Source organism: Rosa chinensis, chromosome 1 (genome assembly GCF_002994745.2).
Source record: "Rosa chinensis cultivar Old Blush chromosome 1, RchiOBHm-V2, whole genome shotgun sequence".
In the NCBI taxonomy this organism is placed as follows: Eukaryota; Viridiplantae; Streptophyta; class Magnoliopsida; order Rosales; family Rosaceae; genus Rosa; species Rosa chinensis.
Genome location: NC_037088.1, coordinates 35,910,084 through 35,982,172, shown reverse-complemented (window position 1 = coordinate 35,982,172; position 72,089 = coordinate 35,910,084). Strand labels below are relative to the sequence as shown.

Here is a 72,089-nt window from a genome sequence, read left to right as displayed (position 1 = left end):
TAGTTTGAACTGAGAAGTGACGGAAAATGGATGGAGATATGAAATTGATCAATTTCTTTAAATCTAGGTACATTTTTGATCACTTTTGAAAGTTGGGTATGAAATTGATCAATTTTTATAGGTCTAGGTACCTTTTTGATCACTTTTAAAAGTTTGGTATCATTCTATCCAGTGCCAGAAAGTTTGGACTTTAGTGGTGATAAAAACCCAAAATAGAATAGTGAAATGAAATTTTACCATTCCCCAAACCACAAAAGGTAATCCTCCGGCCAAATAGAGTGCAACTCCAAGAAGAACTGAATGAAGGAAGTAGGTATAATGAAGAAACCTATAGTATAGTTGGCATTCCAAATCTCCCACGTTCTTCATCAGTTATCCTTCTTACTAAAAAATAAAGAGAGTTATAACGAGAGAGAGAGAGAGAGATTTAGATTCATATACTTCCAAACCGAGAATGATAATCAAACGCCCAATTCACGTGACTAAACCAAAATCCCTTAGTGGGGCTATGAGGGTCTCTCAATTTGTCTGTAAATTGATGGTGGTATCTATGGCTACTCACCCATTCAAGTGGACTACCCTACACAGCAAAGGAAAGCTCCCACATATATATAAAAAGGTTCTCTACATGATTCCTTGAACTCCTTCACATTGAAAACATCCATATAGTAGGTTTTCTACTTAACCAATCTAAATCCAAATTAAGAATTTCTAAAACTCATGGGTCTACTTAGCACTGTATGGTGAAATTATACTAGTAGCAGAAGGAAACCCCCAAGACAGAAATTAAGTTAGAATGAGACCTGAAGTGACAGAACTGCATAATAAGCCAGCGAGTATTCAAGCCATTTGGGGACCTTAAAGCTCTGGTGGGCAAGGTTCTGATGGTAAGGGATAGTTATACCCATACCCGACACCAAATATAGTGATATTGCCACCCAAAGTGCACCCCAAGTGTAGATACCTCTACTAACAAGGCTAATATCTTTGTCACCAAGCATAAACAACACCCTCGTGGGGGGCCCACATGCCGTGGTGGGACCCAACGGCGATATGCATCCTGTAGCCCGACGTCCAAGCTACGCCACGATGGTCGGAAGTGTTCAAGAGCTTGTCGGGAAGCCAAATTCCCAACCTTACCAAGTTGCCTTCACAACATGCTTTTCTAGACTAGAATAGTTGTTTTTGTATCCCATATTGGAAAACAAGTGAAGGAAGGAGCCTCCCTTCCCTATAAAAGGGAACTCCTTCCCACTTACTCATCATCCCATTACAACTCTTGTAATCTTGTTGAGCCTCAAGGCCCGACACATAGTAAAGCTTTAAGTGGACGTAGTCTCCCCCAAAGTGGGAGACGAACCACTATACTTGTCGGCGTTATCTATGTCTCTATCTTTTCTCTTTAACGTTAATTAGAGCCTTCGGTTTCTAACATTAACATTTGGCGCCGTCTGTGGGAAGCCAATACAATGGTTTCGTCACTTACCATGCGTTAAGTCAGCTTAGCGGAGCTCAAAAAAAAATTTCTTTTCTTCTTTGAGTTATCAAAGTTGCTCACTGGGCATCATCTTCTTTGATTAACACTTTCTCAATCTTCTCGGATCATCTTTGGCTCCCAATGCAAGACATCAAACTGCTGGTCAACGCCAATCAAGGCAGGTCAACGCCAATTAAAGGCAGGTCAATGCCAACTAAAGGCTGATCAACCGCAATCAAGGCTAGAGAAACGCCAACAAGAAAAAAAAGAAAAAAAAATTGCCCCATCCCTTCCTTTGCGGCAACAACTCACTTTCGCACATTACAACTCACTTAGCGGATGGTGGCAACTCACTTAGTGGATCCTTCCTGACAACTCACTTAAAGGATGGCAACAAAATATCCCATCTTTGGTGGTAAAAACACAAAAGAGTCCCATACTTGGTGGTAAACAAAAAAAAACCAAAAAAAACAAAACTTTGGGTGCCCATTTACTCTGGACACCCAAAAATATAGTCTGGCCACCCAATGGCAAACATAAGCACGATTTACGGCATCCTTGATGCACTCCGTCGTCAACACTACATCCTTCGGCTACTCACTTGACATAGGTCTCCCATTGACGCAAATCCCCCAAATTTAACATGAAACCCACTGAGTGAATTGACACCGCGTCACCTCCATCTTTGGCGTGCACCCAATCTTCTTCCTCGATCACCACCGACATGCACCTCAACGTCGGACCAACATCCTCATTCATTTGCAATAGTTCATCTTCTTTGATCAGCATCATCGCTCAATCTCGCGTCAAGGCACCATATAGCACGTCATCATTATGTCAATGGAACAAGCATAACGAGCTCCAACACCCAAGATTTGATCAAAGCTACCTTCTGTGAGCTATGACATGGCTTACATAGGGAACTGGACATTGCTTAGAGTTCATACACTGATATGCGAGTGTACATATATTCATATAACTATGTAATTTGATCAGAGTTTAAACAATAGTTGTATAAGCTGTCAATTAATCTTGACTTATGGATAAGCTTATATATATTATTTTGAATTCAAAATAGAAATACAGTTGTAGAGCAGTTAAATAGGCAGTTAAGCAATGAAATCAGTTTCTTTATGGATGAAACTGATTTGCTGCATTGCTATATGTATATGTCAGATTGGTCCCTTCTGATGCATGAGTTGTTCTTGTTGTTAGTCCCATATACTAAAAGAACATAAGGGTGAAATCAGGAGAAGGCTATCATGGACAGTGGGAGTGCATCGAGTAAGTTTTCTGGGTTCATAATCTTGTGTTCTTGTTTTCTGCAGGTTCAAGATTGATATGTTGTTTTCAATCCCTATTTCATACTTACATTCAGTGTTAGAGTTTGAATGGAAATCAGTTTCCATTGAAGAGGATTAGATCTGTCTCAAAGGAATCCGTTAAGGATTTTCTTCCTCACTCGGATCCATCTCAAGGGGATATTACCTCTCCAAGATCTGTCTAGAGGAGATTTCACCTCACTTGAATCTTCCTCAAGGAGATTTCTTCTCACTTGGATTTAACTCAAGGAGATTTCAAACACTGTTGGAACAGAATTCAGTTTTCGAATATGCATGATTTGATCTAGTATAGGTTCTAAATTATGTGTTTGTGATTGCTTAAGCATACTGTTTCTAACAATTGGTATCAGAGCAACCATACATAGATCAATTACATGTTGAAGAAACTAACTGCATTACAATTGTGAATTCTGGGAATTTTTTTGTTCATATAATCCGCATACAGTTATTTACATATAGATTGCATATCTGATGCATCTATCCACATATGCATGCTCTCACCTTTGCAAATCCATTTTTCTCTAGATTGATGTAAATGAAATTGGGTTTTCCCAAATTTATTATCCATTTCCCTCATTCATTGAGAAGAGGAGAAAATGACCACAGGGCAATTAAGGTAATCACCAACCTCTATCACCTTCTGTTGATCACCAAATAGTGCCTTCTACCAAGTTGGTGTCGATCCAAGTCTTACTTTTTGAACAGATGAGATATGTATCCAAAATATCAGTCTTCGATTTGGTGAGTTCCCTTGAGGCATTATTTTATTTGGTTGTTTGATATTAATGTATGCTGTTCACATTGTTAGTGTGTGGCTAGATTAATTGGTATGTGTTTATGTATTACTTGGATTATAATTGATGAGTGGATATTGGAGAAGCATCAATGGATTCTGGAACTGCATCTTGTTAGTATCACATACTCTTCAGTTTTGATTTCTGGCTTTAATATTTAATTTGGAGCAGATTATGTTTTGGCTTTGATTCATATTGCTGTTGATTTACAATCTTATATTTGGCATAGTCATCTTAATTATCTAGCATGTGTTGATCTGTATAATGGCATACTCATAATTAACCAAAATTCATAATCAATTGTATATGCATGATTTGCATGACAGATCTTGACAAATGTTGTTGCTATTTTAATTGTCTCTCAATTGCTATATATGTCCAAGTGTTTACATAGTTAGAGATAACTGTTGACTTAATGGTCAGCAACAAGATCAAATTTGCTTTGCCATTCATACATTACATATTGAGCATTGTATCATGGGGACATGGGATGTTTACTTGTTTAATTGATGTGCTTTCAATCCGAGCAATAGCCTTAGAACATTGCTTAGAAATCACAATGCTTTTCTTGTGTGGTGAAAAGGCTTTTTGCCAAAGAAAGAAATTTTAGCCATTTTCAGATTTTCTGGAATTTCAACCCTGTCGCTTGCTTTTACAAAACTGTACTGATCTACTGGGAATTTGAGGTCAGTTTATACTAAAGAGTTTAAGTAGACATCTTATAGAGTCATTTGGAACTAGAATCACCCAAAATGGAATTTTCTGGGATTAGTTATGATTTTCTAAAGTCAAGAGTCAGTCACAGAAATTTCTGATATCAGCTTATTAAGTTTAGCCAAAGGTAGACTCTTATAGCACTTTTGATTCAAAGAGGATCTCTATTTCATATGAAGATTACATTGTATTCATGCATCTCAATGCATATTTATGTTATCCATGTTATTTTGAAATGCTAAATGATGGATATGCATGTTTAAAGTTTCTAATATTGATTTTGAAAACTTCATATGTGGTGTGCTGTCAAAGTGGCCTCATATATGAATATCCTAAAGGATCAACAAAACTGATGAAATATATAGAATGAATTCAGTTGCATTTTGCATATGAAAATGCTATCAAAATAGTGTCATATAGATAGCAATGAAACTGTCTTCAATTTCATCAAAAAAGAGATTATGAAACTTAAAATTGAATTTGGTCCTAATTTCCAAAGAAATTCTGCATCAAACATTTGGTTTCATAATCTTGTATATATTAGGTGAATGAGCATTCAGAACTATTAGAGAATAGTACTCCACAAAGGATGTCAAATCTCGAAAATAGAAAAGTTCATTTTCTGCATATATACATACATATTTTAGTAAATGGCTTTCAGGTTGGTCATGATCACATTGTTGATATAAAGTCCATTAAATCTTCTTAGATGCTAAATGCTATCAAAATGGCTTAGTGTAAAGGAGATTAATTGTCTTATTTGGTTTTCAACAATAAAATCAAGCAACTTAAAATTTAATTTGGTCCTTAATTCCAAAGAAGTCTGGTATCAAACATTTGGTTCTTGATTTTGTATATGATGAAAATTGAACATTCAGAAATCATTGGAGATTAGTACACCCCAAAGGATGTCAAAATCTTGAAAATGATTGAGTTTTATTTTCTGAACATATGCATTTGGTGTGAAATGAATGTTCAAATCATGAATTTTCATTTTATTTGGGACATACAGAAAATTCTAGTATCATGATAAACTAGAATGATTTTACTGATCAATTTCATACACATTTATGCATTTTCCTTTGAGCATCAATTAGGTTGAACTACAGGATGACTCAAATTTTGGGAAATGTTAAAGTGACATAGAGTTGAACTTGGGAGTACAAAATTATGATCAATGTGTTGAAGGAAGGAGAAGCATTAAAATGAACCAATCCAGTTCCTCAAGTTAGTTTGTTGTTCCTCAATTTTTGTTTTCTGGAATTATGGGATTACAAGTGCAGTATCTATTCTAGTTATATTTGCACAGAAATGTTAATGTTCATGTATAGCTTCAACGGACAAGGCAATGTTAGGGGAGTTTATCAAGAAAAGGAAAGGTACACTTTTGGTTGGGTCCAAAGTTTGAGTAAGAAGAGCACTAGAGGTCTAGAGTAAGTGAAAAGGATGATGGAGGATTTATGGACCAGATTATATGGGAAATCTGTGAGAGTTCCAGCTTTTGATTTTCTGACTCCTCCTTCTTCATGCATTAATCATGCGTTGATAATTTCCTAGACATAATTCTTCTTGTGGTGCTCTTGCTCAGTATGTATATGAAAGTTAACAAAAAGAGTTTATGTTCCAGCAAGTTATCTAGGCTTTTGAAGTTAGCAAATAGTCTCGACCATTTTCAATGGCGGTGTTGGATTTCTGTACTTGTTCTTGACAATTTGGATTTTGGAAAAGAAGTTGAGGAATATACATACTATTTTGACTTTTGAATTGGTGGTTAAATTCATGATGAAAATAGAGAGGGAGAAAGTTATGAAGGATTGATAGATATTGAAGTTGCACAAAGAAAATGGAGCAGAAAGTTGCAATACGATAGATGTTCATGGAGTAACTGACCAAGCAAAACAAATTGAGCCATCCTCCCAGCCATTAGCATTAAAGACTATCATGACAGAGAATAGGGATGGTAAAAGATCCTTATTAGATGGAAATTCTACAAGAGATATTACATGAAGAGGATCAAGTTACTCCTAGGCTGATTACATTTTGGTGGAGGATATTATGGCTGTAATGAATAATGATTTGTATAGACCAAAGCTTTCTAATGGTGCTGGAGATATGAAACTAACTACTAGGATTTTGGAGCCTGTACCCATCAAACCTATGTAGGAAGAGGATGATGTTTACTTGAGGATACGAACAAATGCATTAAGGATGATAAGGTCAGCGTCTCAGCATTCGAAAGCTGCCACTAATGTCTTTGTAAGAGGTGACCATTGTTCTGCTCAACAACACTCAATCAAGGCTAGAGAGGAATGGTTAGCTGCTGAAAGCCTCAATAAAAGGGCAGCTAAGGAAATTTGAAGTATTAGAAATTGCAAAAATGATGTTTGGAAATTAGATTTACAAGCATGGTTTTCATACATCAGAAGCAATTCGTCAATTGCAAGAACACATGGAGAAAAGTTGGATCAACTACATCATCAAGACAAAGATCAACATTCTTACAAGTCATAACAAGTTCGCAAATTGTCTCGATTTTGTGTATATGCATATAAATACATATATTGATAAGCAACAACAATCATATATATATCAAAGTCATCAATGTTGAAGTACTTTGGATATATGATAAGCAGTGACACAAAAGTACTTGGCTAGGCAGTAAGAAGTAAGGTTAGTGAGATTAAGGAGTATGTTACAGGAGAGGAGGTTGGGACTATACATGTTTATGGAATGGCTGATTCTAGAAATATAGCAGCAGGTGGTTCAGAAAGAGATGCAGACTCATCACAAGTAGCTAATGAAATGGATAAGTGATTTACGTATCAAGACAACAATATATCAGTTTCAAATTAGGATTGCAGCAATATATCAATCCTAGACAAATGAGAAAAATCCAAGTGTGCAACACAACATGATTCAATTATGGATAATGTCATTACTGGCACAAATGTACAAAATGAGCAGATTGCAGGTGGTACAGTGTCAATATAAACCATAGAAATTGCAGAAGCATCACAAGCTATAATCTTGAGAAAATCCTTAAGAGCAAGAAAACCAGCCACATCAGATGATAATTACATGTATCTGATCGTCATGGTGACTGATTTAGAAGAAAAGAATTATCTTATTTCAGTTATAAAAGCAATGCAGTCTATGAATAATGAAAAATGCAAAAAATTTAAATGCTGCAGCTTGAAGGTTTTGTAGAAGATGATCACTAAAACCAGTGGGAGAAACTTCATTTTTCGATCCTATATGTTGATGATCATATGTTATCTTCTAGCAACAATATTTGTTTGTTGAAGAAAACAAAAGGAGAGTCAACAATTTCCAAGGGAGATGAGTCTCATAAAGATTAGTACCCCAAGAATGCATCACCGAAGAAAAGCATGGAAAATATGTCCTATACAAGGCTAGTTGGATGTTCGTCATCCTTACTTATCATGGCATAGAGTGGTTTTCATTGTTCTGCAGTAAATTGATCAGTAAAGTTCATCTACATTTTTGCAATTTCACCTTATTGTCTTTCTGCATACTCAAGTTGTACAAATTCAGTTGGCTATCAATGAATAGCAAATCTTGCAGATTGACAATAGGGAGAAATATCACTTTGGTCATCGAACTATGGCTCGTTCGACACTTTGGTCATCCAACTTTTAAAAACTTCATTTTGGTCATCGAACTATATCACCGTATATCACTTTGGTCATTCCGTCAATTTTCTCCGTTTTCTCTGTTAATTATAGGGGTATTTTGGAGATGAAATGTTTTACCCACCATTTTTATAACTTAATCCAATTTTCCCCGCCTAAACATAAAACTTCATCCAATTTTGCCAACTTTTCCCTCCTTTTATTCATGCATTCATCATCAGTAATCAAAGCATACAACAGAGAAAAATAATCAAGTCAGAGAATGATTCAAAGGGAGGGAATATAAGAGGAAGAAAAATATTGATTTAATAAATCAAGGAATTATAAAAGGAGGGAAAAGTTGGCAAAATTGGATGGAGTTTTATGTTTAGACGGAAAAAGTTGGATTGAGTTAAAAAAATGGCGAGTAAAACTTTAAATCTCCAAAATACCCTTGGAGTTAACAGAAAAAACAAACGGAATGACCAAAGTGATATGCGATGATAAAGTTCGATGACCAAAATGAAGTTTTTAAAAGTTGGATGACCAAAGTGTCGAGCGAGCCATAGTTCGATGACCAAAGTGATATTTCTGCCTTGACAATATTAAGTAGTGTGAAATATAATTTGGTTGCCAATTCTATTAATTTAGAAATTTTGGTAGGACTTCAAGCATACATGTGATTAAATGCATTTATAACACAAGTATGCTTATACTGCTATGGGTGAAATTCATGTGATTATAGTCTGTTACAAGGTGATCTTGGAACACTGGTGTCTATCCTCATTCACCATGTTGTTCTTAGGTTTCTTGAAGCAGTCATAATTGACAGAATTATTAATCAATTGAATTTGAATCACTTAAGTGTTTAAACTCACAGTGCACACTTTAGTAGATCAATTTATATGTATATAATGTATGATTGTCATATATGATTTTGAGGCAATGTCAAGTTCAGTAGGAGATTGTAAGCTATGACATGGCTTACATAGGGAACTGGACATTGCTTAGAGTTCATACACTGATATGCGAGTGTACATATATTCATATAACTATGTAATTTGATCAGAGTTTAAACAATAGTTGTATAAGTTGTCAATTAATCTTGACTTATGGATAAGCTTATATATATTATTTTGAATTCAAAATAGAAATACAGTTGCAGAGCAGTTAAATAGGCAGTTAAGCAATGAAATCAGTTTCTTTATGGATGAAACTGATTTGCTGCATTGCTATATGTATATGTCAGATTGGTCCCTTCTGATGCATGAGTTGTTCTTGTTGTTAGTCCCATATACTAAAAGAACATAAGGGTGAAATCAGGAGAAGGCTATCATGGACAGTGGGAGTGCATCGAGTAAGTTTTCTGGGTTCATAATCTTGTGTTCTTGTTTTCTGCAGGTTCAGGATTGATATGTTGTTTTCAATCCCTATTTCATACTTACATTCAGTGTTAGAGTTTGAATGGAAATCAGTTTCCATTGAAGAGGATTAGATCTGTCTCAAAGGAATCCGTTAAGGATTTTCTTCCTCACTCGGATCCATCTCAAGGGAATATTACCTCTCCAAGATCTGTCTAGAGGAGATTTCACCTCACTTGAATCTTCCTCAAGGAGATTTCTTCTCACTTGGATTTAACTCAAGGAGATTTCAAACACTGTTGGAACAGAATTCAGTTTTCGAATATGCATGATTTGATCTAGTATAGGTTCTAAATTATGTGTTTGTGATTGCTTAAGCATACTGTTTCTAACACCTTCTTGTCGCACCGCCAACAAGAACCACCGCCATACCAAAATGCAATGCAGCTTTGCGGCTTGCACTTCTTCAAGAAGGTAGCAGTATCTACTCTGGATACAGATACAAATGCTCTCGACAACCATGACAAACCCAGACTTCACCATCGATCAGCAACTGTGATCCATCAATACTCAGAGCCAAGCACCATCCGCCAAGGAGAGCACCCCCAGGCGTCGGTCCGTCAAACTCCGTCATCTGTTATCGATCATAACTCCATCAACAACAAGGGCTCCGCTAATCGATCAGCACCTCCAAGCTTTTCCGCCAAACAAACTCCGCCAAGCGTCGTCCGCCATCCGCCAAGCTTCGTCTCCACCGTCAAATATGGGTTGACGGCCGCCAAGCTCCAAGCTTCACTTAACGGAAAACTCTTCATCGAGCCCCCACCTTTGTGCTGTCGAACAGAGCCCCGCCAATCTCTCCTTGCGTTCTCCTCCTTCCGATAACGCACACAAGCACAGTACAGCCGTCAAGCCAACTTGGCAGCCCGTCAAGCTTCAACCATTTCAACGTCAACGCTGACCAATAACTAACCAAGTACTGGTCTTCAATCATGTTTTCCAGCTCTTACAGTGGTCAAAGCTTCCAATTCACAAATATATACGCACATAGCCATCAATGATTGCTGGGTCGTCTTTTGGGAAGGCTCTTGGGATGGATTGGAGCAAGAAATCTGCAGAACCAGAAATTGCAGCCATGCCATAATTGCTATGGACACCCACGACTCATCACGGCGAGCCTTCGCTTGGACCTGCAGCACCTCGAAGAAAAAGCTAAGTCCTCTTCTTTTTCATATGCAGTTGAGTCTGCATATGTTCTGGAGTCAAACATATAAGCTATTGCTGCACATTCATACTTTGTGTCCAAAGAATAGCTCGACAGCAGCACACACTACGTGCCTACTTGGGAAATAACATGACTAAATTATCATTACCGCATAGCAAAAACATGACGTGCGACTCATTAAGCATATACTACTGATGTTAGCTCACTAATACATATATGAATTTGTATAATATACAAAGGTCTTTACAATCATTTCCCCTATGCCATTACATTTAAGGTACTGAAATACACTTGCCATGGTCCAATTTTACATATGATCTGCCATGCTCTAAATTAGTGACACACTTGAACAACATAGTACACGTGTTTGCTTGTGCACACTTGCACCACAAGTCTAGCTAATTTAAATATGCTCTACACGCATGTGCTACTACAACACACATATACTTAATTGATAGGTTAGCCAATTATGTGAGTTAGCATTTCAATTATTTGCTTCCCCCAAACACGTTCGTACTTGCAATTAAACATCAATACCAAACTATAAGTAGCCTTGCTGTGAGTTTGCGGTATATCCTTCATAGTCGATGGTTGTACTCTTTGCTACATGTATATGTCACATATATAGCCACTTTCTTATGACTCCTCATATCATTCAAAGCTCAATATGTCATGTCCACAAAGTTAATCAATTCTCACTTTTGGCCTCACACAATTCAAATGAAATACAAATTTACACTCGCTCATGCTTGTGAGATTCGAGCATCTAGTTGTCAATCAATGTCATAAAGTCATAACTATACTATACTTCAACACATTTACATGAAATCCCCACTACATACATGTAGTCAACCAAATCATATGATTAAGTTACTAATCATCTACTTTATCTTATATTAAGGAAACATAATCACCGATCACCTCTCCAATTAGAGAAATCATCATCCTTCTACTAAAGAACTTCGCCGGAGCAATGGAGCGTCATGCTTGAACAACTCTAACATGATTTGGGTACTTACATTGATTCCAATTCCAATATACTCCAAATTAGCATAAGATAAGTAACTATATCTCATTCTTTATGCTCTTGCAATTAGAACTATTGCCATGGCAAGGCCACGCCTTGTATGTCTCAAATAACTTTTAAAGCATGCTTCCAACTTGTATCAATTTTTAGTAGCACACCTACTATATATGCTTACATATTATTGCCATGCCTTAACATGTTTCCATGATCCTTGAACATGTTTACAACAATACAAAAATGTTATTAGCAACTTTACTACAAGTACATGCTATACACATGCCATGCTTAAGTCAATTTAATATGACACTCATTTAAATAAATTATGCCATGCTTAGAAGCTTGTGACACTTATGACTTTACTAAACTTGCTCGAATTACGACTTGTTTGGGTTACGACTTTCTTGGATATCGAGCATGGCCACGACTTGTTTGGGCCAAGCCCCGCATGCTCGAACAACGCCAACTCACTCAACTACACCCAACTTGCTCGAACACAACCCAACTCTCTCTAACATATCCAACATGCTTTAGTTAAGCCCCAAGTTCACAATGCTTCATACTATTTACCGGGAGCTACTCCAAAAAAATTTATATGGACACCCATTACACTTGCAACTATCTAAATTCTGCACGTTACATGGTCATAAGATCCGCATATATTACTTGCTATGCTCATTTATTGTCCTTCATACAATTAGCAAGATTTACATGTACACTATATGTAAACATATTGTCTAGCCTCCGAGCACCATACTTTGTCAAACTCTCCCTACGGGAAAAATACCTAAAGCGGGTTTAGACTCCACGAGTCTGGGGTCTATGACCAACCGCCAAGCTGTAAGGCAACGCCTCACAGTGACAATGACCGCTATGCAGCATTGCAGTCAAGATTTTCTCCTCCGGGAAAGAGTAAAGGGACCGGTTAACACAGCCCGTGGCAGCCATTGATCTGGCAGTTAACTCCCGACGCTTGGGTATGAAAGATTAGGTTCGCCACCTAACGCCCACTGCTCAAACGCAGCTCCCCTCATCAAACAATTTTCCAACCATACGGAGGTCTATAACCAGGAGTTGGGGGCTCCTCGGAGGGCCCAGAAAGGGCCCACCCGAAAGGGTAAAAACGTTCGCTCCAACAAAATTCTAGATGGACGACGCAGTCGCACTCATTATGCTTGATATACGCCACAAAGCTACGCTTTGGTATCAACCTTGCAAGAAAACTCTCCTTGACTGGGGACTTCGGGGACTTGTACATACAGCCCAGCATAATTAGCAATGGTTACGCTCATGCCTCAGGGGATCACCTTCGAGCTACCCGTTAATGCCTCATGGCAACAACTTGAGCTCTAACGCTCTTGCCTTCTCGGCATCCCCGAGTTTCCACGCGCTTGCCTTCCCGGCATTCCCTAGCTTTACACTCGCGTCTCCTCAGCATCATGCACATTAATGGAACATTGAATTCTTCTACCATTTGTCATTTTCCACAAATCGAATTCGTTTCGCGTTCCATTAATACGAGCGGAAACCAAACTAACATAAACGTTCACATTTGAGTTACAAACTCTCGCATTCACGGCATTCGTGCAACTTACGCCTCACGGGCGTAACCTCATCAACTCAACCTCGTTCGTTTTCTTACGCACACCACTCATTTTACGCATCATATTCACTTCATATGCTCATTCTTACTATGCGTACACAATCATGTGCATTCTCGAACTCATATGTCATAAACCAATCATACTCGGTGCCATTCACATATATACATCAACATGTATCGTGCACCTCGTACATTTGGATATGCAAATGCATATCAATGCAACTCACGTACGTTGCCCAATACAACAAGCATTTTACATATGCTCATTTTTCTTGTCTTTGTTGTGCAGGTTAACGAGTCCCTTCTTGCTTACGGAGTTCGGGGACTTATAGGGGCTAGGCGCCTCTTGGACCTTTTTTATGTTTGATAACATCGTGTTTATAACTGCCCCACCAAGAAGCTCCTCTCACTTGGGGACTTCGGGGACTTGTAGATACCTCTACTAACAAGGCTAATATCTATGTCACCAAGCATAAACAACACCCTCGTGGGGGGCCCACGAGCCATGGTGGGACCCAACCACGATATGCATCCCGTAGCCGATTTCCAAGCTACGCCACAATGGTCGAAAGTGCTCAAGAGCTTGTCGGGAAGCCAAGTTCCCAACCTTGCCAAGTTGCCTTCACAACATGCTTTCTAGACTAGAATAGTGTTTTTGTATCCCACATTGGAAAACAAGTGAAGGAAGGAGCCTCCCTTCCCTATAAAAGGGGACTCCTTCCCACTTACTCATCACTCCATTACAACTCTTGTAGTCTTGTTGAGCCTCAAGGCCCGACACATAGTAAAGCTTTAAGTGGACGTAGTCTCCCCTAAAGTGGGAGACGAACCACTATACTTGTCGGCGTTATCTATCTCTCTCTCTTTCTCTTTAAAGTTAATTAGAGCCTACGGTTTCTAACATTAACACCTATGGAATGTACGACGTACACAACTTAGTACACGAATCAAAAACAATTAAGTATCGACCCCCATTTGCACTAAAATCTCGAACGTAATGCCAATCGATTTGAAACTTCATCCGAGACCACCCGAGGTCTCCAGAATACTTATACGTTGAATCTATCAAAATTAAAAGTCGATCGGACGGCCAAATCCTTTCGGATCGAAAACCGATCGAACCGAAAACCCTTAAACTTTGAAAATTCATAACTTGCTCATACGATTTCCAAAAATTACAAACTATATATTGAAATGATCGTATCGATGTGTAGAATAAAAATAGGAATAGAAACTGTTCTTGGGGTGGTTGGAGACCACCACCACAGTGGCGGCCCCGCCGCAGGCTCAAAGTCAAAATTTGACAAAGCAAAAGATCTTCTTCTCAACAAGCCCAACAACATTTATAACTAGCACAAAGTCAGAATCAAGGCCATTTGGCGAGAATTTAACTCGCAATGTTTGAAATCCGAAGTACCCTAGATTCCCAATTTTCAAAATTCGATCACCATGAGTCGAATCATTGCAAGCTACGTTGGGAGAACCCTTCTACATCCTCTGAGCTCCAAAAGCCCCCAAAAATCACCGGCTATGGTGGCCGGAAACGTGAACTCCGACCAAGGCGTTTTGCAGCGTCGCCGCCAAACTTCCAAGCCTTGCTGTGTCGTGCACTGGCCAACCCACATCGTGAAACTTCACAGGGTTGTAGATGGGAGTGAGGCGAAGAGATAGGGACAAGAATCTCGGCCTATGGTGGTCGGACGGCGGAGAATGAAGCCAGCAAAGGTGGCTAGCGGAACTGGGGTCGGGAGAGAGGAGAGAGAAAGAGTTTATGTTTTTGGAAACTTTGGAATTTTCTTATATTTTTTCGGATTTTTCCTATATATCCCAAAATGGAAACTTTTTCTGATGGCCATAACTCCTTCATATGAACTCCGATTCTAGCATTCCGCATGTCCACGGACTCGTATCGACGCGCTCTACAACTTTCATGATGGAAGTTTTCACAGAATCATAACGTATAAAAAGTCAACCCTTGAGACGAAGCGTTTCGAGCGAATAATTGTTTGAAATAATTTCCGCTCCACCCTTGAACCAGGAAATCGTATTGTCGAACCCTTTAATTACTTCCAAAACATTTAGGAATTAATAACGAATTTCCGAGTTGTTACATTTGTCATGAGAGGTTTCACACAGGGCTTTATCGAGTTAGTTTTCCGGTTGGGTTGGTGCGAGGTAGTGGTTGTGCCGTACAGGTCCGGCGATCGATCCCTGCTGATGGTTCTTGGCCGACGGCCCCATAATTCTAATCGATGGCGGTGTGGGATGTGAGGATCTGGATTGGGGATGGGTATTCCGTGGTGGCATCGTCTTGTGGCGGCGTTGCTCGTGGCGATTTGGGTCGTTGATGGTGAGTGGCCGTGGCGGTGTGGATTGTGGCGTTGCAGGTCGTGCTGATGCATGTCGTGGGTCGACAGAGCATGGCCCGACTAGTACGTACGGCGGGGGGAGGGAATGACGATGGTGGACTGGCCCAAACCAGGCTTGATGGACCTTGCATGGTTTTTCTTTAGTGGATGCCCTCTTAGGCTTCGAGTTTTAGGCTGGGGTTTTTGCCCTAGTCTGTAAATTATGTTTTAGTGTAGTCTTTTACAATAATTTCCTTTTAGGAAGCTAATGCACTTTTTGTGCACTCTAAATATCTCTAGCGCCTCTACAGTAGTACCAAAGGAGGATCTCCGCTATGTCTACGTACATGACATGTCTAATGAGTGGGTCTATTTCTATGTACCATTGTGGGTACTACCACTATCTTTTTGTCTGTCTATAGATGGCAGTGGAAGGGTATGTAGCGGCCTATTCTGACTTTAGATAATATATGCCACTGCATTAAATACCATACCTTAACTGAGAGTTTTTTTTTTTTTTTTTTTTCGGTATCAAATAAATAACTCAAATGCTACAACTAGTTTTTCGTGAGTCGAACTCACAACTTTCCACTTACGAAGGGGAGACTATGACACTAGACCAAATGGTACTGAGCACCTTAACCGAGAGTTTGAAAAAGAAAAAAAATGTGTGTGTATATATACCTAAAGATATATATTATACTTTAATACTGGCCACAAAGAAAAATAGTTTTTATTTTTATTTTATTTTCTAATCAAAACAGAGAAGAATTGTAATGGGGTTCAAATAGTTACTATTTTTTTTTTTTTTGAAGTGGGTTGGCGCGGCTGCACTCAAACCTTGATTAATGAAATTGTAGAATACAAGGGGGGGACGTAGAGCCTGAACCCCAAATTACAATAAGCATAAAGAGAACATCCTAGAATAATACTGGGATTCTCCACAAAATCTATGTATTCTAACAAGCACCAATTAGCAAAGAGTGCATGAATGGATACTCCATTTGCTTTGACATAGCAGTGACATACTGGAAAGATAACTCTATTCAAATAGTTACTATTTATAGGTTTGTGAATTTGTTATAAGCTAGTTATTATTTATAGGTTTATGAAGAATTGAGTAATTTCATTTACTGGAGTTCAACTCTACGTGCTATGGCCCTGCTCCTACTTACCTTGTTTAGGCCTCGTTTGATTCACGGAAGGGAAATCAATTCGCTTATCTTTCCTATGGGGAAGGGAAACTAAAGTTCCTGTCAGGTTTCCTTTTCTCTGTTTGGTAAAAGTGGGAAAATATTCAGGAAAGACCATTTGATTTTCCTTTCGATGTTTGGTTGGTGCAGGAAAGGAAAGTAAAGTTATATTAATGTTTCAATAATACCCTTGTATTTTAAAATAAAAACAACATCATAAAAATTCAAAAGTACACCAATTTTTTATGCAAGAGAGGGTATTGTTGTTCAAAACATTTGTAATAAATGCTGGGATATGGGAAGGGAAAATCAATCCCATGGGATCTGAGTGGAATGATTTTCCCCCATACTTTCTCCTCTGTCAGGAAAGTATTTTCGAAGTTTGTGGTTACCAAACAAAGGAAAGTAACTTTCCTTTCCTGAGTCCTCAATTCAGTGAACCAAATGAGGTCTTAGTTCTGCTCCTCCCTCCTGCATGCATGTGGGATTTATAGAGCTATTTCTGTTTCATAGTTTCTGCTGTATTGTTATTTGTTTCTAATACAAGTTCCCAATTCTACAGCCTAATTCGTTGTACCTACATGTGCCAGAACGAGCATAATTAGCTATAATGAGCCACGCTCATTGTACCGCCAGAGGTACCGACTCCCACCAAAGGGGTGACCTGCGAAGGCACGGCCAGGCAGGCTACCGCTTGAGCCCTGGACCGCCCCCAGATCACCGCTGACGCGCCGCCACGCGCCGCGTCAAGATAGCATCAGAAGCTCCAGACGCTGGGAATCGAAGCACATCAGTCCCACATCGGAAACAACAAGAAGATCAACCTCTTCCTCAACTATAAAAGGTTCTCTCCTCTCTCCTAATTAATTATGCAATTACTACTCATTTATTGTTATGCTGCCCATATACAGTGACTGACTTAGGCATCGGAGAAGTGAAGACCGCCCAACGCGGTCTCCCTCTGACGCCCTGTCTCTCGTGTTGCAGCAAACGGAAATCATCTAATCCTCGGAGTAGCGGTTTGCCCACGGGACCCGCGTTAAGCAAGGAGTCGGCTACCGCCGAACTTGAGCATTAACATTGGCGCCGTCTGTGGGAAGCCTTGAACAAAAGGTCATCCCGCCACAATCACCATGACTAACGATAGCGGGGGAACGCTGAAGAGCAAGCAGATCAATCCGCCATTCCCCAACCCAGCGGTAGGCATCAACCGCGCGTTATTCACCACCCCGGTCAACCCCGGCGGTGAGACAAACCCAAGTAGCAGCCGCCCGCCAGGCCAAGACCTCACCTCTCTGTATGAGCTAGCACTGGCGGATCTGCACAAGGCGAACAGAGAGCGTGAACAAGAACGTAAGGAAAAGGCTGAGGCCCAAAAGCAAGTGGCCACGCTTGTGTCCCGCTTTGTTGAGCTAAAGAAAACGCTGGAGGCAACCGCCAACCCGGCACGAAGCGAACAGTCACGAAGCACCAGGCACAGCCGACCTGGTACCGGAGCATTGATACCAGCACTAGTCGTGCATATGCAGGTGACAGGGTCCGCCCCGGATTCCACCCTGGAATCCGAAGTGGCCCCGCGGGACCCACCTTTAAAGAAGGTTTACCAAAAATTTCGGCATAACCTCCCTTAAAAATGGGTAACCCAAAACCTGTAGAATTTCAATTTCACTTCTAAACAACCCTCCCAAAAACTCCTGGAGCCACCCTGCTCCCAAAAACCGCACAACTTCACAATTTAGAGTACCAAATTATCCAAATAACTCAAATTACAACCAAGTCATAGGTTACAATATTAGTACAAAATACTCAAGGTTATCAGAGCAATATAGAACCAAAAGAAATAACGATACACAAAGTAGGTTAGCAAGTAACCTACGAGGGATAGATGACAGCGGTGGTGCTAAGCCTCAACTCCTAAAGCCGAACAGCTACACTGTGAACTGGGCATTTGTAACCGAAGGGCCCAGGGGAAAGTACAAGAAAAACGTTAGCGTGAGTGGACAAAAAAATAAACAATTTCAAATAAAAGGGATTTTATACTTTCCCACATTTATTTCTCTAAAAACTTCCGATGCATGCAATGATTAATGACAAAATAAACAAGAGGAGTTCCACTCATGAAAACTGACTAGCCCCGCTAGTCACATACGATTTAAAAGAAAAAGTTGGAACTCCGATACTTATGGAAAATAAGACCAGCCCCGCTGGTTAAACAAAAATCGAGCTAGCCCCGCTAGCTAAGTAGTAAAGTGAGTAGGGGAAGGCGATAGCCATACGAGTGAGCCTCCCAGGCTTGGGTGATAGCCTCCCAGGCTAAAAATACTCCCATGACTCCCGTAATATACCCTTACGCCACTAAGTGTAGCAATAGGATACCGGGCTACAGAATTACTGTCACAAAGACAGTAACCTGCGCCACAAAGCCGGAGGGCTACGGTGATCCCATCACCGCGCCACAAAGGCGGAAAAATCAATGCTAGCATGATAAAATCACCCCTCAGTATGGCAAAAGAAAATCCGAAAACCATATAAATCCATAAAACTTCCCCAATTCTCGTAATTGAATTTCCAACGACGTGTCCCACACGCCAAAATAATCTCATCAACAAAATAAATAGGATATAAATAAGTATAAAGATTAACTTCATCGAATCTCAAAGAAATCTCAAATTGCCGAATATAAGTATAATATAAATAGTATAAATCCGGAAATCACATCGGAGATAAATAAATAAAAGAAGATAAGCGTAATCCAATGACGTGACCCCGCACGCCATAAAATCTCCAAGTAAATCAATTAACCAAAACCGTTTCCGAAAATAACCGTATGCTCAAGAAGGTAAATGGATAAATAAAATAATCAACTCGGAAGCAAATAAATATATAAGCATGCATCAATCTTTAAAAATAAAAGTCCACTCACGATATACGGCTAACGTGGTATCCAAGCGTAAGGATCCTCGTCGAGCGATAGGTCGGTATCACGTCCTGTACACAATTATAATCCGTAAACAACAATTTGATAACTATTTACGATAATTAATAATTAATCTCAAAACCCATAACCGCAACTTCTCCAATCCTCTTCCACACCCAATCAAACTTCACCAATCCTTACCAAACTTCACCATTAATATCCATCCGTCGATTAATGTATTCCATATCGGAACAAGGGAAATCCAAAGGTCGGATTCCCACAATTCAACAACCGAAACTCCCAAACTTCGGAAATTCATAATCCATGTCAAACTTCTCCCAAACTTAACCAAAATCACATAATTAACCTCTACAACAATTATACAATTTAAAGGGCTAAAACTGAAATTAAAACACTGCCCACACACGCCTCCACGCGCCGCCACAGTGGCAGCGCGTGGGCCCCACGCGCTGGCGGCCTCTACCTCCGATGGCCACCATATTTTGACAGTAGCACCTACTCAACACACTGATCGATTCTCTCAACTACAACACAACCCAATTTTACCTCGAAGTGGTCGAATCAAGCCGGTGAAAATTTTCCAGAAAAGCTCAAGAACCCTAGAAATGGAAAATTGTCAATTCGATATCTACACTGCAAATTGGATTGAACTACCTTAGGGGAAATGATCACCATCAAAAACCGAACCTTCGATGCTAACCTGGTGGCCGGAGGTGGCCGGAATGGCCCGAAATCGGCGAAACCCCAAAACTGCAACCGGAGCAAACCTTGCTTCGATCCGAGCTTTTCCGGCCAAATCGTCGAAAACTAAGGGCACCAGCGTGACCAGGGGGAGGAGGCGACCCTGTGGTGGCCGACTTTCTGCCAGCTGATGGCCGGACGGCGGCCAATCGAAGGGAAGAAGAATTTCCCGAAGAAGAAAGAAGGGAAAATCGGGGGAGAGGAGAGAGAAAGGTGGGTTTCCGGTTTTGGAAACCTACCACAGTAATTTTCCTTATATATATAATTTTCTTACCATGAACAGTAACTTTCTTAAATCACTCATAACTTTAGCACACAAACTCCGATTTTTACGTACCACATATGCACGCGCTCAGTTTAACGCCCTCTACAACTTTCATGAAGGAAATTTTCTCAAATTTTGACCCGAACGAAAAGTCAACTTTTAGGGTCACTAAACGTACTGAAACGATAGTAAAAGTGAAAATAAAAGTGGTTTACCGTCCAAATGACTAGCAAACGGGTAATTGAGATACGGGACGTTACAGCAGGTCCCGCTGCACCCACTAGAGCTAGCGGGAATGGGAACACCCCCTGTACCCCAGCTAATGTTGGAACAGGAGGCAGAGTCATCACTGCACACCCACCGCTCGAGACCTCGGGCAAGAACAGAGGGAAACCCACCCGCTCCCAGGCGAGGATCAGTTCAGCGGAGTACCCGGCTAGACCCCGCGGGCGATGCAACCGTTCAAATACTGGAAAGGATGCAGCAGTTGGAGCAAAGGTTAATCCGGGCGGAATCAGGCACCCCAGCACCAACTTCAAATCCACTTTTCGCGTCCAGACCAGGACCATTCACCGCTGCAATTTTGCTGGCCATCAGACCGGCGTATGCAAAGACCCCAAAAATGTCACATTACAGCGGTAAGACTGATCCCTTCGTCCATATGGACACCTTCAAGAAAGTCACCAACAATAAGGGATTTGATGACGCCACCCTGTGCCACTTGTTCAGCGAAACGCTGGACAATGAGGCAATGAATTGGTTCTTCGAATGCCCGCCGGGATCCATTGACTCATTCCAGGCATTATCTCACGCTTTCCTTTCTCGGTTCATCCTACTGTCCGCCGGGCACCACAATACAAGCCAACTGTTCAACGTCAAGCAGTCTGCGGAGGAGACGCTGAAGGCATTCGTCACAAGGTGGCAAGCGGCAGCATCTCAGTGCCGTGATCTTGATAAAACAATGGCTTCGGCGACTTTTAAGCAGGGACTCCTCAAAGGGCCATTTCTCTATCACCTCAACTACAATCATCCAAATGCGGTATATGACCACCTTATGAGTAAGGCAGTCATTCATGCCCAAGCAGAATTCATCACATATGGAGAAACTCCACCGCCACCAGCAGCACTAGCAAAGTCGACACAACCCTCCTCCAGTCAGCAGGGGACCGCTAACAAAACCTCCACAACGCCAACTGACAAGAAGAGGGAGTGGCAGCAGGGCCAGTACCAGAACAAGCGGCAAAAGGACCAACACTACAAGGGAAACCGCCCACCCCATGGGGACAAGCGCAACAAACATACGGAGTCTTCCCAGCGGTATGCAGTATTTACAGTCCTCACGGCCTCGTATGAAGAAATATACAATCAGTGCAAGGATCAGATTCCACCGCCGCCCCCGGGAAAATACCCAAAAATGGGAAAGCCAAGAAACACCGGCAGGTGGTGCGAATACCACGAGGACAGCGGTCATAATACCAACAGCTGCAACGCCCTCAAAACAGCCATTGAGACCTTGTACCGTGATGGCAAGCTGGAGCAATTCAAGGTGCGCCAACCGCCACCTGTGATCGCTGACATTGAGCCCATGGGCCGCATCAACACAATCGACGGAGGTGCTCCAATCACCAACATGTCTCACAGAGCTAGAAAGAGTTATGCGCGAGCTAATCACCCAAAGGAAGTCTGCAACATCCGCTACGAAAGATCCGCCAAACTCCCAAGGTCTGGTTGGGAGCCTATTACCTTCTCAGAGGAGGAAGAACGCGAAGTACATCTGCCCCATGACGATCCTTTCCTGATCGACGCTATTCTCTGCAAAAATGTCGGTGGGAAGAATCCTGGTTGATAGCGGCTCCGCTGTCAACGTTATATTCAGTGGTTGTTACAATGACCTTAAGCGGAACAGAAAATTGCTCCAAGATCATGAGCTATTGCTCAGCTTCTCCGGTGACATCACGCAACCTCTGGGTTCTGACTATATGCGGCTAGTTATCAGTACTAGTCCATGTATGGCCGAAATACATACGGAGTTCATAATTGTCGATTGTTTCAGCTCATATAACGCCATCATTGGTCGGCCAGCGCTCAACAAACTCAAGTGCATCATCGCCGGGTACATGCTGCTCATGAAGTTCCCCACACCCAACGGCACAAGCTGTGTCAAGGGAAGTCAACAGTTGGCATGCGAGTGTTATTCTACTACTATAGCACAATCAACCCGCCGCCATGAGATCCTAGCGCTAGGCAGTCAGGCACCGCCACCAAACATTTTTTAGGACCCCAGGGAGGACGAAAAGAAGTACGTAAGGAAGGAACCGGTCAACCCAGAAACATCACTGAGGGTTGTCAGCATCTCAGACGAGCACCCTGAGCGGATAGTCCGCATAGGCGCTCAATTAGACCCAGAGCTGGCGGCGGAGCTCACTCAGTTCCTACGTGACAACGCTACGGTCTTTACCTGGTCATATGCAAACATGCCAGGTATCTCCCCTGAAATCATCTCACACAAGTTGAGCATCAAACCATCCTTCTATCCTATCAAACAGAAACGCAGAGCCTTCGACGAAGAGAAGTACCGTGCTATAAGAGAGAAGGTTGCCAAGCTCTAGGGCATTGGGTTCATCCGCCAGGTCATCTATCCCCAGTGGATTTCCAACCTGGTTATGGTCAAAAAGGCCAGCGGCAGGTGGAGGATGTGCGACGACTTCAAAAATCTTAACAAAGCATGCCCGAAAGACAGCTTCCCACTACCCCGCATCGATCAACTCGTCGATGCAACCGCTGGACACGAGCTCCTCAGCATGTCCTCAGCATGATGGATGCTTTCTCCAGCAATAACCAGATCAGGATGCATCCCGACGACCAGGAGTGCACCACCTTCACCACCGACAAGGGCCTGTATTGTTACAATGTGATGCCTTTCGGTTTGAAGAACGCAGGGGCAACTTATCAACGACTGATGAACGCCATGTTCGACGAACATCTGGGCAAGATAGTCGAGGTCTACGTAGACGACATGTTGGTCAAGAGTATAAAGGCCAGCGGACATGTGGCAAACCTAAAAATCATAATAACCATCCTCCTGACCTATGGTATGCGCCTCAACCCAGAAAAATGTTTCTTTGGCGTCACCGCCAGCAAATTTCTGGGTTATATTGTCAGTGAGCGGGGCATCGAGGCCAACCTTGACAAGGTGCAAGCCATCCTCAACTTGAAGGACCCGGAATGGAAGGTCCACGTCCAATGCCTCCAGGGCAAGCTAACCGCCCTGTCTCGATTCATCTCCAGACTGACCGACAGGTGTGCCCCATTTTTCAAAGTCCTTAAAACAACCCACAAGAAGGTCATCGATTGGAACCCAGAGTGCCGGACGGCGTTCCAAGGCCTGAAGGAATACCTAGCGGCAGTTCCACTCCTCTCCATTCATGTCCAAGGAGAAACGTTGTACATTTATCTAGCGGTATCTCAGTCAGCGGTGAGCTGCGCCATCGTCCGGCGGGAAGGCCAGGACGAGCTCCCAGTTTTCTATGCCGGTAGGGGCATGAACGAAGCAGAAACACGGTATCCTCCATTGGAGCAGCTTGCTCTCGCACTCATCGTTGCCGCCAGATGCCTCCGCTAGTACTTCCAAGCCCATGCAATCCATGTGTTAACCAATCAACCGCTGAGACAAGTAATGCAGAACCCTGAACATTCGGGGCACCTCAGCAAGTGGGCCATTGAGCTCAGCGAGTTTGACATAGATTACAAACCACAAACCGCCATGAAGGGCCAGGCGGTGGCAGACTTCATTGCTGAGCTCACCGAGCGTCAGCCCGAAACCAAGATCGATGTACCGCCCGGAACCGAAATAGTTACGGCCGAGGAGCCGGCTCCCCAACAATCAGACTGGAACCTACACGTGGACGGTTCCGCTTCCGCCAAGGCCAGCGGCTCCGGAATCATCTTAACAGGACCAGGGGGGCTTAGAGTCGAATACGCGTTGAAATTCAACTTCAAAGCTTCTAACAACATGGCAGAATATGAGGCACTCATTGCCGACCTACTCCTCTCCATTGATTCAGGGGCCGACAGTGTCAACATCTTCAGCGACTCTCAGTTGGTCGTTAACCAGGTCAACGACAGCTTTCAGGCCAAGGACCAGCAGTTAGTGGCATACTTAGGGTACGCCAAGACGCTGCTAAAAAAATTCAAGTTCCACACCATCACACAAATCCCCAGGGAGAAGAATGCCAAGGCTGATTCACTAGCAAGACTGGCAACCGCCCAGCCACACCAAAGTCCAGCGGACACAAGAGTAGAGTCTTTGGACAGGCCAAGTATCACAAAAACCCTGGCGGAGATCTTTAGCATTGAGGCCAATCCTAGCTGGATGGACGAAATTATTCAGTACAAGCGTAACGGGACGTTGCCAGAGGACAAGATCAAGGCACGACAACTCCAGCGGAGAGCAACCCGTTACAACATGTAGAGCGGCAAACTTTACCGCCAAGGATTCACTCACCCCAACCTCCGCTGTCTAACCCCAGAGGAGGGAAAGGTCGTGCTGGCAACAGTACATGGCGGGGAATGCGGAAATCATTCAGGCGCCAGATCCTTGGCTAATCGCACAATGCGACAAGGCTACTTTTGGTCTACGCTTGGTGATGACGCCCGGCGGATATCAAAATCTTGTCACAAATGCCAACAATATGCTGATCTCCCACATGCCCCGGCGGAACCTCTGTCGGTTATCGTCAGTCCCTTGATTCACTCAACGTGGGGCCTGGACTTGATGGGAAAATTCCAAACCGCCAAAGGTCAGTTCAAATACATCATTATCGCCATCGACTACAACAGCAAATGGATAGAGGCGGAGCCTTTGACGGCAATAACTACCGCCAAGGTAATTCACTTCCTCTGGAAGAACATCTACTGCCGCTACGGTGTCCTGCATGCAATCATCACAGACAACGGCACACAGTTCAACAATAAGGAACTCATCTCTTTCACTGCCAACTTGGGCACCAAGATGCGTTTTGCATCAGTCGCTCACCCCCAAACCAACGGCCAGGTCGAAGCGGCAAACAAGATAATCAAGAAACTATTACAGAAGAAGCTCGACAAGGCCAAGGGTTTGTGGGCGGAGAAGCTCCCGGAAGTTCTATGGGCTATCAGAACAACCCCAACTTCCGCCACAGGTGAAACCCCCTTTTGTATGATGTTCGGAACTGAGGCTGTCCTGCCTATCGAGGTAACCCAACCAACCGCTAGGGTTGAAGGCTACTGCCCCGAGACCAACAGCGACGGCGTTAACCTCGACAGGGATCTCCTAGAGGAAAAGCGAGAAGCAGCCCATTTGCGCAATCTCCAGAACAAGCGACGGGTATCGCGTTTCTACAACGCCAGGGTCAAAGCCCGCAACCTCCAACTGGGGGACTGGGTAATGAAAGAAGTCATACCACCGCCAACAAAACTCCGCCCAGCTTGGGAAGGTCCATACAAAATTGTAGAGGTCGTTAGCCCAGGGACCTTCTACTTAATGGACAAGGATGGCGTCACAACGACCTACCCTTGGAATACCGAACACCTTCGGTATTACTACAAATAGTCATTCCGCTACCCAAGAGCATCTTGACTTAACTAAATTTTTGTTCAATATTTAGCTAAGGGAAGCTACCCAATGGGTACGACCCCGCTTTTGTAAATGCTGTTCAGACAGCTATCAATGAAACGAGGAATTATTCAAACCATTGTTACCAAGTCTAGCACTGGGGGCAACTGGCAACGCCAGTCAGCGGACTACGTCGGCTACATTGTGCACTTGGACCAATTTTAATTCCTTTAATGTTTCATTCATGGCCAAAAGCAAGTGTCAAGACCTCTAGCGGTACACACATGTAGATACCTCTACTAGCAAGACTAGTTTGCTATCTCACCAAGCATAAGTAACACGCTCTTTGGGACACCCACAAGCCATGATGAGGCCGAACCGCTACTTGCATCTTGTAGCCCTATGTTCAGGCTATGCTACGGTATCCGGAAGTCACAAATTCGTCGCTGGGAAGCCACATTTCCGGCCTTGCCAAGTTGCCTCCACAATATGCTTTTCTAGACTAGAATAGTAGCTTTGAGTCCCACATCTAAGAAAATGTAAATGAGGGAGCCTCCTTCCCCTATAAAAGGAGACTCCTTCCCACTTACTCAACATCCCATTACATCTTTTGTAATCCCCTTTGGGCCGCAAGGCTCAACACACTAGTGTAGCATTCAAGTGGACGTAGTTTCCCGCTAAGGCGGAAGACGAACCACTATACATCTTGTGTCACTCTCTCTCTCTCTCTCTCTCTCTCTCTCTCTAAAGCTAACTAGAGATCCCACGGATCACTAACCTTAACAACACATTATCACAAACAAAAAGAAAAACAAGAATAGGAGCTTAGGTTCCAAAATTTCAATTATATCCCAACTGAATTACATCAAATATTTATGCCTCAGCGGCTACAAAAACTTTCCTACTCCTATCTTCAGGGGTCGGCGGGGTTGGCGAGGTCGGCTTCGCTACCTTCGGCATCTCCACTGGCGGCCTGCGGAGGATAGGAACGACTCGTCTGGTCGGACCCTCGGGCTGTGGGACTAGGGGTCTCTATTGTGCCATCCGCCCAGGCGTGGGCCGCCAAGAACCCAGTATGAGACACCTCGGACTGGGTAGGCGTCCGCTGAGAGTCGCCCTCCAGAAGTCCGCCACTGTCCCCGCTACCGAGCAGGCTCCAACCTGGCCAAGGGCGGTGCTTGTTGTAGGCGGAGCTTCCTTCGATGACTGGACGACCGGCATCGACGCTTTCGCCCAGTCGATGGCGCCCTTCTGCTGCAGCATTTCCACATTAGCTAGGGCACCGGCCTTCGCTGCTTCGGTCAATACCTTCTTGTACTCCGCCGACTGCTTGTATGACTCAACAGCGGTGGCTGCAGCACGGCTCCCCTCAGCCTCCAGGCGAGCGACTTCACCCTCTAGCCGCTTAACCTCGGCCTGTTTGGCGGCAGATTCCCGCTGAAGGATCTCAACCTTCTTATCCTTGGCGGCTACCGGATCCCGCAACAGGGACATGTCTTGCTCCAACTTGGCAAACTGTTTATTCCGCTCCAAGTGCCGCTCAATGGCAACGTTCAGCTTGCCACGGGCGTCTGCCGCATTGCAGTTGGCCTTTGTCAAGCCTCGCTCGACATCAGCCAACTTTTCCTGGGCCTTCCTCAAGTCCCTCTGTAGGCCCGCCACCTCCTCTCTGAGCTCCCGCTCAACCAGGGGCTATTTTGACGCCGCCTGGAACATCTCATGTAGCCCAATGGTGACGTGCCCAAAGGCTATGCTGAAAGGCGATTCGCTGACGACGGTCGGCCGAACAATACCCTCTAGGCCGCCGAACCCCAACAGCTCGCAAAGGTGATACAGGAAGTCCCGTTCACTGTCGTTGAGGAACTCGGCGTAAGCGGCAAATGAGTCCAGGCCGCTTGTACCCACCGCTTTCGCCACGTCAGCGGGAGCCTCAGGTAGAGCCTGCCTCAACTTCTTCGGCTGCTCACGGACCCCGGTTACCTCCACTTCCTCCTCTTCCCCGCCCGAGTCGGGTTGACGGCGTTTCCGCTGAAGCACCCGCGTGCTCCAACCCCGCTATGGTGACACCCTCCGTTGGGCGCATCGCCTTCTTAGGCACCCCGCGCCGTATTGCCGGCGCTCTCTCTTTTCGCAGCGCCGCCTCGCTTGCCAGGCCGGTCCCCGCCTGAACAGCAGGCAACCCGTCACCACCAAGGTGAGATTGGTACTGCATTGGCAGCACCACCGGAACCTTGGACGGGCTCAGCGCCAGCGTCTCCGGGTTCGCCACAGTCTTCTAAGCCGCCAGCCCAGACGCATACATGGATTCCAGGAAGTTGTTGATTTCAGCGCGGTCCATGGCTTTCGCGAAGGCGTCACAGCTCGCTTTGTTCCCCGGCAGAGTTTCTAAAAAAAAAGAGAAGTAACAAACCAATCAGCATGACAATATCACCAAGGGTGTGATCTAGCGGAGGGTACTTACCAACGGCACGAGTCAGTTGCTGATCCACCAGCAACTCCCACCCTGTAAGGAGACGGAAGTCCAGCAAGTTGCGATTCCGCCAACAACCCCTGATGCGTGCCACGCGACACTCTTCCTCACGAGTCAGGTTGTACCTCAACCCCGCTGCACAAAAAGGTCATTATCAGTCAAAATACAAGGCTGTGTAAAAAAAAAACAAAAAAAAAATGGAAACCCCGCCAGTCATGTTCAGCGGAAGCGGCAAACGACCTCGAATGGGCTGAAACTCCGACTTAATTCTAAACGTCGGCTCCCCCTTGTTCGACCCCGCTTGGTACTCCCACCCTGTCGTGGCAACGCAGAAGGTACCCCTCCAGTAGGACATGGAATCCCTCAGATTCTCAATCAACTTTGGCGCTCCTTGGCGGCGACTCAGGTTTACCTGCCCCCTGCAACCTTGGCGTTTCACGTACACCAATTCGTAGAAGTGCAGCACCTCCGCCACAGTCGGTCCCTCGCAACCGGACAATCGCCACAGCGAGTTCAGCGCCAGCATCAACCGCCACATGTTGGGGCAGATTTGCCCAAAAGCAACGCCAAACTCGCACACCAAGATCTGAAGGTTTGGCACCAGCGGGAGGGTCACTCCCTCGCGGAATATGGCCTCGTGCACGGCGGCGTGGCCCACTGGCAGGATCGAGGCCTTCTCTTCCACCGTCGGAGGACGTAGCTTCACCACGCCGGGCAACCGGAACACCCGCTTCAGCCGGTTGACGGCAACAGCGGTCATCCTGCCTCCCGCCTCGTCAACGGGGGTGCCGTCCTCGAACACCCACGCCGACTCGATATCCTCCCCCGCTACACCTCCCCCCCCAGCGGATCTGCTGGCGGCACTATTGCTTTCTAAGCGCTCTTCGTGCATAGTATGAGCAGCGGCAGCCTCCCCCACCCTAGAACTCTCCGGACGCGATGCACGACCCATAACTACGTTCCACGGTATGGTCTGTAGCGGTTCGACCTCTAGCAGTTCTGGCAGTGAGGTTCCTGCACTGGCAGACTGATGCAACGAGTCAATAAAATTTCTATCCGCCGCGCTGAACGACACTTCAGATCCAGAATCCTCACTGCTCGAAATCTCTATGACGTCGGCCATCCCAAAACCCTAAAACCCAAATCAGTTAGCTCACACAAGATCTAACCTATCCCTATATCAGTCAGTGCCCAAGAACATCAACAACACTCAACCCAGAAAATACCAAAACAAGAACAAACGCACTCAAACCCAGATTCGACCATCTAGAAAATCCCTAAAAACCCCAATTCTGCCAAACACAACAACCCATCCCCAAACCCATTCACACCCTCATAGGACGTCAACGAAGAACATATCACAGGAACACCCAAAACCCAAAAAAACCGCCATGGCAGACATCCAATGAAACAGGGATATAGGTCAGAATACCAACCTCAACGATGGAGTCTGATAGCAGTGCGAGCACTTGTCTTCGGGGCCGGAGGTCATCGGTTTCTCCACGAACGAAAACTCGGCAATATTTCCTCAACCTTCTTCTCCGATCTCAGACGCAGAAAGCTTGAAGACGACGAAGCACAGTTCAAAGTTTAGAGCAGTGTCAAATATGCCAACTTCCCCCCCCCCCCTTTATGTCAACATCAAACAGTCCTATGCCATCCATTGAAAAACCACATCAGATGTCAGCCGTACACGTGTCCCACAACTGCAGTTACTCTCCGGATTAATCGAGGCGTCGCCTCGGTTACAAAGTCCATCATTACTCAACATTAATGGCAAGGAGACGGCTAGGCGGAGGAGACACACCTCCGCACGCTAACCCTTTAGGGGTTCGCCACGCGTCAACCACCATCAGATGAAGCGTCTGGTAGAAGCCACAACTTTTGGGAGGAAGGCGCCAATCGTCGGCGGATTCCGCTGGGCGAAACCCCGCTAGCGGAACTTCTCACTTGCCACTTTCCAAGTGTCGAAGTCACCGCTGAGTGAAACCCCGCTAGCGGAACTTCTCACTTGTCACTTTCCAAGTGTCGAAGTCCGCTGAGCGAAACCCCGCTAGCGGAACTTCTCACTTGCCACTTTCCAAGTGTCGAAGTCACCGCTGAACGAAACCCCGCTAGTGGAACTTCTCACTTGTCACTTTCCAAGTGTCGAAGTCCGCTGAGCGAAACCCCGCTAGCGGAACTTCTCACTTGCCACTTTCCAAGTGTCGAAGTCACCGCTGAGTGAAACCCCGCAAGGGGAACTTCTCACTTGTCACTTTCCAAGTGTCGAAGTCTGCTGAACGAAACCCCGCTAGCGGAACTTCTCACTTGCCACTTTCCAAGTGTCGAAGTCACCGCTGAGCGAAACCCCGCTAGTGGAACTTCTCACTTATCACTTTCCAAGTGTCGAAGTCCGCTGAGCGAAACCCTGCCAGCGGAGCTTCTCACTTGCCACACTTTCCAAGTGTCGAAATCATCTGAGCGAAACCCTGCCAGCGGAGTTTCTCACTTGCCATCTTCCAAGTGTCGAAGTCACCGCTGAGCGAAACCCCGCTAGTGGAACTTCTCACTTGTCACCTCTTGAGTGGCGAAGTCACCTATGAGCGAATCCCCGCTAGCAGAACTTCCACTCGTCAACTTCCAAGAGGCAGCCTCAGCTACAAGCGACACTGCCGGCAGTGCCCCCTCCATCTTGCAAACCCCGTGCGTTGCTGAGCGCAACTCCGTTCAATAACTACCGCCGAACACGTCTACACGACGCTGTTTCCTGCTACATCCAGCGGGGGATATCCGCCAGCGGCGAATCCCGAGGCTATGCCTCACACTGACAACGACCGCTACGCGGCATTACGGTCAGATCGTCCCTATGGGACACTGGGACTTGTCAACAGTCTACAACGACCCTGATCAGGTACGTTGACCCTGTCACTTGGGTACTAAGATTGTGCTCGCTACCCAACACCCTCTGCTCCACGCAGCTTCCCCTCAACAAACAATTCGCCGACCATCCGGAGGTCCTTCTTGGCTAGGGAGTGGGGGACTCCCTAGAGGGCCTAGCAGGAGCCCACCCGGAAGGGTATAAAGCGTTCACTCAGTAAATCCATGGTTGACAACGCATTGACGCTAATTATGCTATTGCAAGTCTAGCGGAAGTAACGCTTCACACCACCGATCAACTCCCCAACCAAGATTGCCCTCCTTGACTAGGGACTTGGGGACTTGTACCTACATGTGCCAGAACAAGCATAATTAGCTATAATGAGCCACGCTCATTGTACCGCCAGAGGTACCGACTCCCACCAAAGGGGTGACCTGCGAAGGCACGGCCAGGCAGGCTACTGCTTGAGCCCTGGACCGCCCCACATCGGAAACAACAAGAAGATCAACCTCTTCCTCAACTATAAAAGGTTCTCTCCTCTCTCATTAATTACGCAATTACTACTCATTTATTGTTATGCTGCCCATATACAGTGACTGACTTAGGCATCGGAGAAGTGAAGACCGCCCAACACGGTCTCCCTCTGATGCCCTGTCTCTCGTATTGCAGCAAACGGAAATCATCTAATCCTCGGAGTAGCGGTCCGCCCACCGGACCCGCGTTAAGCAAGGAGTCGGCTACCGCCGGACTTGAGCATTAACATTCGTTTTGTTAGAATATAATTCATTTCTATAGAATTTCTGTTACGCATGCACCTGGATATATTATGGATATGACGGGAATACATGTAAGATTTAGTTCCAGATGACATTCAGGTTATAAGGATGTGCAAGGCAAAGTGTTATTTGCATGACTCCTCACCTAATTGATCAGTAACCGATATCAATAATTCCTTTTTATAGAATTTCTGTTACACATGCACCTGGAAATCTATGATATGATGGGAACACATGTAAGGTCTAGTTCCATATGACCATTCAGGTTATAAGAGCAAGTGTATCGGTTGTGTTTTGACCAGGCAAAAGCATGGAATGATGATGTGGTGACTGGGCAAGGTGCTATTTTCCCCTCCACCGGGCCAAGTTTAACCAGGCAAACATTGGCTTTCTTTGACCAAGGCCAAGAAAAATTCCAAGCCCATGCCTTTTTTCTTGCCCAGGCTTGGCCGGCTGCCAGCTCGGCCCGCAGTAGAACGTGGCTGACGTCAGAGGGGCCCGCACAAAGAGAGACGCAAAAGAGAGAGGGTGTGAAGAGCACGGAAGAATGGGGGAGCGCCACGTCCGAAAACGAGTATGCTCTGTTTTTTGTCGCGTAGCGACAATTAACTGCCCATTGTGGGCACACGTGGCTGAGAGCCGTTGGCTGATTTGGGATTTGAACCCAACGGTAAACAAATCTAGACTGAACATTAGAACAGTAAAAGCATATCTGACGGCTATGAATTAATATGAAATTACATGAACAGTAAAACCCACAGATGAACAGTAGGAATGAACAGTGTTGACCGGGCAAGAAAAAAAACTGGTGGAAACCCATGTCCAGTGAATAGTAACTTGATTGGTCGAATTCTTAACTTCTCGACTTTGCTTTTTCTTGACTACGGGTGAACTTGCTCTAAGGATGTGAAAGGCAGAGTGTTATTTGCATGATTCCTCCACCTAAGTCATCAGTAAATGATATATATCTAGCGGGTCCACCACTTGCCTTTAAAATTAAACTAGATTTGTCCCAGTTTTACACATAAATTTCTTCACCATCAGATCCACCTATCTGCTAATACATATATGTACAGGAAGAGTACTAAATTTAATAATTTATAATACCATTGAATCAAGTTTCTCGACAGCTAGTACATATAGCTAGGCCTCATCATGGGCCGGGCTAGGGCCAGCCCTACCCCAAATTTTAGGGGTTAGCCCAGATTTTGACTAAGTCAACAAAATTTAGGGTCGGGCCGGGCCTTTGTTTTACTCACACAAAACACAATTTTGCTAACTACAAAAACTCAAATTGAAAAAGGAAAAAAAAAGATTCACACACACATATATGAAACTGAATACTTGAGATTTGAGAACCTGATTAATTACAAATATCTACAAATCTCACACATCTCACATTCTTACTGATCAAGTAGTATACTTGAAATGAAACTGCACAGAGGTAGTAAGCCACTGAGGCTACAAAAAATGAAGTAATGTTTTACACTTTGATACAAAAACTGTTAATGACTTCATCAATTCACAAGAAGTGGTAATCTTTGATACAAAAATTGAACTATTGGAGCATGGTTTGCATAGAAGCAATGTTTGACACTTTGATACAAAAACTGATCAAGTCTTCAAAAATTCACGAGTGGTAATCTTTCATGGCAACCAAACAAAGAACCTGCAAAAGAAAGCCATATAATTAATTTATGTGGGATTTCAGTTCAGCAATATATATAAATACAACTGGACATATTTCTGGGAAAAACTTGCTTCTTGACATATATTTCACTTTTACTTTCAATTTAACATCATATATTTCAGTTCAGAAACAAATGCAAACAAGTACATTGAAACCACAATTTTAACACAAACAAAACATATATGGTCCAAAAAAGAGAGTCACACACCTTTCCTTAATCTCCAATTGACTCAACCCCATCGGTGTTTGAATTAGGACGTTCAAGTGCAATCATCCATTCCGAGTGTATGACTGAACGGGGATAAGAGATTACCTCACCAAGTGGATAGCTGTTGACCACCACTGATGTCACCATTTTTATACTGATGCAAAGGAGATCACTGATATATATTTTCACTCTGAGAATTATTAATCAAGGAAGAACTGTCAGATTTAGAGAGAGAGAAAGAGACAGAGACAGAGACAGAGAGAGAGACAGAGAGAGATTCAAACCCAGAAGAAACAAAAATTGGGAACAAGGTCCTCACCTTGTGCGTCGGCTGTGGATGCATACCGAAGACCAGGAACAAAGTCCATAACTTATGGCTTGTGCGTCCACGTTGCCTACTCAACTGCCTTAGCTCGTGTCGGAACCTCCCCACTGTCAATATCACAGCCTCTGCCTCAACTCGTATCTCATACTCCTCCTTGATCTTCGATATGAATAGTTGTTGAGAGAGAGGCGATCTGGACAAGTCTGAAGGAATAGAGAGGCGATCTGGACAAGTCTTAAGGAATAGAGAGGCGATCTGGTCAAGTTTTTTGGAAACTACCAAACTGACAAGGTAGCGGAACATTATAACGTCCATTACGGGAGAATATGTCTCCTCGTAGTCGATTCCAGGGCGTTGTGAGAAACCTTGCGCCACAAGGCGGGCTTTGTATCTAACAACCTCAGTTTTCTCATTACGCTTTCTAACAAAGACCCATTTATGGCCAACAAGCTTTATACTTGGGGGTGTCAGCATTATAGGCCCAAATACCTGTCTCTTTGTTAGTGAATCCAATTCAACCTGGATTGCATTTTTCCATTTAGGCCAGTCTGCTCTTCGTTGACATTCTCCAATGGAGCGAGGTTCGATATCATCATGTTCTATAATTCCTTGAGCGATAGAATATGCAAACACGTCATCAAGGATAATAGAGTCTCGACTCAACGTCTCATGTACACTAGTGTAATTCATGGAGATCTCTCTATTCTCTGGAATTGGTTCTGACATTGGAGCGTCCCCCAATGATGTCTCTTGGACATAACCATAATCCGAAATATCTTCATGAGACGGGTTATTTATGTCGATGACTAATGGATCTCTTTGTGCCAAACTCGCTTTCTTTCTCAGGCGAGAATCCATCGAACCTTTGGGCCTCCCACGTTTCCTTGCTGGGAGCCCGGCCTGAGCCACATTGCCATCACCATTAGTGGTGGCAGCGCCATGCTCAATACCCCTAAGGGTGGCGCCATGTCCACTATTTTTAGGGACATCAATCCTTGCAGGCACGTTTGCAGCAGGTATATGTGATCTTGTCACTAGCGATATCAGAAAACGCGTCAGGCATAGAGTCTGCTACGTTCTGAAGATCGAGAATTCTCCGCACTTCAATTTTGGACTGTACGGTTCGGGGATCAAGATGAGACAAAGTGAGGACTGACCATGACAATTCCTGTCGTTCCTATTGAACATTATTGTTCTTATCTCCCCCTAACGACGGGAAGACTGTCTCATCAAAGTGACAATCCGCAAATCTTGCGGTAAATTGATCGCCTGCCAAGGGTTCCAAATAGCGGATAATGGTTGGAGAGTCATATCCAACATAAATGCCCAATCGTCTTTGAGGACCCATTTTGGTGCGCTGTGGAGACGCAATTGGCACATAAACTGCACACCCAAATATGCATAAGTGTGAGACATTAGGCTCATACCCAGTAACCATCTGGGATGCAGAAAAGGGTTGAGTGGCAGTAGGCCTCAGACGAATAAGCACAGCTGCATGCAATATTGCATAGCCCCAAGCAGAAACAGGGAGATTGGTGCGCATAACCAATGCTCTAGCAACCATTTGAAGTCTTTTAATGGTGGCTTCTGCACGACCATTTTGGGTGTTAATGTGAGGAACAGGGTATTCAACCTCAATCCCAATGGACATGCAATAGTCATCAAAAGTTTTTGATGTAAACTCTTCAGCATTGTCAAGACGAATTGACTTAATGGGATGATCAGTGTGGTGAGCCCTTAACTTAATGATTTGTGTAAGGAGTTTAGCAAATGTAGCATTTCTGGTGGACAAAAGCATGACATGTGACCAACGTGTCGATACATCAACCAACACCATAAAATATCTAAATGGGCCGCAAGTTGGTTGGATAGGTCCACAAATATCACCTTGGTTTCGTTGAAAGAATGGAATATTTTGTGTAGTGTCCTTTGCATAGGATGGTCTTGATCCTAATTTTGCTAAAGAGCAGGCTTTGCAAAACGAAAGATGGGCTTTAGAAGCAACCATGGAAGAATCTGGTTGAGCCACGAAGTCACAATTGACTTTAGAAGAAGAGAAAGGAACCAAGGAGGCATTAGTGGTGTCAATACCACTGTTGGGCCGCAGGAGGTAGGCGGCTCTGGCCCTACCTTGGACAGAATTTTTGTTCTGACTTCTTTTCTTTTTGAAAAATGGATGTCTGTGTGAAGTCTTTAGTATACGGATCATCATATCACGACCTGGGCGTCCCAGACGATCGTGCCAAAGCCTATATGTGTCAGAATCCCATAAGTCATCTCTCATGACATGGTTGGATTCAATGACTCGAATAGTGGTTGCATACAACCCACTAGAGCGACACATAAGTTTCTTCAAGACTCGTTTATGTCTGTAGTCATTAGAGGTGATGCAATGAAAAATAATAAAGTTCGAAATTAAAAACATGTCCATGACAATGAATAATACGATACTTTATTAATAAATGTAGCCAATGATTACATCAAATGGTCCAAAAAGGTCTAATCCAAAATAAAGAAAATCAAACTGAGACACATTGTAGTCACTCTATTCATTTGGCAACTCCAATCAAATATGACCAGGAAAGTGGAGAGAGAGGTTGGTGGAGCGAGGCTCGCTTAAGTACCAATTATATCAATGACTTTCCTAGACATCATATTTTATTGGGTACGCCACATAAGAAAGAGTTAATACAATTGTCATTTATTGACTATTACATGATTCTTGAAAAATAAAGAGGACTATTTCTAATCAAAGTCTGCAGCATCCTTGTGCACTTCATCTTCAGCTTTGAAGTCCTCTATGGTGAGATTAACGTCTCCACCATTTTCTTCTTCTTCTTCTGCAAGGTACACTTCTTGATCCCTCAGGTCCCTGTATGCCCTGTATCTTGAAGCTAGTTGCTCGCTTGCCTTGCATTGCTTGAACCAATGCTCACTAGATCCACACCGATGACATATATCATTGTGGTTGCCTCCCTTCAATTGAGGTGCACGTTATGGGCGATCCCTAGGAGGATTGGCGCCTCCACCACGACCCATGGCACCACCACCACGACCCATGGCACCACCACCACGAGCTATGGCTCCATTACCACGGATAGAGTTGCCACGACCGCCTCTCCCACGTGTGGCATTGCCACCATGTGTATCCGCTCCAAACTTGCGGTTTCCTTCCTGATTAGGGCGGTTATATGGACCCATAAGTCCCTCATGTCCCTTATTCCTAGGGTTCCGCTCCTTGCGCCCTCTTTTGGGTGCATTATAATTTACCTCATGAACGCTCTTAGTTCCAATAGGCCTTGAATTATAATTCCTCACGAGTATGTTATCATGTTTCTCAGCTACAGATATGATATTGATAAGCTGATGAAACCTCGTGATCCGTCCAGCATTGACTTCAGTACGGTATTGCTTTGATACCACAATGGCTGAAACGAGAAAGGTGGAGAGAGTCTTCTCAATTAGCTCTTGCTCTGTGACAGGTTGTCCACAGAATCTCAACATGGATTGTAAGTGAAGAGCCTCTGAATTATATTCAACAACAGACTTGAAGTCAGCAAAGCACAGATTGTTCCATTGAACCTTCAAGTCAGGGAGGAGGGAATCTTGGACATTGCCAAAGCGCTCTTCTAGCGCTACCCATAGCTCTGTTGCATCCTTGATCGACATATACTCCAATCTAAGTGCCTTGTCCATATGGCGTCGCATCAAGATAACTGCTTGAGCATGCTTTGTAGATGTTCGGATGAACACAAGATCCGAGTTAGGTGCCTGGATTATGGGTAATATTCCCTTTGAAGTGAGATGGTTCTCAACATCGGTTACCCAACTGTGGTAATCCGAGCCTGTTGAGTCAAGCATGGGAAAGTCGAGCCTAGGTTCATTCGACATCCTGAAAATAAGAAGAGAAGATATATTAGTTTCGGAGTTAAACTTCCACGAAAACTAAAACAATAAGATTTCCGAGCTATGCTACCAAGAAATCAATTTCCAAGAATCTCTTTTGGATTAGACCAAACAACAATGTTGTAATATGGTCATATGTGATGCTAACGGATGCTCTTAGTCCAAGCATTGTGAACACTCTTAGTTCACACGAACGCTCTTAGTTCGTTTAATTATGAACACTCTTAGTTCATGAAGCGTGAATCCCCACAATTCCGCTTTTTTAAATACTCAAAACCATTTGGCATATTCCAATATTTGCAGAAAATAAAAGCAATTTAAATACAAGAATGCAGCAACCTTAATTATAAAAACTTACGTGATTGCTCTTGGCTTGAGGACACGCGCGTGTTGGAGCAGGTGTGTTTTTTTTTTTTCTGGGTTGTTGTTCTTTGAGCTTTCCACTCTTTTTTTCTTTTCTTTCTCCCTTTTTTTTTTTCTGGGCCGGCCGGGTCCCTCTCCTTTTCTTCTCTTTTTTTTTTTTTTCTTGGGCCGGGTCCCTTCTCCTTTTTTTTCTTTCTTTTCCTTCGGTCTTCTTCTTCTTTCTTTCTTTCCTCTGTTCTTCCTCCTCCTAATCTGCAAGGCAGGCAGCAGCTTCGGGGGGGGGGAGTGGCGCGGCAGGCAGGGACACTAGGCTGCAAGCTGGAGCGCAGGGCTGGTGCGCAGGGCTGCAGGAGGTGGCTGGAGCAGTTGTGCAGCACGGGCTGGAGGGAGGTGAGGCCGAGTGCGGCTGCGCAGCAGGGAGGTGAGCTGGACAGGGCTAGAGCAGACTGGGCTGTGTCTGCGTTGGTTGGGAAGGCAGAAGCTAGCCGGGGCTACGGTAGTGGACTGCAGGAGGCTAGGGCGGTAGAGGCTTCAGTAGGCTTGCAGAGGAGGCTGCAGGCTTTGCGACAGTGAGGCTGTTCGCGGCAGGGAGGCTGCTTACGGCAGTTTTCTTGGTGAGGCTGCTTAGGGTTTTTTTCTTTTTTTTTCGGCTAGGGTTAGAACTCGTGCTAATAACGTGTTGTAGGATAATGGAATTGTGTGTATTATTGATAATAGGAGTCCTTTAAATAGGGAGTTACAAGGTACCAAAAGGGTAATAGAATCCGATTACAATTGAATACCTAGAACACATTCCTATTACAACTCTAAACCCTAGTTTGTAGAGGCACACATTATGTCGACATCCTTCAACAAAAATAGAGTTAAACTCACCGCAGCGTCAACGGCTATAGGTCTACCAAGATGGTCCATCTCGGATTCAAGTTCATTAAGGATGTGATACTTGGGATACGAGCCCTAATTAAAGACTCCAAGTGCTATAAACAAGATCAAATCATCAAAATGGATACTTTATTGAAGGAGCAAGATACTTTTAATTGCAAGAAATATATTCGCACTCAAACCTGTGACAAAAGTTTAGCAAGGTACTCTGAACCCATTCTATTAGCCAAGTGCCCATAGTCAGGACTCAGGACTGGTTGCAAAGTACTCACGTTCCTTGTGCCTTGCGACAATCATGTCCGTATTTTTATTAATATCTGCTTGGGAACGGTTCACAAGTCCAACACAAGGCTGTTGCAGGCGATAAGATCTTCCTTCAATAACCTTTTGGGTTAAACATGTAAGATATTAATAATACTAATATTTCTTTGTTTTTAACATAAAGGTTTATATCAAGCAATGAGTGCAAAAGGCATGCATGCAACAGGCATGGGAACATGTAAAGAAAACGATAAAAGAGTTTTACGAATCACATCCTTTTAAAACAATATATGCCTTATATGGTTGAAAACTGTTGTATTCGGAATGCAAATGCATCTAGCTAATTATGACCCAACTATTTTCAGAATTTATAATGCAACTGAACATTAGCTTGGTCATTGCTAAAACCGATTGTGAAGATGGTACAGAACAGAGAGAATCATACATCTAAAGCGTTAGTTCCTTTGTCCATCAAATCAAGCTTTGTCATCACCCCAAACATTCGTTCACCTGTGTGCAAGTTATAAATATAAATTTATGAGACAAATTAACTGTAGGACAGTCCAGAAGCAGGGGAAATGGTTTACTCTAACAAGTAAACAAGGTATACCTGCTGGATCCACTTCCAGTGCAAGTTTGATAGCATCAGATGTAGCGATATCTTGGTTGGCTGCAGATATTGCTAGTATGATGCTATTAGGCTACAATAAGCACAAAATCATCAATCAAAACACAATTGATGTTCATCATGTGAAAAAAAGATGGAATAGAATAGAAATACATGCACAGATGTCACCAAAAACATAAATATCTAACGGTTGATTTACAAAAATGTGATCGAAAAGTGGGTCTAACATTGTGTGGGTCGAAAAGTACTTGACATTGTTCACCTTGCAATTGCATCCCAATAAAGGCTTAGTGTTCCACACTAAACACAAATGATCATCACATTGTGTGTGTAGCCTAAATAAGATTTTGTGTCATGAAATGAGTTCTATTATTAATTTAGAGCGCAAAAACAAACAATTAAGTAAAAATATCTAAGTTTGCTCTGAGGATAATAATTTCTCTACCACATCTACTCACGAGATTAAAGAGCCTAAATTGTATGCAGCAAGCTTAGTTTTGCTTAATTGTTTGTTTTTGCGCTCTAAATTAATAATAGAACTCATTTCATGACACGAAATCTTATTTAGGCTACACACACAATGTGATGATCATTTGTGTTTAGTGTGGAACACTAAGCCTTTATTGGGATGCAATTGCAAGGTGAACAATGTCAAGTACTAGCGACCAAGGAATATACCCGGGGTCAACAAATATCCCTAAAACGTAACAACTAAAACAGACAACCCCAGAAACACAAATGAACCATTCAATTTGTGCAACATAGACAGTTGCTTTAGAGATATCAGAAGCCTTTCAGTTCTCATATTGCTCACATTCCATACTATGGTAGCTCCATCTCAGCTTCTTCACTATCACCACCACCTCTTCTCCCACCAATTCCCCAAAACCCATTTGCAGAGACACAACCTCACTAAACGAGGCTCTACCTTTCTCACCAGGATGTCCATTTCATCAGACCCTCGCCCACTGGACAGGTACATTATCTATCTCTTTTATCAATTGTCCATTCACGATTGTTTGTTATCACGTTGCAAATTTGTTTTATTCGTACCCATCACCACAAAGATGGCTCAAATGATATGCAATTTGATTCATGCTATGGATTTCTATATGTTGATACTACAATGATACAGGTTAAGGAAGAAAAATGCGTGATTGGGATATAATGCATTCGTATTTGGCTTATTTGCATCTTTAAATTAATGAAAAAAGCATGATTGGATGAGTTAGTTTGATTTCCCAGACATCTAACTCGTAGGAGAATGCCATTGTTAACAAGAATTATGCCTAGACCATTGTCAGGGTTAGCTAGCTATGTCCCAAGTTGAAATGTCAGTTGTTAAATCCATGTCTAGCACGGAATTTGGATCATTGGTTTATATTTTGGATAGAAGAGAGAGAATTGAATGTGTTGAAGTATGGTCATTGCAAAGTAATACTTTGGACTTAGAAAGCGGATAAAATTGAAGCACTCAAATCAGCAGAAATGTAGACCCTGAACTGTGAAATTGTTTTGTACTGTAAGTGGGATCTAGATTTTTGTGGGCAATATCATGGACAGTTCAAGAAGCTTTGTGTGCATCATATCTGAGCAAAATTGGCCACTCCCTTCCATTGAAAGGATTGTGCTCCTTCAGATGCAATGGGAATGATCGCAATCATGACGCCAAATACATTTTTTAAAATGGTGACCTAGACATGTGATTTGTAGTCTGGTTGTCTTATTGTCCAGCTACACTCCAACACTTGGAGATAACATTGACAGTTAAGTAGAGTTCGGACTAGAGGCAACTTAGAGTGGAATGAAAGATCAAAAGATCACCTGTTATGATCTTTTTGTTTGTTTTATTTCTGTGTTGGATGAATGGGGGCAGAAAACAACAGAAAACGTAGCTCATGAGGCTATACATTTCAGTCTAGGCCTAGGTAGACCAGCAATATCATATCATGTAGGAGAATAAGCACCAACTGCAGAGATTTTATGTGTTCTTATTTGTACTGTAAAAATCGTATTTGTATAGATGGAACATTGTGTGATTCAGATCCGCTCCATTATTATGCTTTCCGTGAAATGCTTCAAGAAGTAAGATCTCTCTCTCTCTCTCTCTCTCTCTCTCTCTCTCTCTCACACACACACACACACATATTCACATATACACTAGCATCTTTTGAGACTCATATACTGGTGTACAGGTAGGTTTTAATGGTGGGTTCCTATCACTGAGCAATTCTTCATTGAGAATATCAGTGGGATGCACAATGAGGAGCTCTGTGGTGTTCTCTTTCCTGGTTGGGATCTCCAAAGAGCAAGAAAATTTTTTGAAGACAACTAGACAAGGAAGACATGTTCCGAAGGTAAAATGATAGATAATCCCTTGCACTATGGAGAGATGAGTTGTACTTCTGTTGTGAGCAGAAGTTTTGGCTTAAAAGGACTAACCACCATCTTCATCAATAACTATAATTTTCTTTTTCTTACATGGTTTTGGAACTGTTATTTCTCTTTCATATGCTAAATTAAGAGTTGTAGTTCTATTTTCTTTTTTCTTTTCTTAAATTGTAAAGAGGTAAGCACTGGGGTGAGGACCCTATCTATTATTTGCACAATAAATGCTTCATCCATTTCAGTTTCTCTATTCCAAAGACTCATTCTGACAAGATTAATGGAGTGGTATATGCAGATTGGCATCTGAACAGTTAGAACCTATGAAGGGCTTACATAAGTTGCGGGAATGGATTGAAAATCAAGGCTTGAAACAGGCTGCAGTAACAAATCCACCAAGACCAAATGGCGAGCTATTAGTATCAGCACTGGACCTCCTGGGTTTCTTTGAAGTTCTTGTTATTGCAAATGAATGCGATCGAGCAAAACCATTTTCCTGACCCTTACTTGAAAGCTCTCCAAGCACTTAATGTGTCAAATAAGCATGCTTTCGTCTTTGAGGTTTGGCTCTCATGACTCTGCTTTGCATCAACATCTATTTTTTAATGTAAAACTTTGAAAAACTACAAAGACAGATTTTCAGGAAGTGATTGTGATGATACAGAATGAATGTGTTGAATGTTGACAGCTATACCAAGCTAACTTTGCTCTACTTTCTAACACTCCCCCTCAAGTTGGAGAGTGGATATCTTGCACGCCAAACTTGCGAATCATAAGCATGAAGTCTTCCTTGCCAAGAGCTTTAGTCAGAATATCAGCCAATTGATTTCCAGAACTCACAAACCGTGTCTCCACTGAACCATCTTGGATCTTATCCCTGATATAGTGACAATCCATCTCTATATGTCTTGTACATTCATGAAGCACTGGATTTGCTGCTATATGTAAAGCAGCCTTGTTGTCACAATAAAGCAATGCCGTTTCCTGGTGTAAAATCCCCAAGTCTTGAAGTAAATAACGTAGCCAAGTCAACTCACGACAAGCTCCTATCATAGCACGATACTCTGCTTCAGCTGAAGAAAGAGAGACTGTTTTCTGACGTTTCGACCTCCATGAGATTAAAGAAGGTCCTAAGAACATACAATACCCTGTAGTAGACCTTCTTATAAGTGGACAACCGGCCCAATCTGAGTCACAAAAGCTCGTAGCCTAAGATCACTATTTGAGGAAAAGAATAAGCCTTGACCAGGAGCTGACTTGAGGTAGCGTACTGATTACACGCTTTTTTATGTGCGTAATTACGTTCTAAACACTATAATTAAGCTAATCTCCAAAGTAATTATTATGTAATTAATATATTTTTATTTATATTGTAGTAAATAAGCGGAGTTGTGGATTTCGAAAGAAGTTGTGCGAAATTAGAGCAAAATGGGATTTCCGACAAAAAGACGAAAGTCAAGTTTGAAACAAGTACATTGAAAGGAGCGGAACTTGATGGAATTGCAGCAGAATTAATTAAACTAATTAATTTTAATTTAATTGGAGAATGGGGACAGCTTAACAATTAATTAAACCAATTTGGTTTAATTAACCAAAAAGAGAGCTGCCACATGTCGCTCATTTAATAAAACAACCCCTTTGGTTAATTACCCATTTTGTTGCCTTCTTTCCCTTCATCACGTGGTGCACTAGCATGGCCACCATTCTTTTAATCATTTTTTCTCTCACACAAAGGCCCAGACCACAATTTCATTCTGTTGATATTTTTGGCTGACGTCACTAGCACATGACCTTATCTTCCTCTCTCTTGCAAAACGACCAGCCACACATTGAATGAAGAATACCCTGCAGCCACACACCCATGTCTACAGCAGCTACAGCGCCGCACCAAGACCCAGTCCTCTTCCTCTCTTCAACAGTAGCCGCACACCACCTTTCCATCAACTCTTCTTCTCCAAAACACCACACCACCATACTCACTTTATATTTTCTTTTAGTCTTCACTACTCCACATCAAATCCTCATTAATTTCTCAAGGGATTTCAAGGAGCATCAATATTTGAGATTGGGTAAAAATGAGAAATTATATAAATCAAGGCTAGTCACACTTGCACCATAACAATTTGTGACTTGTTCTTGTTGCTTCTCACTCCTCTTCACCTTTACCTCTTTAATTGATGTATATTTTTGTTGATTTATTGATGGGTTGTGAGTAGTCTATTTAGGAAGCTAGGGTTTGAGCCATAGCATAGATTTAATGTAATAAATATATTTTAATTTAATGGTTTTCAATTTCGTGTTTGGCATATGTTCTATTCTATAATATTTGGCTTAGATGCATGCTTAGGAGCTTGATTAACTCTTGAATGTGTAGATGAGCATGTCCAGAAAAATTAGGAGACCTAATCACTTCTCTAATTTATGGCTAGGACACTTGTTTAGAACATGGTTAGTTACAATACCAATTTCGATTGCCGTATTGGCTAGCTTGGGAACCTTGATTCTAGGACTCTTCGCCTTTTGGTGCAACTAGAGACCCTAACAAGGCTCTAGATTGTCTCAATTGAGTTTCTACGACCCTTGATCCGGAGTAGGAATACCCTTTAAGGAATCTAATGACCCATGCGCCTTGAAAAGCCTTGGGTACGGTTCTTTATGCCACTATGAATTGAGTGACCATTGTCGGAATATATTTGTGCATTAAATTTGGCTAGGAGGATACCCTAGTGACCTAATTTCCATTTCTTGATTAGTTTCTATTATCTTTATTTTTAATTTTAATTTTAATTTTCAATTGTTAATTTTATTTTCTTTGCAATTAAAAAAATCAAATTTCACAAACCACTTTCATTGTCTATACCATTTGGTTGTGAGTTTCCGTATTTATTTGTGGTTCTCTTGACCAATTTTAGGCTTGGTTGTTCTGAGCCAGGCATGTAAATAGCTCAGTGCTATTTTTCTAGGTTTTGTTTATTAAATTGTTGGTGACTTAGTAATCAGCATAATCAAGGATTAAAGTTAGCTTTTCAATCCCCGTGGTACGATAATTTCGGGTTCAAATATTTCCCACTTCTTTGATGACTGTGCCCTTATTGCGCATAAGTTGCATTTAAGCACCCAAATCACGTACCATTCTCAAAGCTGTCTCCCAATGGGCTTTTCAAGGCTGATGCATAAACCTGCTTAATATATGAACATGATATGTAATATCTGGCCTTGACACTATGAGATAGATCAATCTTCCAACTAAACTCCTATACTTCTCTGGATCTTTGAGTAACTCAGTCTTATCTGACAACTTTAAACTATGTTCCATGGGTGTATCAACAGGGGCAGCGCCCAATAATCATGCATCTTTTATAATTTCTAACGCATACTTGCGCTGACAAATAAAAATTCCTCTCTTTTATGCAGAAACCTCAATGCCAAGAAAATACTTTACACAGCCAAGATCTTTCAAACGGAATGTTTTATGTAAAAAATTCTTAACATCAGTTATACTCACAGGATCATTGCCAGTAATTAATATGTCATCAACATATATCAATAAGACTGTAAAAGACTTGCCTTGCCTTCTGGTAAAAAGAGAGTAGTCCGCTCTAGATTGCACAAAACCAGCGGACCGAATAACTTCTGAAAATCTTGAAAACCACTATCTTGAAGCTTGTTTTAGACCATACAAGGATTTATGCAACCGAAAAACCAAATGCTCCTCCCCCTGTCTCCGGAGCCCTGGCGATGGAAACATATAAATCTCTTCATCCAGATTGCCATGGAGAAAGGCATTGTTGACATCGAGCTGAGAAAGGGACCAGCCACGGGACGTAGCCAATGCAAGTAGACAACGGACAGTAACAATTTTAGCAGTAGGAGAAAAAGTGTCCTGATAGTCAATACCTGCCAACTGCGTGAAGCCCTTGGCCACCAACCAGGCCTTGTATCGTTCAATGGAACCATCAGACTTGTGCTTGACTTTATAAACCCATCGACAACCAATTGGGGACTTCCCAGGGGGCAGAATGGTGAGGGTCCATGTACCGTTGGCCTGCAAGGCCTCTAACTCGGCTCTCATGGCATCCCACCATTCGAGGATAGCAGCCACCTCAAAATAGGAATTTGGTTCAAGGACTGTACTAATCTGAGCAACAAAAGAGGAGTATGCAGGAGTGTAGCGATGATAAGAGACAAAATTTTCCAACGGATAGCGAGTACCTCTGGTTGGACCTGTCGAGAAGGAGGACGATGGAGAAGTGTAAAGATTGGATTGAGGCTTGTAGAACTCAAAATCGGCGAACCGAGCGGGTGGCACAGCATAGCGAGTGGAGCGATGGGACGATGGCGGGGCTGGATGAGCAAGCGGGTTTGGAACAGCCTCGGGTGGAGGCGAGGGAGGAGGAGAAGGGGAAGATGGTGAGGATGGTGACCATCCCGACACCGGGGACGACGGAGGGGTAGGAAGAGGGAAGGACGACGGAGGAGAGATGAGCGGCGATGGAGCAGGCGGTTTGGGTCGATGGGAATACCGGCGAAGGGTGACGGGGGGCCGGACTGGTGGAGGCGGTGGTGGCTGTAGCTGACATGATCTTTGGTCTGGGATTGGCCGAGAAGGGCGCTTGTCTGGGGATGGCTGAGAAGAAGAAACGGTTGTGGGAGGCATTTGGGAGTCAAAAATTGAGTCAAAAAAGGAGTTAGAGAGAACTGGAATTGGGCCTGGGTCATGGGCCAACGGGGCAGAAGGAAGAGTGGGCTGATTGGAGGCATAAGGAAACACATCTTCATGAAAACGAACATCTCAACTCGTAAAAATTTTCTTAGTCGATAAGTTAAACAATTTGAAGGCTTTTTGACCGACCGGGTAACCAATGAAAATGGAAGGAATTGCTCGGGTGTCAAATTTATGAGTAGGGTGCACATTAGTTGCATAAGCTAAGCAACCAAAAACTCGAAGATGAGAAAAAGAAGGCGGTTTTGAGTAAAGAAGCTCAAATGGAGTTTTGTAAGAAAGGATGGGCGAGGGCAAGTGATTGATTATATGGACGGCTGTGAGGACACACTCCCCCAGAATTGTGGAGAGAGGTGAGCTTGAAATTTTAAAGCACGAGCCACCTGTAGAATATGACAATGCTTGCGCTCCATAACCCCATTTTGTTTAGGCGTGTAAACACAAGAATGTTGGAAGACAATGCCATGATCTTGAAAAAAAGAGCGAAGTGAAATAAATTCACTACCATTGTCACTTCAAAAAGTATGAATACGAGAGTCAAATTGAGTGAGAATGTGAGCAAAGAAATGTTTCAAAAGTGGTTGTGTTTCAGCTTTGTGCTGCATTAAAAAACCCAAGTAAATCTGGTGAAGTCATCCACAATAGTAAGGAAATAAAAAGCACCAGAAAGAGAAGGGTGTCGATAACGATCCCAAATATCACAATGAATTATTTCAAAAGGTCTTGTAGAAGAAATAGAACTATGACTGAAAGGTAATCGACTCTGCTTAGCCAAGGGACATACATGACAAGCATTATTGGGCTGAATGGAAAAATGTAGGAAATTCTTTGCTATGTGACTTAAGCATGGAGAGGAAACATGGCCCAAGCGATTATGCTAAAGATTGGTAGGGGAAATGGCTAGGTTGCAAGATGATCTAGAAGGACTGGTTGTCTCCGTCGCTAGTGCCACCAAATAGTATAGCCCATCACGTTCTTTACCCAAACCAATCGTCCTCTTCATAGCCAGATCCTGCCAAACGCACTAATAAGGATAGAATGTCACTGAACAATTCAGACCTCTTGTCAAACGGCTAACCGACATTAAATCAACCTTAAACTTTGGCACAAACAGCACATCATGCAAATAATATATGGTACTCAGAGGCAAAGAACATGTGGCTTCAATATGCACTTTTTCTCCACTAGGTAGCAAAACATGCGGTAATGCACAATTTTTATTTGTATTCAACAATTTAGAGGACGAAGTAATATGATCGATCGCCCCGCTATCAATTATCCAATTACGGGAAGCGACTTTAGACAAACCTGGCTGCGTTACTGCATTTGCTTTGGAACTCGAGCCGGTACTTGGATTGGGCTTTTGGGCTTGTTGGAGTGCAGCTAAAAATTGTTTAAATTGGGCCTCAGATAAAGTAATTGCTGACCCATTCTCCTCTTCTACTATGCTCGTTGCAGTAACCTGGTTTGCAACAGTGTTCTGCTTGGGAGTGCAGCAGTGCTCTGATACCATGAAAAACAATAAAGACTGATTTTCAGGAAGTGATTGTGATGATATAGGATGAATGTGAATGTTGACAGCTATACCAAGCTAACTTTGCTCTACTTTCTAACAAACTTTGATATACCTTTACACTCTTTCTTTTAATTTGTTTTTGCTTCTGAAGGATTCTGTCTCAGAGTAACAGCTAGAGTGGTAGCTGGAATGCTGGTGGTGGGTTTGGGCACAAGCAGGAATCCTGACAGTTTACTGCTAGATGCTAGAGCCTCCTTTGTTATTAAAGATTTTGGTGACCCAAAATTGTGGGAAGCACTGGAAGAGTTGGAGAAGAAAGCAGTGAAACAATAAAGGGCAATAACATAAAGGCCAAAAGCATTAAATTATATGTTTGACCTTGCATATGCAGCATATCCCAATTGTAAATGCATTCTATTCTTTTTTTGTTACAATGTAGGATATCGAACCCTTATCAAAACAAAATCCTGTCTAAAATTGAGCTAAACTATTACGTAGTATTCTTCAATTTTTGAATATCTCAAAGATGTCTTTGCCAATTGGAGAGAGAACCTAGGGTTTTCTCCAGTAGCAACTTCCAACGGCGCACACATCTAATCAATGTGAACTCCAAAGGCACTTGGGGCTAGAGTTGATGGATGGACAACAAAATGATCAGTTTCCTAACCCAGCACCTCAGCCACAAATTATTGCTCAACTTCAGACTTTTGCTTCTATTGTTGGTGGCCGGTGCGGTCGATGTAGATGATTGTGCACTTCTTAGCCAACTTTCCAAGTCCACAGATTCTCGATGACAAGGTTTATATCAAGATTAGTGAGGACTTGTCTCATGAACAATTTAAGAGTTTTCGCATCAATCTCATCGGCAGACTTCTACTTCGCAAAGGTTCAATTCCAATGAGAAGTGACTCTCTCGGACCCTCTCTTGCAGCCCTATGGAAGTCCACCAAATCATGGAGATTAGTACCTTTGTTTAGTGGTTTCTTCGACATTCATTTCACTAGTGAAAATGACATGAAACGAATATGGAGAGGAGGTACATGGATACTTGAAGAAAAAATTATGTTTGTTTAATTACTTTTACCAAGTAGATTTCGTCGGCAATTCCTCATAAAAAAATAATTAAAAAATTTTTAAAAAAAATCAAATTTCTTTATTTACTCTTACTTTTGTCCATGATAGTTTCATCGGTAATAGTTGTTCCTTATCAAAAACTAAATTTGTTAAACTAGTTTTGCCAAGGACACTTTCGTGGCTAATAGTTGTTCTTATCTACTGATATGAACAAAGCTATGCTTGCGAAGCAAGTTGGAGAATAACTCAGGGTGATCAAGGTCTATGGTGTAGAATTTGTCAAGAAAAGTACCTAAAGGATGACTCCTTATTACAACATAACTATCGGAAGCCAAAAAATTGTTCCAGTACTTGGACTGGGATTGTTTATGGTGGTGAACTTCTAAGGAAAGGTCTTCACTGGAGGATTAGTAATGGTACTGATGTTATGCTTCGTATGATAAGTGGTCCTCAGTTGGTGTGTTAAGTCAGATTGTTTGTAATCCTACACATTCTAACCATACGTCTACTGTTCAAGATTTTTGGTGTAATGGTGAATGGAATCTTCCCATGCTCAAAAACTGTTTACCTTTGGAGATTGTTAATAAAATCACAAGTATTCTGATCTCTATGACAGGGGTCCCTGATAAACTCATTTGGGGAGGTACTTCTAGGGCTGGCATTTTCAACCGAGACAAACCAACCAACCGAATCCGAGGCGAACCAAAGAAGTTGGTAACTGACACTGGCAGTAACCGAATTCTTGGTACGGTACAACGGTACCGACTCCACATACACGGTACGGTAATGGTTTCAATTTTTGTATATACATGCTATACCGTACAGTACCGAACTCATGTATAATTAATTAATTATTCATATTTTTTTTTAATTGTTTATTCTTCTCTCTTCTTCTTTCTGGACCCTCTCTTCTCTTTCTTCTTTTTTCTACTTTTTTATTCTTCTCTCTTCTGCTTTCTAGAAGCTCACTTCTTCTTCTCTCTTCTCTTTCCTCTTTCTTCTAGTTTTTTATTCTTCTCTCTTCTTCTTTCTGGACTCTTTCTTCTTCTTCTCTCCTCTTTCTTCTTTCTTCTTTCTGGACTCTCTCTTCTTCTTCTCTCTTCTCTGAGCCTCTCAAACTCTTCAAAGAAACGCCGTCTCTCTCATTCTCTCTCTCTCTCTCTCCCCTGCACGGGCCCTCGATTCTCAGCCTCCCTCCGGCCATGATGGGATTTCAGTACCTCTGGTTAAACTGCACTTCCACTCCTCCAGCTCTCTGGTTCTCCCATGACTCTGGGTTTGATTTCGGGGTTCAAGCTCGGTGATTCTTCAACCTTGAAGCTTGGTGATTCTTCAAGCTCAATTTCTGGGTTTTGGATTTGGTGGTTCTTCATGATCGATTTCTGGGTTTTAGATTCGATGATTCTTCTTGTTAGAAACTTGGTTGGAGGCCCAACCAACCGATACCAACTGAGCCTCTCGGTATACCGATATGTTGGTATACCAACTTTTGTGGCCTGTAATGGGAGAAGATTTTGTGTACCAAAATAGTCCGGTACGAAAGCTGGTTTTGGGCCTGCAGCTCCAGTACCGAACCGAACCCAGCCCTAGGTACTTCTTTTGGAGTTTTTACAGTTAAATCGGCTTATCAACTTCTTTGGATGAACCTGCAGACCAATCAAGGAATAGGTGGAATCTGGTTTGGACTATTCCCATCCCTCCGGAAATTAAAATTTTCTTATGGCTTGTGCTGCAAGGGAAAATCCTCACCAATGTTCAGAGATTCAGACGAAACGTGGCTGCTGATCCTTTTTGTCACTTTTGTGGTGATAAGGAGGAGACTTTACTTCACTTGTTTAGGGATTGCCCAGAGCTAGCAAGGTTTGGCAAGCTTTTAATTAATATTTCTTTAAACATGAGGATTACTTTCAATTTAGATTGGATGCTCATGTCTTTTGTCACTGTCCCACAGGAAAAGAAACTTTTGCAGCCTCCTCAATCACTTTACATGTCAGCTCTGTTCCATCTTTTATTTTTAAAGAGTGGATGCTTGATTAAGCTTTGCAACTGAATGGTGATTAGTTTGAGAAAGCTCTTATGCTTATTTGGGCTCTATGGAAAAATAGGAATTGTAAACTATGGTCATACTGCTCAAAGTGCACAAGCAATTATGTTGAGTTCTTTCACATGACATGGTAATTACTTGTCAATATAGGAGGTCCAACTACAAGATTCAGTAGTCAAACCAAATAAGCATTGGGCTCCTCCTTCACAAAATTGACTCAAAATCAATGTGGATGGGGCCTTCTTGCCTTCACAAAATATTGGAGGTCTGGGAGGAGTGATCAGATGAGAAGATGGTTCTTTTGTTGCTTGTTTTGCAAAACCAGTAAATTATGCCTCCTCTCCAAAGCAAGTAGAGTTACTTGCCATAAAGTTTGGAATCGATTTGCTTCAGCAGTTAAATTTACAATATGTGCTGGTAGAAAGTGATTGCCAAGTCGCTATCAAGGAAGTCTGCTCTGACGACTTAGACTTAAGTGAGGATGCTAATATACTTGAAGACATTCAAAAGGGTAAAAATGTGGTCCAGGCTGCTAGCTTTATTTTTGCTCCTAGAACAACTAACACAATAGCTCATAAACTAGCTGCTATTGCTCTTGAATCCAATACCGATTAGGTATGGATAGATCAAGCTCCAGTTCACATTCTGGATGCTTTATACTTTGATTGTAATCATCTTCCTTAATCAATAAAATTTCACAAGTTTTTACTCAAAAAAAAAGTTGGTTATGTGCCAATATCTATCAAAAGCGTACTTTTCTTAATATGTAGTGGAATGTCTTCTTGTGCAAATAGCAAACCCCTTATGCAGAAAAGTAGAAAATAAGAATTCGATGTGTTTTTTTTTTTTTAAGGAAATAGGTCAGCCCTTTCATTATAATTCAGCAAGCAGTACAAAAACGAAACACCCCTATGGGGTCGACAGAAAAAATCGTTCCTTAGAACCTCATGAAACCCTATTCTAGAAGAATAAAATCCCAAAAATCCCGAGTACACCCACCTGTTGGTAAATTCTCGCACTTTTATTCTAACAAAAACCTAGAAACCTCGAAGCTTACATAAAAAGGTTCCAACTAAGGTACTGGTTTTTTGCGACCCAAACAAAAATTAAACGGCACTATGGGCCATAGAGACCCAATCCAACCAACCCCCTAGCAAAAGAGTAATCCAGCCCACTTGAAAACTAGACCAATGTGCCCAAAACTAAGGGCCACAAGCTAGTTCAAGGCCCAGGAGGCCCAGCAACACCAAGAGCAGGCCCAAAGAGTAGGGGAAACCAAAGCCCTAGCCCAATGAGCCCACAAGTGTCCTTCCAGCTAACAACCACCAGCTGCACTGTCGCCAATGCCAGTTGAGGGAAACACCCCGTAGCCGCCGCTGACTTTGCCCAACACAGACGAGTCAACGTCTTCTTCCCTGCCATTTCGGACACCAACGCTTTCCATCCAGCTTGATCGCGGAGAGAGAAGCTTCCCCGCCGAACCTTGACAATGGATGGAATCTGGTAGATGTCATCTAGCAGGACTAGCCATCACCGTATCTGCAGGAGAAACGAAGCCTTCCTCGTCCCAATCCCTAGCTATCATCTCCGACCACCCCAAAAGCACGACCCCAACGCCGCCACCAAGATTAGGATCATCAGGATCCTTTGCGTCTCCACCAAACCAGATCCGGTCACATCCCCGACCTAAAGCCGATCGCGATCCAGCAAAGCCTTCTGGAAATCGCACCACGCCGTCAGTAGTCCAAACCAAATTGCCGTCGGCACAGAAGCCGCCGCAATCTTCACCACCAGCAGATATGTGAATCAGCCCACCGCTCTGGGCATGCCAACTAGCACAGTTTGTCGGATCGACATCACTGCCAATTGGAAATCCTCCACCAAACCAGATCCAGTTAACTAGAACCCAATCACAGTTTGTCGGATCGACATCACTTCCAATTGGAAATCCTCCACCAAACCAGATCCAGTTAACTAGAACCCAATCACCATCAAATACAGCCAATACGCTTCCTCTAACAGAAGATAGAGTCTGAAGAAAAGATTTGTCGCCATTGCAACCCGAAGAGAGAAGCAGATGAGTAGTTTTGTTGCCGCCGCTTTCCCAAGAAAGAGACCAGCGATATTTCTCTCTTTCGAGAGAGAGAGAGAGTCAGAGTCATTTTTTTGGTAAAGAATTCGATGTGTTTGTTATGTTTCAATACAATACTATTCATCTCCAAAATAGGAGGACTATAAAGAGATACAAGAGAAATCCTAAAAGGAAAATATCTCCGATAACGTACTATACAGAAAACATAATCTATACCTACAAGGAAAGTAAATATTTACAAAATATTCTACACTCCCCCTCAAGTTGGTGCATAGATGTCGATCATGCCTAACTTGTCAATTGAGTTGTCAAACACTTTCCTTGACACTCCTTTCGTAAGAACATCTGCTAATTGATATTCTATATGCACAAAAGGGAAACGGATAATCTTCTTGTCCAGGTTTTTCTTAATGAAATATCGATCTACTTCCACGTGCTTAGTCCGGTCATGCTGAACAGGATTACTAACAATTTCAATAGCAGACGTGCTATCACAATGCAAGTCCATAGGTTTTTGGAGTTTAAAACCCAAATCTTTCAACACTTTACGAATCCACAACATCTCACAAACTCCATGTGCCATACCTCGAAACTCAGCTTCAGCACTTGACCTAGCGACAACCTTCTGTTACTTGCTGTGCCAAGTCACAAGGTTTCCTCCAACAAATGTAAAATATCCAGATGTGGATCGTTTGTATGTCTTATCACTAGCCCAGTATGCATCCGTGTACCCCACAACTTCCAACTCATTCTTTTTTTCAAACAATAAACCTCTTCCAGGTGCCATCTTAAGATATTTCAAAATACGATATACTGCATCCACATGCTCTTCACTGGAACAATGCATAAACTGACTAACCATAGTCACAGCATAAGCAATATCAGGCCTAGTATGAGAAAGATAAATAAGCCTCCCTACTAGATGTTGATACCTTCCTTTATCAGTTGGAACCTGATCCGGATAGATGGCAAGGTTATGGTTCATCTCGATCGGTGTCTCAATAGGGTTGCAGTCAAGTATCCCGGTCTCAGCTAACAAGTCAAGTACATACTTACATTGGGACAAAGAAATTCCCTTCTTAGATCTTGAGACTTCAATTGCCCAAGGTCCTTCATCTCAAATTCCTTAGAAAGATACTTTTGTAGGGCCTCCATCTCTTTTAGATCATCCTCTGTGACAATCATATCATCAACATATACTATCAAAGCGACAATCTTACCCTGACTATGCTTGATGAATGACGTATGATCTGAGTTGCTTTGTCTATATCCGAACATCCTCATAGACTTGGAGAATCTTCCAAACCAAGCTCTAGGAGACTGTTTCAAACCACACAAAGATTTATTCAACTTACAAACCTTGCCAGTATCGCAAGGCATATTTTTGACTCCTGGCGGTATGTCCATATACACTTGTTCCTCCAAATTTCCATCAAGGAAAGCATTCTTCACATCAAACTGATGTAGAGGCCAATCTTTAGTCGCTGTAAGTGAAATCAAGATTCAAACAGTATTGATCTTTACTACAGGGGCAAATGTCTCTTCATAACCAATTCCGTAGCGCTGAGTGTATCCTTTGGCAACTAATCTGGCTTTGTACCTGTCAATGCTCCCATTAACTTTCAGTTTTACTGTAAACACCCATCAATATCCAACAGTCTTCTTTCCAGCAAGCATAGTCACAATATCCCAAGTCAAGTTTTTCTGCAAAACCTCTAGTTCTTCATTCATCGCTTGAGCCCATTTAGGATCCGCCAAAGCCTCCTGTACACTACTAGGAATAGATAATGTGGATAATTGATCAACAACAAGTGCATGTGACCCAGACAACCTATAGTTAGACATAAAATTAGCTATAGGATACTTGGCTTAAGTTTTGATGTCTGGTTCATATTGTTTCTTAGGAATACCCTTGGTAGCCCTCTGTGACTTCCTAGACTCAATATTACCTACCCCATATGATTCATTTGAAATTAAAGGTACCTGTGGAGGAGCATTCGCAGCGGATTCTTCAGTTGACGATGTAGAGAGGGGGAAGAACTGTAATAGATGAGAACTCTGAGTTATAATTTCTTCATTAGGCATATCATGGCTGGGCTATTCAATGGGTAACTCAGCAGTTTGTGATGTTTCATATATTCCTGGACGAGTTGAGGCGTCGTTGTCAACCTCAAGAGGAGTGCCAATTTCTTGGCGTGTAGAACGTTCTTGGTTCAACAGGTGGAGGTCACTTTGGGAATGCATATTAAAGTCTTGGGGTGTTGCGTCAGTTTCGTCTTGGTGTGCTGCATCAGTATGTTTTGATAATTGGCTGGTCAAATCAATGCTAGTCAGCTGGTAAGGTTGTCGGCTGGACCCCACTGTTCTGCTGCAACTTCTGTCCTCACTGACCGAGCCGACAAGGACTGGGCCCCCACCGACTAGGCCTACACCGATTGGGCCGACACCATCTCTGTCTGCGCAGGTAGCGGACCCCACTAGTCCACCAACAGGGCTAATTAGTCCAACTTCGCCAGATTTCTTTTCTCCACCTTCGCCAGATTTCTTTTCTTTTCCTACTGCCCCATCTTTTGTAGCGTCTTCTTCTGGGATTTGAGAATTTCCAACGCCAAATCTTGACTCCAAAGCTTCTCATTCTTCGAATTCTTCAAATGCAAATAAGTTCCGAGGATTTCCTCCACAATTTCTCTCCCCCTGAAGGGAAGACTCGGAAAATCCCCCTGAATAATAAGGCTCAGATTCGCGAAACGCAACATCAAGAGAAACATACATAGTAACAGTAAGAGGATCATAACATCGATAACTCTTTTTGAATTCCGCATAACCAACAAAGATACACTTACGGGCACGGGGATCAAGCTTGCTGTGTTAAGGCTTGGGAATATGAACATAGGCTACACATCCAAACACGCGAGGTTCAAGATTTGGTAGCGACGGAAGTGACAGAAGTTTTTGAAGTTTCTACTGAGGATTTTGAAATTCAATTACCCGAGAAGGAGTACGATTAATGAGGTAAGCGGCGGACTTCACAGCTTCTCCCCAATATTCACGAGGTACATGCATGCCAAACAAAGAGGCAAGAACAACTTCAAGTAACTGTCGATTCTTCCTTTTTGACAATCCATTTTGTTGAGGAGTGTATGAGTTAGAAGTCTGATGTCGAATTCCATGAGATTGCATAAACTCCTGCATAGGACCATTTATATATTCTCCGCCATTGTCAGATTGGAAAACTCGAATATTCTGTTGGTACTGTGTAGACACCATCTTGTGAAACTCTCTGAACATGGAACACACATCACTCTTGTTCTTCAATAAAGATACCCAAGTCATACGAGTACAATCATTAATAAAAGTCACATAATATCGAGCTCCAGAGAAAGACGGGATCTTAGCAGGACCCCAAACATCATAATGAATTTTCATAAACGGAATGGGACTTCTATTGAGACTAGATGAATATGAAATTCGATGACTTTTAGCCAGTTCACATACATCACAACAAAAATCTGAATCACTAACAACCGAAAATAAATGAGATTGTAGTTTCTTAGGATAACCAAAAGACAGATGACCCAAACGATGATGCCACAACCACACTGTTTCCTTAGCATTCTCTACTTTATTGACCTGATTCACTTGTCCTAACAGCTGTTGCTCTCCACTTGCTGTCAGATCCAAGTAGTGGAGTTTCCCCCTTCTAAAACCAATTCTCTACTATATTGACCTGATTCACTTGTCCTAACAGCTGTTGCTCTCCACTTGCTATCAGATCCAAGTAGTAGAGTTTCCCCCCTTCTAAAACCATAACCAAGAATCCGCTGAGTCAGAATGTCCTGAAACACACAGAAAGAGCGATAAAACGTCACAATACATGCTAGTGCTAGGATAATCTGCTAACAGATAGGAGATTTTATGCTAATGAAGGGACAACCAATACAGATTCAAGGGTTAACGTGTTAGATAGGACAACAAAGCCTTCTTCGGTTACCGGAGTTGGAGTACCATCAGCAGTAGAAACAATATTTTGAGGGGAAGGTTTCAGCTTTTCCAAGAGGCTAGGATTATTAGTCATATGGTCAGATGCACCTGTATCAATTATCCAAGAACTATTCACAGATACCTTACCCCTCATACCTGACTGTGCTACATTAGCAGAGGCATTAGATGGTTGCTCTTGCTCTGTAGTAGCCACGGTAGCTTTTCCAAGGTTTTTTTGCCGTTTCTTGGTGAAATCCCACTAATCAGGGTAGCCAATTACTTCATAGCACCATTGCTTGCTATAACCCAAATTTCCACATAGCAGACACTTTGTATTTGCATATGGATTCGTTTTACCTAGAGGCCGGGTGGCGTGGTGGAGGAGTTGAGAAGCCTGAGGGAGGACCTTGTTTAATGATTGTAGGCATGTTGTGGAGTGCAAGGGTGGCAGCGTCGTCTTCTATGAGGCAGAAAACGAAGGCCTGCACGTGACCAATAAAGATTACAGCAGGTCTTGTCGGCTAGATCAGTAGTGTAGCAGAGGAAGACAAGTGCAGCAGAGGTCTTGTCAGCTAGAGTTAATTAAACAATAATGCAACAAGCCTTATGATGATAATTAAACAATGCAGCAACAGGACAAGTGGGCCAATACTTCAATCAAACTGATGTCAATGGGTTAATTAAACAATGCGGCAATAGTATGATTTTCAAGGATTGTTTCGGACTTCGAGATTTCAGTATTTGGGAATAGCTTGACTTCAATGGTTTGTGATGTTTTACGAGATTCAGGGTTTTTGGGTTCAAAAGAGTACAGTGCAAGTTCAAAGGATTGAACCCGCTCTGATACCAAGTACAAAATAAGAATTCGATGTGTTTGTTATGTTTCAGTACAATACTATTCATCTCCAAAATAATCGAGATACAAGAGAAATCCTAAAAGGAAAATATCTCCTATAACTATACAGAAAACATAATCTATACCTACAAGGAAAGTAAATATTTACAAAATATTCTACAAGAAAGACGTGTAGATTGATATGTTATCTTGGTGTAAGCCTTCTCCTGGGGTTTTGCAAACTTAATGTGGATGGCTCCCGTGTTGGTATTGCTACAATTGGAGCAGAAGAAGTAATAAGAGATTCTTTTGGGCACTGGATAAATGGTTTCATGTGCAATATGGGGTTTGGAGAGGTTCTTCTGGCTAAAGCTTGGGGTATGTTTTATGGTCTGCAATGGGCTAGAGGTGGAATATGATTCTTTAAACTTGGTGAATCTGTTACATAAAGAAAATGCTGAGCTCCACCCTTTAGGCACTTTGATCTTGAATTGTAAGCATTTGATGGAGCAGTTCGCTACCATACAGGTCAGTCATATTCACAGGGAGAGACATATGTTGGTTGATATTCTAGCTAAACGATGTGTCAATTTCTCCAAGCATTTGCACTCTTCAAAGACCCCAGTGTTTGCTTCTGAGGTGTTTCTCTATGACATTATTGGAGTTGTTCATCCTAGGAAGACCACCAGCCATATGAGCTTGTTTTCTCTTTTCTTTTCTGTTTGGGCCTTTGGCTCCTGATGTACCAAAAAAAAAAAACAAACAAACAAACTAGTTGTTCTTATTGAGAGATTCTTAGGTAGGGCAGGCGTGCCATATGGCGGTATGCCAAGCCAATCGGTCCTTATGCAAGGAGGTGTTTTACGAATTTCATTTTAATTAAACATGGATAGTTTCATAATACAATTACAAAAATAAAGAAACATAATTGGTTGGGTGTACCACGTGGCTGATATGTCTGCCCTACATAAGAAGTTCTCTGTTTTTATTTACAGTTGCCAATGACCCTTTGGTCACATATAGTTGTTTCTTTTTATTGTTGCCGTTGAATTTTTTCGATAACAATTGTTGCTCATAAAAACGTGAACTTTTTAAATTACTTTTGTCGACGATTATTTCATCGGCTATCATAATCTCATCAAAAACTTAATTTCTAAATTAGCTTTACAGACAAATATTTTGTCCGAAAAGGTAGTTACTCATCAAAAATAAATAAACTTTTTAATTACTTAGCGATGATTTTTTTCATGGGCAAAGGTTATCCCTTATTCTTTTCCTTAGTTTATGTTTGTTGACAATCATCGCTTGCATGGATCAAACAATCGAGTAATTCATTTCCTTGGGTGTATAACATTTTCCCGTCGCTGTCCACCAAATCTCAAAATGATTTCAAAATATCATTTTTCACAAAAAAGTGTGTGCTATATTTAGTAAAACTTTTATGTAGTCTAAGATTAGGAATAAGTAGAGGAAATTGTGAAGAAGGGGACGAATTAGCAAAGGAAAATGATGAAGAATTAAGATAAGAGAAGTGTTGAAGTTGCAGCAGTCATTCGCTTTTTGTGCTCAGGGTGCATCTTGTCGTTCCAAAATTTCAATGGGATGAAATCTCACTCTAAAGATCTACACAAGATAAAGATCATCTCAATCAAGTGCCCTAAACCCACCTGCAAGAAAACATTCACAAAAGAAAAGACCTGTCACATGCATGTTGGTAAATGCACTAAGCCTTGATTATGAGATTTGTGCTCATATGCATTTGAAACTCAAGCATTTATGGTTTGTAGAGCTTGTCAAAATCTCACTAAATGAGGCTCTACCTGTTTGATATGCCCAAAATAGACGCTCAACTTAACCCTACAATAATATAGTCGTCAGTAGTAAAAGATAAGCAAGGATCGTTCGAAGCCAGAGATTGAGGGTAACTATATTAATCACACAAAAGAAAACAAAACAAAAACTAAACTAACACAAAGAAAAACGTCAACAAATTAAAGAAAAAGAGAAATAAGATGGAAGGACAGAGAGGATAGAAGAGTGCATTGCAATCCTAAAACGAAATTGATTTGGGGGTTTTTGGTTTTTAACGAAAAATAAATAGAAAATAAAGAAAGCAATTCAAGATTTTTTTTTGGGTTTTGAAAATATATGGATGAAGCTGTTAGGAACTCAGAAATCCACCACCAAAACATGCTTAAAACAAATTTATCATCCTAGTTTCAATCAAGAACAAACCATGAACGCATGCATAAGTGATCTTATTACTTCTCTAAATTACTTAAGCAAGATGAACGCACCATTACTAAGTCTTTAGAATAAACAATCAAGGTATAGAACGCTATCCTATCAACAATTTATTCTAAGCATTAATCACACTTGGAAGTTTGATTGAAACAAGAATCCAATACTAGTGTGGAACGCCTACCTAGCATGCAATTCCCATTATTTGATTTGGTCTATTGTCCTATACACTTTGCTACCTTTGAAATAAATATGGTTAACCGTTTAGGAGATTAAAATACATATTTCTACCCCCACTCACATGATCATAATATTTTATGTGCGCATTCATAAAACATAAGCATGCGAGAGTTATCTGTAAACTAAAATCAAATAAAAAATTTCACAAAAAAGCTATCATGAAACTAAGAATCAAAATATTGTCAAAACATGTCTTAGGGGCTTCAAACCTCGCCCCTGACAAAAGTAAATTAGCCACACGTCGTCTTAAAATTCACAACTAAAAACATATGAGTTTGAATTACAAGAAAGTAAAAACGGTAAAGGAGAGAAGATGAGAGCCACGAATTCACTTTTAGGCAGCCTTGGATGCAAGAACTTCCTTCAAGATGGTACACGGAAAAGCTTGATGAAGGTGGATGATGGTGTGCACGGCTTTTGCTTCTTGAAGTTGAGGAATTTTAGACTTTGTGAACTAGGGTTTTTAGGGTAGAAGATGACGCTGTAGATGGGTGGTTTTCAACGTGTTCAGATGCTCTATATACATGAGGAGCACAGCCAAGTTTCCTTCTCCAACTCTGCTTTGAAAGCCTCCCCTAGTTGCTTGAGGATTCCACTAATTGGTGCACAATTAAATGATTTTCAATCCTTAAAAATCTTCCCAAAATCTTGAGGAATCATTCTAGGACTCTTCTTGATATTTTCAGCAGCAATAACCTTCCAAAAATGCACCCAAAATCCGTCCATAGAAGATTTTCGCCAAACTGTCCTATTTTGACCGGGACTCAATTTCTGTCTCTAAAGCTTAATTCTTGGACAAGGAAAGAATTCCTCTCGCCACTTTTTTGGATGGTTCTTGACTCCTATGTGTTCTATGACATCATATCTTCTAGAATGATCAATAACCTTCTGGAAAAACTCCAATTAAGTTGCCGGAAAAGTTCTCCCAAAAAGCTTCATGAAAAGCTAACAGTTTCTGCCTTATCAGGTAGCCTACTTGGAATTGGATTTCCTGCTGCCTCGTTGACGCTTCTGACCAGTTTTTTAGCTCTTGTTCAAGTAAAACATCATGAATTTAAGGATCGTTAGTCCTTCCTGAAAAGGTGCATCTGGAAGAATGCAAAAAACGCTCCCCAAAACTGTTCTTGAAAAGCTGATTCTGAAACTGCAGTTTTCTGCTTTGCAGAAACTGTTTTGCACAACGATTTCTGTGGACTTTCCTTGTTATTTCCGGCCAAAGGTTGATCAAACTTAATCCTTTGTATCAGTACTTCATGGTCCATTGCTTCTTTGCTCCTTTTAAGCTCTTATCTCTCTTGAATCACTTCACGATCTACCTAAAAAGAAAACATAGTTAAAATAGACTTTTTAAAGGAAATAACTAAGAAAAATGTGAAGGATTGCACATTATATTTGTCGCATTTTATGCTCCTATCACTATTCTACTAACAATTAATTAGGTTCTATCAACATATTTTGTTTTGTAAAACATGAATTCTGAGATTTTTTAATATGTAGAAGTATACTTGATGTAGAGTAAAGAGCATTTCAGACTCTTGGCTGTGATTTTTTCTTTCTTTCTTTTCTTTGTATTCTCAAACTTGGGATATATGGAGATGGTCAATGTTCTTGAAGTTTCATCAGCATCATATCTCAATGTTCAGTACTCCCCATGACCCGTTCAATTCAAAGGATTGTGCATGCTCCTTTTGCATTTAGAGCAAAAGCAATCCTGACAATGTCAACTTATTAGACATAGAGAAATTGAGGCTACAGATCTAAGACTTCTTCGAGTAGAAATAAAAACGATAAAAGTCAATTGGCAAACATAGAGTTCATGAGCAATAAGAATATTGTCTAGAATTGATCTTTTAGGGTAAAAGTATCCTGATTTTTAGAAATATATATTTGTCTAAAAGTGGGTTAAGTCTATTTTTGAAATGATCTTGTACACAACATTACACAAGCTTTGCAGCCTTGTAGCGCCACCGTGGAGGAGAATCGGCGCTAGAGGACACCAGAGGGACGACCAGACGGAGGAGACGATCCTATCTGGAAAGTTTCGTCGCCGGAGACTGCCGCAGTTCCCCGGAAAAGTCAGGTCGGGTCACCGGGTTCGGGTCGGGTCAGCGCGGGCGAGGAGAGAGAACGGAGCGTTTTCTGATTTTTTCCGGAATGGTAAATGTGAAATGTAAATAGTGAGTTTCCGAAAATGGAAACTCCTATTTATAGAACTTTCCCAAAATTTCAAATGCTCATAACTTTCACATACGAACACCGATTGACGCGTTCCGTATGTCCACGAACTCATATCGACGCGCTCTACAACTTTCGTGAAGGAAATTTTTCGAGAATCCCAACATATAAAAAGTCAAACATCACACAACCCCCTAAACTGTGAAATTCGAATAATTATACGTACGAAAACCATTCCACTTCACAAACAACCTACGAATAAAGCATAATAACAATTCTTCGTACAACTGGTCCATTATTAATTACCAAAATTATATAACGAAAATCCAAGTCATCACAAAAAGTCACCAATTCATATGACAATTTGAAACATATGCTAAAGGAGAGAGGGAGATTCTTCCTTTTCTTAAGTTTTTTTCTTCCTTTTATTTATTTTTTTATTGGTAACATTTGGAAAGACAAAAATGGCCAACACGTGAGGCCAAGTTAAAGGAGGAATTAGCTATAAAGTCCAAAAGTTAACAATAGGGTGTAAATCGGCCATAATTAGAAAAGTTAGGGTGTAAATAATCAAAATTGAAATGTCAGGGGGTAAATCGACAATCATAAGAAAAGTCATAAGGTAATTTAGTTATTTTGCCTAACTTAAACCCAACTTTACCCATGCAAATTTTAGAGGAAAAAAAAAAAACCTCTATGTACATGTCACCATCTTCATTTCCCGTATGGCAATGGGGACTGGATGACCATGATTAATTGTCCAGTGTTAATTGCATCTGCCATGGCCAATTAATTTCAATTTCTAGTAGCAGTCGAAGTCTTCATATCCTATAGCCATCTTTTCCTTCTACAATTTACTTTAAGTCTTTAACAATAAAAATATATAATTCGTTGACATTTTGACCACTGCTTAGTCAATCAATAAGACAAAATGATCTCCCTAAATTTACATCGGAGCTTAATCAGATAAATAAAGGTAACCCTAATCAAGAACAAATAAAAGACGACGGACATGGTTAATTTCATGTGAGTGTGGTTCTTCACTATTAGAGTTGAGATCGAGATACGGTACAATTATGGGGTTCTTATAGCTCTAGAAAATATAGCGGATTTGAAAATAGTGTAGTCTCTTTGCTCCTTTGTCATCAAGATAATATGCGTAAAGATCAGCGGAGGCACTTATGAAAACTGAAAATGCCTCCTAAAATGCAGCACTTTTCTGAGGGGGTGTTCGACGGGGTTTGTCCCATGCATGCATGGAATCGAAGCTTTGCATTGGAAAAGAATTACTACCTCGATCTGCTGTTTGTTTTCGGTGCAACCAGGCTAGAGAATCAACCTTACACACATCCTGGAAGCTGTGATCAAAGTGTGGCGGTGTTGGAAAGGTTGAGGTATTAATATTATTCTAATTTGGCATCGAATCGGTATCCTTGTTTTTTAATCTTTTCCTCGAGTAGTCCATGACCATGAAGATATTAATTGAGAAGATGCTTCAGCTTCTTAATTCTACTATTATGGATTAACTGGAGGGAGAGAAAGAAGGCGGAAGCTGCATGGTAATGAAGTCGTGCAGCCTAACATTGTTAAGAGCAGGGTTTGACAGATAGTTGAGGTCCAAGATGCGATGAGGACAGTACACTACAACAGAAAGTCTTTTTAGCGACTAAGTTTTTTGCGAGGAATTTATTTTCCTCAATAAATGACACATTTTACGAGGAATATTTCAGTTCCTCACTAAATGCTATTAAGTTTTCTACGAGGAATATATTTTCCTCACTATATATCACTTTCTACGACGAATATTTCAGTTCATCATTAAAAGTGACCATAAGTTGGTCTCCCGAAACGTCATGTTATTAGCGAGGAAATATGAGACTTAGGTGACAAATTGTTTCATTGTGAAAACGGCATTCAGTGAGGAAAAAAAGATTTTGTCGTTATTGTTTTGGCGGAAAACTGTGTAAGACCCGCCAAATTCAAGGGCGACAAAACTAGTTTTCCTCGCTAAAAGTTTGTGTTCTACGAGGAATCATTTCCTCGTCAAATGCAGCAATTAGTGAGGAAATAACGCTTTCCTCATTATTAGTTTGGCGGAAAATCGTATAAAACCCGCGAAATTCAATGGCGAAAAAACTATAGTTTCCTCGCAAAAAGTCTATATTCTACGAGGAACCATTTCCTCGTCAAAAGAAACAATTAGTGAGGAAATAATGATTTCGTCGTTATTAGTTTGGCGGAAAATTGTGTAAGACCCGCCAAATTTAACGGCGACAAAGCTATAGTTTTCTCGCAAAAAGTCTATGTTCTACGAGGAACAATTTCCTCGTAAAAAAAAAACAATTAACGAGGAAATAATGATTTCATCATTATTAGTTTTGGCATAAAATTTAGTAAGACCTGCCAAATTTAATGACTACGAATTTGAGCAGTGGTCGCTAACAGTATCATTTAAGCGATGAATGATTTCCTCACCCCTGATACATTTAGCGAGGATCTATTTATTTAGTCATTCTAGGTTTTGCAGGGGAAAAATTTGTGGTATTAAAAACGAAAAGAGTGGGCATATCTTTTTTTTAAACTTACCTTGCGCACAATACTCAAATAGAAAACGTTAGTTAGTTTCAATTAAATAAAAAGGATGCAAAAAAGAAGAATAAAAAAAACGAAAAAAAAAAGGCCTGGTTAATTCACAAAAGGGACTCGAACCCTAGATAGCCACAACAATACCCAATTGCTTAACCAACTCCCCTGGAATTTTTATGTTGCATTTGTAAGACTTTTATTTTATTTTATATGAGTACTTGACTAATTACAGGAACAGAGACCTACCCTGCTACTACGCTACCCGAACCACCTCAAGGACCCTGCTAATAATAATAGGAAAATTTGAGATGAAGAAATAGATTGACCTGCGATAAATAAATATTTAAATAATATTATACTACAAGTAAGTTTAATAATGAACCACATGTGCTAGGTGTTCGTATTTGTTGTAATCAGTTTTTTTTTTCCTTTGTAAGTGTGAAACGTGATATATGATATATTTGATTTCACACTCATTATTCACATATATGAGCATTATTCATATTTTTGCTTTTCAAAATATGATTGAATATCATGAACTTCTCTAAAATCATAAGGCGTGTCTGTATGAATGATTTCATAGTTACTAAACAAGTTAATAAACATCGATGGTCCTTCATGATAATTTGGTATGTTTGTTTGTAAACATTAATATGAATGACTTATTTTCACTCTTCAGTTTTCTACAATTGCATGAGCTTCACTCTACTTTGTTTCTCTCCTACATAAGAATCACTACATTCCACATAGACAATAATATGACAATAACTCATTACATGACCTATATTGTATGTATGTGGATAAATTGTTGTTCAATAATGGAAGTCTTCCTTTTTGCAATTTTAGGGACCACACATGAAACTCACTATAAAATAGAATTCTGACGATGTAACCACTAATTTGAGAGATTATATGTTGGACATATTATGCAATACATACTTGACGATGCAAATTATGTTTAATTTAAGTATTTAGTTATAAATTATACAAGGAAACATTCGAATCATTAAGCTATATGTTTTGTGCATAGACACCTTATACCCCAAACCCCAAACCCCAAACCTTAATTCTATTTTTTTTATTTTTTATAAACGGCATAATTGAGGATTAGAGAAAAATAAAAATAAAAAGAATTAGAGAAGCGGGACTTAAAACCCAAATTTGATCAAAGGCGGGGAGAAAAGAAAAGGCGCTGATCCAAAGGAAAAATAAACGAAGATAAAAAACCTAATCTTTAGATAGAGTTCTATCTTTTTCACACTATTCCATCTTTGACGGCGTTCTCCTGTTGAAGCTCCGTCTCTGGCTCCCTCTCTGAAGCTCTCATATCTGTAAGTAGGATTAGATTCATCTTTCTTCCTCCCTGAATCTCATTCTTGTATAGCTTGATTAATCAAGGTCTTTTTATTTTTTGCTAAATCTAAATGTGAGATGTCGTGGTTTATATATTTGGTTTTATTTCAATTAAATGCACCCCAATTGAAGATCAATAGTTACTCAGATTGAAGGGCAACTATTCAAGATCAATAGTTACACAGATGGGTATGCCTTCGCCTCTTAATACAGACTTGCCATGAATGAGAAGAAGACAAGAAGCGTGAGAGGTATAGTTTCTTATTGTTACCGTCCGTGGTTGCATTAAATAGAATGGTCCAAGGTTGTTCCCCTTTAGTTACTGGGCTATCTCATCGTTGTGTGCCACAGAAAAATGTATTAATCTAATCACATCAATTACTTGAGAGTTTATTGTGGTGACCTTAATTGTAAGGCTGCAAACAGTTATCTTGACCGGAGAATCCAAATCCTTTTCTAGTTCATCAGATGGGCTAAGCAATGAATGGGTCTAAATTGTTTGCAGCTAGAAGATTTCTGTTCAATAATACGTTGTGGCACTGTGGATACGTTTTATGAAAGGGCAACGTTTTAGAGGCCTAAAAAAGCTTTCTATCTCCCCCATGTTTTTGTCCAATATTATTGTCCATGTTAAAATTGCATAGTGTTTGAGAGAAAACAGTAGTTACATACTAGTGTTAAATTAACAAAGATTGTTCTGGTTTTCTTGTGAGTCCAGGTCAAGGAGTTGTTGATTCAAGCTTTTCTCTGGCTGCACCACCAATTGCTCTGTTATTCTGGGTTTCAATTGGGTTTGTGCTTCCATATTTTAGTTCCATGATTCAAGTTGGGTCTCAACTTTCACAAGGTCAGTTCGTATTCTCACTCTCTAATTTGGTGCCTGCATTTTTGGATTTCTGATTTTGGTGTGGTTTGGTGATTTGGTATTTTGGTGGGTTAGTTCTCAGTGACTAATGATAATTGGGCTTTGGTATTCTTCTTCATGAATGACAGAGATTGTGCAAAGGGAAATGCAGGACAATTTTCCTCAGATATGGTAAGTCCAATGCTTATTCTCATATTAACTATTTTGTTATCTTTCTTTAGCATCATATCGTGTCCTTTTTAACATGTCAGGAGGTCTCTTTTCTCCTTTTCAATACCTAAGCAGTGGAAACTCTGTTGCCTACCTTCAAATCTGCTAAATATGCATAGTGTATGAAGTGAATTATATTTGAACCCTGAACCTCCTTATTTATCAAATTTACAGATACAATATTTGTTAAGAGTCTATGAGACAAGGATGGAACTTTGAGAGCTGTAATTGTTGGAGCTGGGTACTATTTTGTCATCGCTAGCTGTTGCTAGTGTTTTTTGCTTTTTGTTTTTTACTTCTTGTTTTCAGAAGTTTATGTTGCCTCTTTGTATAATGAAGTTGCTTAAAGTATATTTTGTTGCATTCTCCTTAACATTAAATCATATTTCTTTATCTTTTTCATTTGCAGAGTGGTGCTGGGTGGTAAAAATTCAGAAGTGTAGCACTGTAGCATTTCTCAAATAGTTAGGGTTCTTCACATATGGTTTCTTTTAGTGCTATCTCTGTTAGCTAGGTGTTCTTTTGAAGATTATTCATTACAAATGTTCAAGTGTAATGGAGACCAAAATTAAAAGCCTTGGAAAGCCTATTTGTTTTTTTATTCGCGGATTTATATTTTATTTTCGATGTTCAATGTGTTAGCTGTCTGTCAACATTTTCACTAATATATGCATGTCAATGAGGTTTAGCGACCAAAAACCTGAGAGCTATTTATAACGACGAAAATATTTTTGTCCCAAAAACTGTAGTCCATACACTGAGGAAAAACACATTCCTCATTGTTGAGTATCTTTATCGAGAAAACCTTTTCTCATTGTGAAGATACATTTTACGAAGAAACAAAATTTTCTCGCTAAAAACAATTTATAGTGAAGAAAAACTTGGTCACCCAAAGCTATTTATAACGACGAAAATATTTTCGTCCCAAAAACTGTAGTTCCAACGTCGATGGAAAACATATTCATCGTTGTTAAGTATCTTTAACGAGAAAACTTTTTCTCGCTGAAAGAATACATGGTACAATGAAACAAAATATCCTCGCTAAAAAAAATTTACAGCGAGAAAAAGCTTTCTCACCCAAAGCTTATAACGATGAAAATTCGTCGCAGAAAAAAGTAGTTTAAATATTTTATTTATTTACATTTGTTAATTTTAGTTATCATTGGCGAGGAAATAATTAATTTCGCGATGAAATCTAGAATGTCAGAAAATATATTTAACGACTATTTTCTAATCGTTGAACTTTTTTAACAAGAAAAAAGTATGGGTTTGAGTGAGGAAAGAAATTGTCGCTATAGAATAACAGCGAGACAAATAGATTTCATCACGGAAAGGGTTTGACGAGGACATTGTTTTTTCGTCGCTGAACCTTTTCTTGACGAGCATTCTCCGACGAATTGAAGACGAAAAGAATTTCCTCGCGGAAGTACTTCCGTGACGAAATGTCTGTTTTTAGCGAGGAATTTGTTTCTCGCAAATGAGGTTTTTTGTTGTAGTGGTACGTGGGAAGGGCTGATCCAACTGGAATTAGAAGAGAGGATTAGAGGAAGAGAGGGTAGTTCGATGGATGCCACATGTGATGGGGAGATTAAAGTTGAACTGTGACGGGGCTTTCAATCAAATCTTGGGCATGCAGTTTGGAGGTGCTAGCTGCACTATGAGTTTGGGCTTTTGATGGCGGCGGTAGGCCGAGCAGGACAGCAGTTTGTGTTAAATAGCGACAAGCGTGGCTCGTGGCTTATTATTGTACCGATACTGTCCCAACTTAATTAACCACCAGTTAGGTGTTGGATTTTAATCACAAAAGGTCTCGGTACAATTAGGTGTGATCCACCCACTTATAAGTTATATTATATTTTATCACTTTTCCAATGTGAGATCTTTCCTCTCCAATACGTCCCCTCATGTGCAACCTAACTCTAGGTCTGCACGCGGAATCAATTAAGAGAATCTCCAACAACTTCCCAATAATTTCTCTATCATAAGAAAGCAAAAATTAAAATCTCCAAAAAAAAAATTTTGTTCCAACTCCAACAGATTCCATAATTCTTCCCTAAATCCTTCCCTAAAATTTTACAGATTGCTGTAAATATAGGAAATTTTGTTTTCTCTCTCATGACTATCTCTATTTTAGGGATAATTATAGGGAATCTGTAGGAGCAAAACAGTCAAATTTTTTCGTAAAATTGAGAAAAATCAAGATATGGGGAAGCTGTTGGAGTTGCTCTAACAATCCAATTCTTACATTGGAAATTGGGACATAAGTCTCATATATATCAGAGACTTGGCAAAATATAACAATCCAAGGCCCACATCGAACACTTGGTAACAATCCAATCAAAATTTTCCAACGGCAATATAAGGAACCCAAATTCTGGCCCATGACAATTGGAGAGAGACTCGCTCTGATACCGTGTTGAACAGCGACAAGCGTGGCTCGTAACCCACCATTGTACTGATATTGTTAAACTACCCGTTAGGTGTTGGGTTTTAATCACAAAATGCTTCGGTACAATTAGGTGTGATCCACCCACTTATAAGTTATATTATATTTTGTCACTTTTCTAATGTGAGATCTTTCCTCTCCAATAGTTTGATCAAGGACGCACAGTGCATGTACGTGTTTAACTGAAGTGCTCGCCATCAAGCTTGGATTGGAACTGGTCTTAGAGCGCAGACTGATTGAAGTGGATGTGGAAACTGATAGCTTAGATGCTGTGAGGTGGGTGAATGCAGAAGAGCAATTAGTGCTGCCCTGTGGAAGGTTTGATGGTGGAAGAGAGTCGTAGATATTGATGGTGCCCTTGCAGATTTCTTCTTCTAGCTATTCGCCTGTACTACGGGTATGGAAACAAGGCGCCTCATTTCGTTGCAATTAATATAGGCCGGGCACCATTGTACTTGATAACAAAAGAAATCTACGTACTTTTCATTTAATATAAGCTTTATTTTGTTTTCTGATCAATATGTGGGCACCTTTAGTATGCATCCAATGCTAAAACCCTAAACCCTAAGCCCTAGCTCCAGCTTGCAAGTGACTTTTGCCTACTGATTGACCGCACATGAGAGAGATCATCTTGAAGACAACCTATCAACTCCTACGCCACTGATTAATGACACAGAGAGGAAGAATCAGAGGAGGAAAAGAA

The 72,089-nt window shown here is 41.6% G+C and overlaps 1 protein-coding gene, 1 long non-coding RNA gene and 1 pseudogene across 2 annotated transcripts; 2 read left to right on the top strand and 1 right to left on the bottom strand.

The window, feature by feature from the left end:
* The window catches only part of LOC112165831, a 1,743-nt pseudogene extending 1,317 nt beyond the window's left edge, over positions 1-426 (bottom strand).
* Positions 427-59,594: 59,168 nt separating this feature from the next.
* Positions 59,595-60,011, top strand: LOC112165811. Its single transcript, XM_024302485.1, has one exon. The coding sequence runs from the start codon at positions 59,595-59,597 to the stop codon at positions 60,009-60,011; it is 417 nt and encodes a 138-aa protein (XP_024158253.1).
* A 7,816-nt stretch (positions 60,012-67,827) lies between these two features.
* Positions 67,828-68,653, top strand: LOC112192529. The gene is made up of 3 exons (XR_002933547.2): positions 67,828-67,843; positions 68,014-68,116; positions 68,584-68,653. It is a non-coding gene; the product is annotated as an uncharacterized LOC112192529 (long non-coding RNA).
* Positions 68,654-72,089: the final 3,436 nt, after the last annotated feature.

Excerpts from the sequence above, each read along its gene's own strand:
- LOC112165811 (XM_024302485.1), top strand. The coding sequence starts at position 59,595 with ATGGTTTCATGTGCAATATGGGGTTTGGAGAGGTTCTTCTGGCTAAAG.